This window comes from Vitis riparia, chromosome 13 (genome assembly GCF_004353265.1).
Source record: "Vitis riparia cultivar Riparia Gloire de Montpellier isolate 1030 chromosome 13, EGFV_Vit.rip_1.0, whole genome shotgun sequence".
In the NCBI taxonomy this organism is placed as follows: Eukaryota; Viridiplantae; Streptophyta; class Magnoliopsida; order Vitales; family Vitaceae; genus Vitis; species Vitis riparia.
The window spans coordinates 7,698,870-7,767,490 of record NC_048443.1 but is presented as its reverse complement, the minus strand read 5'-3'; the positions used below and the strand labels follow the sequence as shown (position 1 = coordinate 7,767,490).

General features: G+C 37.8%; 3 protein-coding genes and 1 pseudogene across 3 annotated transcripts; 3 read left to right on the top strand and 1 right to left on the bottom strand.

Moving 5' to 3' along the window:
• Positions 1–321: 321 nt before the first annotated feature.
• Positions 322–1,252, bottom strand: LOC117928269 (annotated as a pseudogene).
• A 7,714-nt stretch (positions 1,253–8,966) lies between these two features.
• On the top strand, positions 8,967–9,545 carry LOC117928268. Its single transcript, XM_034848181.1, has one exon. The coding sequence runs from the start codon at positions 8,967–8,969 to the stop codon at positions 9,543–9,545; it is 579 nt and encodes a 192-aa protein (XP_034704072.1).
• A 206-nt stretch (positions 9,546–9,751) lies between these two features.
• LOC117928267 lies at positions 9,752–10,198 on the top strand. Its single transcript, XM_034848180.1, has one exon. It carries the CDS (start codon positions 9,752–9,754, stop codon positions 10,196–10,198), a length of 447 nt encoding a protein of 148 aa, XP_034704071.1.
• A 10,400-nt stretch (positions 10,199–20,598) lies between these two features.
• Positions 20,599–40,008, top strand: LOC117928266 (probable leucine-rich repeat receptor-like protein kinase At1g35710). Its single transcript, XM_034848179.1, is given in 5 exon segments — positions 20,599–21,006; positions 36,533–38,337; positions 38,416–39,053; positions 39,480–39,732; positions 39,734–40,008. Coding segments are annotated over 5 exon segments (3,234 nt in total). The 3' UTR covers positions 39,864–40,008.
• Positions 40,009–68,621: the final 28,613 nt, after the last annotated feature.

Below are 68,621 nucleotides of genomic sequence, written 5' to 3'. Positions count from 1 at the left end.
TTGACTTCTAGCAACTTGTCAATCTCATCCCGGATAATCTTTTGCCTATCCGGGTGAAAGCGTCTAACCTCTGACGGATGGGTCTTGCTGTTGGCAAGACGTTAAGCCTATGAGAGACGATGGAGGGGTGAATTCCCTTCATATCAGAATGCGCCCACGCGAAGACGTCATGATTCTGTCGGAGGGCGTTTAGAATGTTCCGGGTTTTTTCTGGAGTCAGAAGGGAACTGATATATGTAAGGTGAGTACCTTTTTCCGAAATTTGGATTGTCTGCAAGGGATCTGCTACTGGGGATCTTTGTCCGCCGGACACAGTGATTGCTATTGGTCAAGTGCATGGGTGGACTCAGGGAGGGGTTTATCCTCCTGGCTGGTCCCTGCTTCTCGTGCTATCTGGTAGCACTGGCGAGCGGCTAACTGGCTGCCATATAGATCGATTTGCCCATCCTTGGTAAGAAAGCTTACCATTTGATGATACGTAGAGGGGATGGCTTTCATGTAGTGCAGCATGTGCGCCCTAAGATGACATTGAAGGGTGATAAATCTTGTACCACCAAAAATTGTACGTTGAGAGTGACTGGGCTAGCTTGGACCGGTAGTACAATATCTCCCAAGGAAGTAGTTGATGCCCCGTTGAATCCGGACAAGATTCGCCCAGGGTTTTCGAGGCCTGTGAGACTGCGCCCCATGTGGCTAATGACCGATGCTTGTACGAGATCGGCCGAGCTGCCCGGGTCAACTAGGATGCGTCTTACGTCAAAGTCTCCTATTTCTAGGGACAGAATGAGGGCGTTGCGGTGCGGCTGCAATATTCGTGTGGGGTCTACTGGTGGGAAAGTGATTGTCCCATCTATGAGGCGAGGGTCTCCGCCAGTTATCCCTAGCCGGATGGAATTGATACGCTCACGCACTAATGCTTCCCGCAACAATCTCTATTTTTTTCGTTTGGAGTCGTGCTCCTCGTCCGATGGGCCTCCATTGATATAGTTTATAATGGCTTTGGGGGCGGTTGGAGCTGTGGGGGCTCTAGAGTGGTGATTTCGGGAAGCGTCTCTACCTCCGGCATCTGAGCGGAGGTATTGCCGCAAATGTCCCGCCTTTATGAGCCTTTCGACCAATAATGGAGGCTCCTACATGCCTCTGTTGTGTGACCATGGTTTTTATGGAAAGCACACTTTTTACTATGATCCCTTTTGGATGGGTCCGTTCCGAGGGGTCTAGGCCACCTGAAATCGGACATGTCTTGGATCATGGGGAGAAGCTTCTCATAGGATATGGAAAGGGGTGTGGGGGCGGCATTTCCGGGCGACTTGGCCCTTCCTGCCTTCGATCGGATGGCCTTGGTCGGTCCGGAAGTTTGACACTTCTTTCCGCACCACTTCTGGATGCCTGTCCGGCAACCAAGACTTGCTGGGTGGCTGCTCGTACGTCATCTTCGAGCATTGAGTATTTGCTTGCACGCCGGAACAAGTCGTCCATCCTCGTAGGAGGCTTTTTAGCGAGTGATTCGAAAAATGGGGTGCCTGGACAGATGCTTTGCTTGAAGATCTGCAGGACAATATCCATGTTGTAAGCTTCTACCTGTAGCACAGCCTGACCAAACCGCTTCACGAATTCTCTCAAGGACTCGTTATCCTGCATTTTATGTTTTGCAGAGTGCTGATGTTCTGCTTTTGCCTAGCGGAGCATAAGTATTGTCCCACGAAGGCTTCTGACAGGTCCTTAAATTATCAACAGAGTTGGGAGGTAGGCGGTGAAACCATGAGAGGGCCTGCCCTTGTAGGCTGGCGGGGAATACTTTGCATAGCAGCGGGTCGTTTCCTATATCGAGAGTCATGAGCTGTCGATAATGCATGATATGGTTGAAGGGGTCGCTGGACCCGTCGTATGTGGAAAATTTTGGTACGAGGAATCCCCTTGGGGCTCGTAATGAATAATATGAGAGCAAAAAGGCGTGGAGAGCATGTCGTCCAGCCTTTTGCTGATGGAGATAATGGGTGGCTCGTTTGGGAGGCTTCTCCCAGTTTGTCGTACGCTTGGTGCGGGGGAACGTTTTGCACCATAGGGGTGACAATAGGGTCATGGTGCGGGAGAACGTTCTACACCCATAGGGGTGACCATAGGGTCAGGGTGCGTTCCCCAAGTTGTGGCTACTAGCGACCTTGGCCTGCCAGGCTCCTGGGGACCTAGTCTCGCGCACATTGCGCCTGACAACTGAGGTCTTTTGTCGCGTAGTCTCTTTGACGAGAGACGAGTAAAGTCCGAGCTTTCCTCACGGGGAGCTCGGTGCATGGGCGTGTGTGGCTCATGTGGCCTAACGTTACATGTTTCGGGGATTGCTCCTGCTGTCCAGGGTATATTGACTCTGGGTCAGGCCTTGAGTTTGCTACCTGGCCTCTTGAACGCTGTTGACGGGGAGGCCCCGTCGATGAAACTTGGATGCGCAACACCGCGTTTTCTTCTCTTAATCTTACTGTCTCCTGGAGGAGAGCTTGCAGTTGTTGCTCGCTTGCCAACTGTCTTCTCTCAATGGCTTGGCCATTCAGAGTTATTTTCCTCTCCCCTAGCAGATGAGTGGCTTCTGGAGGGTGTGACCTCTTTGTTGGTGACTGAATCAGCGAAGTTCCCATAGACGGTGTCAATGTTGAGGCCTCGCGTACTTGTGATTCCTGGGCTGCCAAATGGACGCACGCTTCAACCAATATTGGTTCTGGTTTAGTTGTACCTGCAAAAGATGTCCGGACGGGGATGTCCGGACACACCCTCCGATGGTTTTGTTAGCCATGTATCTAGAGAGATTAATCAGTTGGCCTTTTACTAGGTATGGCAAGCTTACCTTCCCCCTTGTGTGAAGGTTCATATATATAGTGACAAAAGCTCTGCCTCCCTCTTTAATGGTGGGGAGACTTTTTGCCTCGTCATGATGCCTCTAGGTGGTGGCAGGGTGATCATCACCCTACGGGTGGCTATCAGAGATCTTGGGAGGTGACTTGGTTGTCATAGATAGTGGGAGGTGATTGCCATCATTTCTGTCCTTTCGCTCTGCAGGCGGCGGAATGTGGGCTGTGGCAGCTGTCGGGATGACGTAGTAAGACTTGCTTACTTTGGTCAACTATCCGGACAACATATCCGGATAGGATATGGCGGTCGTCCGGATGTGATGTTTGTGAGTGCCGTGTGCTTCTCCTTGAAGGAGTCTGGATAGGAGAAGCGCGCCACATGTCCTCTTGGGGAAATCCGGATGAAGCTGATCCGGATAGAAATCCGTGCCACGTGTCATCAGGGGGAGGGGTCTTACATTTATGAAATATAATTTATAAATTTCAATAATTTTTTTAAATTCAAACTATAATTTATAAGTTATTAAAACTATACGATAAAAAAAACTATATTTATTAAAAAAATAATTCAAATGTTATAATTCATATCAAATTAGATTTTTTATTATTTAAAAGATACCACTAATTTCATTATTAATCAAAATTACAAGTATAAATTTGTTACTTTAAATTATCAAAGTACACACATTCAAGTATAATATCAAAAGTGCATTGTATACTTTGGTACCCACAGACAGTCGGGTAAGAGGACACCCGGAGAGCTCATCCGGGTGGCTTGCCAAGGTACCCACAGACAGCATTATTGAAGCTAGTATAGGAGACCCTGGTATGTAATGCACATGCAGAATGACTTAGCTGCATCAATGATTCTTTTGGAGAGACACTTTGAAGGTTAAGCCAAAACTGCTCAACTTTTCTTGCATCAGAGTCTTAATCCGTTTTGCCATGGAAGGGTTAGATGGTTGGCCCAATCTCCCGGTCCACTTGGCCCTTCCTGAAGTAAAACCTGTTCTCAACTCCTAAAGCCCGCTTTCTGCCCTTGTTCACTTCTAAATCTTTTATTCAAAACTACACTGCCTTGAATAAATATTTCCTCTATCACCCCTTATTTCTCTTCCTCTTCAGAAAAATTAAGGAAAGCCTAAGAAGTTGGCCAGGCTTTTGATGTGAGGGATGGTGTCCTCTTTCAGATCTTCATATTTCAGAAACAACATCTTGTCAGCTCTCTCCATGTTTTCCTTCTAGTATCCCAACAGCAGCTATAGACGAACGTAATATTTCATTTTGTTCTAAAATTGCTTCCATGAAAACACATTGGATTATCAATTGTTTTCAAAATGGTTATGAAAATAAACAATTTTATGAGAATATATTTTAACAATTTTCACTTGTTTATTGAGGTTGTTTTAGAAAATGATTGTGCAAATATGAATAATACTTTAAAATAAAGCATTATGAATAAAACTTATTTTTAAGAAATATTTTAAAATATAGAAAATAATTGAAAATATTTTAAATTCCCAAACAAACTTTGATGTTCGAAAACATTTCTAAAAAATCTTTAGCATATGAAACATACATTACTTGTTGCATGTTTGTCATACATTTGGTTGTATCTTAGTGATGAAAATTAAGGCTTTCGCTTGATCTTCTGAAATGCCCAAGAGTCCCAATTGATTGTTTTACTAACCAATTTTTTCACCTCAAGTTATGAGTAAAACTATAAATACGAGAACGAGAACCATTATTTTCATGGCACAAGAGCGTTTTTAGATTAAAAAATAGAAAAAACTTTGAGAAATGATTTTTTTTTTCTTTAGAAAAAAGAATGTATGTTTCTTTTGTATTAAAAAAGAGAAGAAAAAAAAACGTATTATCTTTCTTTGGTATTTTTCAAGGAGAGAGTTCTTTGAGAGAAAAAGAAACTTTTATTTTTATTTAATAGTGACAGTTTTTGGATAGTTTTAAAACTCTTAAAAATACTTTTTCATTTTCTTATTTATTAGCTTGGGTAGGGTCAACTCATTTGGGCACCCAAACCCAACTCCAACATTTAGCAATTCAAATATGGACTACTTTTGCATGTTTGCTTTGGAATGAAATCTATTTTCCTTCCCTTTCATTTTAAGAGAATTTTGAACTTTGAGTAAAATGAATATTTAATCATATTTTCTCATGATCCCAACATAAGATAGATTTAAATATAAGTTGATCCTCAATTTTAGTGATCTCTTCTAGTAATATAGTTTTTTTTTGATAAGAAACTACTAATATAGTTTTGAAAGATTTTAGGAAGGATCAACATTTCTAGAATTTATCTAAATTAGTCATGTGATAATATGTGGTAATGTTAGTATAATTATATTATGAATATAGTCTATTTGTGGCATATTTGAATATTATAATAAAAGTATTAGTGTTGGAAGCACATTTTATCTTTAACGTTGATATTTATAACACATTTTATAATATTATATTCTTTTTAAATTAAATATTTGACAATTTTATAATATTATATAATAACATAAAAATATGTTCTTACAATTTTTAAGAGAAGATGACTAACTATAGGGTAAAACTTTTGACATAATTTGTAACGAACAATAATGAAGTTCAGGATAACCTCACATGAGTGTGTGGAGAATACATGAAATTCCTAACAATTTACTAAGATTCCTTGAGATTGTTTAAAGATGAATAATGTTATAATAATTTGCATGTCATAAATAAATTTATTATACTTTATTTATATAATTGTGATTTTCTCTAAATAATTTTGAAGGGTAAATGCTTTCTTTTTAATTATTATTATTATTTTATAGCTTAGCTCTTTTTTTCTTTAAGGAATTAAAAGAAAGAGATTTACTTGCAGTGAGAATTAATTTTTTATTTTTATATTTTTAGATTTAATTGTATTTTAAATTAAGCTTTTAAAAATACAAGAGAATTAGATAAAGAAAAAAAAAATGTATATACAAGATTAAAAAAAAATATAAACAAAAGAGAAAAAAGAATCTCTTGGGCAGGAAATAAATATTATTTTGATATATTTAGTTTTTAAGTTTTTTTAGTTTAAAGAGAACATTGAAATGGTAAAGTTAGTTTAAAAAATAAATGTATATATTGATTTTTTTGCCGATTTTTTAGGAAATTTCCCGATATTTTTGCCGGTCAACGTGCTAGCTTCAGTCAAAGTGCAGCTCCACTCCCCTCAAAATTAATTTTTCATTGTAGTGTGGGCGTTGGCGTTGGGATCGTCGAAGAAAAAGAGGAGATACGAGGTCGCTTGCTCGATCGGGTGGTGGGTCCGAAAAAGCGGCGATCAAACGACACCCGATCCACGATTCCCCACCAACAAAAACAATCTTTCCCTCCCCACCTCAACCACACCAAAACCCCAGATCACAAACCCTAGATTCCTTCCAACTCAGACACCAATCAGTTCCCACAACACCAAAACCCCCCAAATCACAAACCCTAGACTCTCCCACCCAAACTCCTCCCGATTCCAGTGTTAAAAATACAAATTTATTAAAAAATGGCTAAAATAAAATAATAATAATAAAGAAGATCTAATATTTTATAAATTAAAATTAATTTTAAAATAAATATTATCTTCAACAAGATGACCTCCCTTCATCTAACAATATGATAAAACCACATTGATTTTCATTTTGGTACTAAGGATTATTGTCATATGTATTATATTCACATATAAATTGTTTTTATTCAATAAAATAAAATGTTTCTTAACTCAATTCTAACTTTATACACTTCCAAATTTCATATATATATATATATTTTAAATTCAAGTATCGAATCTACCGATATATTTCTGTTTACTGATGTTTTTCTTTTTCATTATATCTATGTTAATTACACTTAAAAAATAGCTTTAAAATGTGTATTCTTACTTATTTGATCATTTTTTGGAGTTTTTCTAAGCATTCCTATGAATCTTGAATAATTTTTGCTCCAATGATATTTGTGAAAAAATATCCACTGATATTTGGATATACCCGTAAAATTGAAGTACCGATATATTTGTGATTACCGATATTTTCATCCTTAGTTTTAACATCGTTCAATTAATTATACTTATATCGACGAATGAGAGAAATATTACTCTTCCGTATTAAACAGAATATTACAAAGAATAGAAACTAGATACAATTATCGAGTTTTAAAATATCTCATATTTCCCACTCCCTATATATATATATATATATATATATATATATATATATATATATATATATATATATTAAGCATGGACCTTGTCATTATATTATTATTACTCTTCCATATCAATCTTTTTCTCATATTTATATTATTATGTATAGCTTTCATAAGATCATTTCCATCTTGTAACTTTTTTCCTCATAATTTAATATATATATTCCTAATAATATCATTCTTTACAAAATCAAACAATAATTTTCTTTTTTAATATTAAAAATATTAATAATTTTGTATTTGAAAATGCAATATAGGGTTTATATTTCACTTCAATTTAATTACTACAAAAAATGTCAGAGAAGACAGGAGTGTGGGATCCCTCCCAAATCTGCCATGTGGCCTCCTCTCACCCGACCACACGAATAATCCCCCTACGGACACATGGCGTCGCTCATTCCACCTGGGGGATGTTAAACGACAGACAATTCACCTTCTTCGAGGTACACCTCACCCGACACATACTGCCGGGTGGAATAGGGGCACTGTTCAACTCCCCCGGCCAATCCATATCCAGAGCCATGGACGCCTTCACCCAGAGTATACCTTTGGCCAACAATTCAGTTTCCCCAAACGCATCTTACCCGGAGCATACTCTCAATTCACCGAATCTATTGCTGCATGGAGTCAAGAAAGCAACTCTGACAATGCTTTTGACTAAGTCCCTTAAATTATCACTCATCTTTAATGCAAGACGTGCTTGATGGGACACTCGCAAATCTTCTCAGGTCGCCTGCCATATCCCACGTACTGAGAATCATAAATTGAGGTGACAGAAACGCCGCCTGAACACCCTTCTGACAGTCGTCACCTTGCGTTGCAAAAGTCATGATTGCTTCGCTACCTTATGAGCTGCAATCATGACCATGAGACCCGCTAGCCCAACAAGGACACCCCCTTTGCTTTATATAAAAGCTCGAAGGTAATTCTCAAAAGGGGGGTGGAAATAGAGAAATTGTGGAGGAACACTCCCAAAAATTGCTTTTAATCAACTCCTAAAATACTAACTTAAGCTTCGGAGGGTGTGCCCAGACAGTCTGTCCGGACATCTTTTTGCAGGAAGAAGGAATGAGTTTTTTCTGCGTTGATCAAAACTCCATTGCTGGTGGCTGCAATCGCCACGGTGGAATTTTGGCATCAACATTTGGCGCCATCTGTGGGAAGCGATCATTTCAGTAAATCCTAAACCTTCCTTCGGCAAAGATGGCTTCACTTTCGAGGAATCGTTTTTTCGCCAGAGGCGACGAAGGTTACTTTGAATGGCGAAATAACATAGAAAGACGACAGCAAGAAAGCGAGAGACAGGTACAAGCCTTGCTCCAAGAAATGAGGAGGCTTAGGGAAGAAAATGACGTCTTGAGGATCCAAGCCTCTTCTGAACCTCAGCGTTGCCAGCGGACGCGGGATCCCTATCACAACCAAGAAGCTCCATACCCTAGGAATGCGAGCCCTCCCCTCGATGCGCATGGAGCATGGCTTAATGAAGCACCAATACCCACTCATCGTGTACGACGAGAGGAAAGTTCAGACTCTACTCGAGTCTCATCCAAAAGGCAGCGTGAGAAAAAACCTCAAATATCTGACGCAATGTGTGCACGGTTGGGACCTCAAACACCCAACAAAAATAGGCCCTATACCTCCGCATCACCGGAGGCACATTCTAGGCCCTCAGATTTACCCGTTTCATAGGGACATGCCACCCACCAACCGGGGTCGCGGGTCGGCAGAGACCCCTTAAATACAGCCCCTCCGGGCTCCATCAGTAGGCGACTGGATGACATGCTTTCCACGCCTTTCAGCTCTCGCATCATTAGATATGAGCCCCCAAGAGGGTTCATCGTCCCGAAATTCTCTACATATGATGGATCTAGTGATCCTTTTGACCACATAATGCATTATCATCAACTCATGACCCTCGACATAGGGAATGACATGCTGCTATGCAAAGTTTTTCTAGCAAGCCTCCAAGGCCAAACTCTCTCATGGTTTCATCAACTTCCTACAAACTTGATTGACAATTTTCGGGATCTGTCCGAAGTTTTCGTGGGACAGTACCTATGCTCAGCCAAGCACAAGCAAAACATAAGCACCCTACAGAACATCAAAATGCAAGAAAATGAAACCTTGAGAGAATTTGTGAAGCAATTCGGACAAACTGTCTTGCAAGTAGAATCTTACAGCATGGACGTCATCCTGCAAATTTTCAAAAGGAGCATATGCTTAGGGACCCCCTTCTTTGAGTCCATCGCCAAGAAACCTCCTACATCCATGGACGATCTATTCCGATGTGCAAACAAATACTTCATGCTGGAAGATGACGTCCGAGCCGCTACACAGCAGGTTCTAGTCGTTGGCCAGGCCGCGAGAAGTGAAGCCACCAGGAGCTTCAAGACTTCAAACCATCCTGGGTCATCTAACAGGGGTAGGACGAACGACGTCCGCCAATCACTCGAATGCCTCTTACCTTGACGTACGAGAAACTACTTCCTGTGATTCACGATCTACCCGGATTCAGATGGCCAGGATTAATAAGATCAAATCCCTCAAAAAGGGATCGCAACAAAAAATGTGCGTACCATAAAGATCATGGGCACACCACAGAAGCATGCAGAAGTCTCCATTATCTAGTGGAGGATCTCTTAAAGGTGGGACACCTAAAACAGTATATCCGCACGATGCCCAAAAGTGGAGAACCCTCCCATGGTCATGGCCCACATGCCCCAGCAGCTCCTATTAGAGCTATAATCAACTACATACACAGAGGGCCCTTGAATGATGAGTACAACTCTCAAAGAAAAAGACAGAGATTGTTGCGGGCAGCCACTATCCGGGAGCACATAAGTTCCATTCGGCCGGGATTGGCCAATGGGAGCATTCACCCCATAGATGGAACCATCGTTTTTCCTGCAATAGATCTCGCTCGAGTGCTACAGCCACATCTAGATGCTCTCGTCATGACATTAGGGATTAGAGACTTTGATGTGAAAATGATCCTAGTCGACCCGGGTAGCTCTGCAGACCTTTTACAAGTATCAGTCGTCAAACAAATGGGTTTCATACCATCCAGCCTGGAAAATCCTAGAAGAATGTTGTCCGGATTCAACGGTGCTTCCACAACATGACTTGGTGACGTTATATTGTCGATTCAAGCTGGACCAGTCATTCTGAATGTCCTATTTTCTGTAGTTGAAGATTTGTCTCCCTTTAATGCCATCTTGGGGCGTATGTGGCTGCATAGTATAAAGGCCATCCCATCCACGTACCATCAAATGGTTAGCTTCATCACCCAAGATGGGCAAGTTGACCTTTACGGGAGCTAGCTCGCCGCTCGGCAATGTTATCAAATCGCTCGCGTGGCCGGACCTAACATCGACCGCGAGCATTCTCCCAAAGAAGTGAGCCTATCCGACCAATAGCAATTACAGCATCCGACGGACAAAGATCCTCCGGCAGCAGACTTACTAGAAGTTGTGCAAATTTCAGAGGAAGGAGAACGCTTCACATACATTAGCACCCTCTTACAGCCAACTAAAAGATAGGAACTTCAAAACGTACTCCAACAAAATCGGGATATCTTTGTTTGGACCCATTCCGACATGACTGGGATACACCCAACTGTCGCATCTCACCGGCTTAATACATTGACCTCCTTAAAGCCCATTCGATAAAAAGTCCGACGATTCCACCCGGACAGGCAAAAGGTTATTCAAGATGAAATGGAAAAATTGTTGGAAGTCGGATTCATAAGAGAAGTTGAGTATCCAGAGTGTCTGGCAAATGTAGTGGTGGTTCCCAAGAAGGAAGGAAAGTGGCGAGTGTGTATAGACTATACCAATCTCAACGACGCATGTCCCAAGGATAGTTTCCCTATATCAGATAGCAGATGCTACCGCCGGACATGAGGTGTTATCCTTTTTGGACACTTTCTCTGGGTATCACCAGATCCCCATGGCGCCCGAGGATGAAGAAAAAATTGCCTTCATAACTCCACACGGGCTCTATTGTTACAAAGTCATGCCATTTGGACTCAAGAACGCTGGAGCCACATACCAGAGGTTGATGACCAAGATTTTCAAACCACTGATTGGCGACATCATAGAAGTATACATTGATGACGTGGTGGTCAAAAGCAAAACTCGAGATGAACACCCTCATCATTTGCAAAAAGTCTTTCATCTGTTGAGAAAATATGGCATGAAGCTTAATCCGGCTAAATGTGTCTTTGGCGTAAGCTTAGGGAAATTCTTAGGATTCATGGTTACCCAAAGAGGAATTGAGGTCAACTTGGACCAGGTGAAGGCTGTTGCAAACACACTTGCACCAACGAATAAGAAGGAGTTGCAACGCCTCACTAGCAAACTCGTCACTCTCGGACGATTCATAGCTCGATTCACGGACAAGATGAAACCTTTCTTTCTGGCACTCAGAGAGGTTAATAAATCAATATGGACACAAAGCTACCAAAATGCTTTCTAAGAAATCAAGCAATATCTCTCTCAACCCCCCATCCTGAGCAGTCCTTAACCTGGAGAAAGATTATATTTGTATTAGGTAGAAACTAGTTGGGCTGTTAGTGTGGTCTTGTTCTGTTCCTTGTCGCCCAAAGAACAGAGACCCGTTTATTTCATCAGCAAAGCGCTTGCTGATGCAGAAACAAGATACACGAAGATGGAACAAACTGCCTTGGCTTTGCGCACGACCGCTCAGAAGCTGCGTCCCTATTTCCAAGCTCACCTCATAACTGTGCTCACCAATAAGTCACTCAGAAACATCCTGCATAAACCAGATATAACGGGGAGAATGCTGCAATGGGCGATGGAGTTGAGCGAGTATGGAATTGATTACCAACCCAGATTGTCCCTAAAGGGACAAGTCATGACAGACCTTATAGCGGAATTGCTTGAACCACCTACCTCGGATAGGGATTCAACCTAGGATATTTGGTGGATGTTGCATGTTGATGGAGCCTCCCGGTCGTCTGGATCAAGAGTTGGACTTCTCCTCGAGTCACCAACCGGAGAACGACTAGAGCAATCCATACGTCTGGGATTTCCTGCATCAAACATTGAAGCAGAATATGAGGCCATTCTATCCGGCCTAGGTCTCGCTATCACTCTCAATGCCTCAAAACTCAGAATCCACAGTGACTCTCAACTCATCGTGGGACAAATACAAAAAGAATATGAGGCCAAAGATAAGCGCATGACCAAATATTTGTTGAAAGTACAAGAATCGCTAAGCCGGCTGGAAGAGTGGGCTATTGAGAAAATTCCAAGAATAGAAAACATGCAAGCTGATGCTTTAGCTGGGATAGTCGCATCGTTTCCTGTAAAAGAGTCTATGCTGCTACCCATATACATTCAAACCGCTCCCACCATCGCTGAGTCACATGTTTGCAACGTTGCCGCTAAAGAACAAGATTGGGCGATCGACATAAAAGCCTACTTACAAGCAGGAGCACTACCTAAGGATCTTAAGCACGCCCACAAAATTCGGGTGCAAGCAGCCCGCTTTACTCTAATCGGGAATGACCTCTATAGGCGATCCTTCGGAGGTCCATATCTCAGATGCTTGACCCAACCGGAGATCCAGTATGTGCTGTTCGAATTGCATGAAGGCATCTGTGGCAACCACTCGGGGGCCCAACCCTAGCACACCAGGCACATTCGTAAGGGTATTATTGGCCTACCATAAGGCAAGACGCAGAAGTTTATGCTAGAAAATGCAACAAATGCCAAAAATATGCACCCGTTCCGCATATGCCCGCTGAGACATTAAACTCAGTGACAAGTCCTTGGCCGTTCGCACAATGGGGGATGGATATCGTAGGACCCTTACCCACTGCAGCCACTCAAAAGAAGTTCTTACTTGTTGCCACTGATTACTTCAGCAAGTGGGTAGAAGCTAAGGCCTACGCAAGCATCAAAGACAAAGATGTCACGAAGTTCGTGTGGAAGAATATCGTGTGCCGGTTTCGAATCCCCCAAACAATCATAGCTGACAACGACCCACAATTTGACAGTTCCACCTTCAAAACTTTTTGCTTGAAAATTCATATCAAGAACCTATATTTCACGCCGCGATACCCTCAAAGCAACGGACAGGCGGAAGCAACCAATAAAACCCTATTGAGTGCGTTGAAGAAACGATTGGAAAAATCCAAAGAAAGATGGGTAGAAGAGTTGCCCAACGTCCTGTGGGCCTATCGGACCACACACGGACGACCGACAGGGAATACCCCATTCGTCATCGCATATGGAATAGATGCAGTCATCCCAACTGAAATTGGGATGCCCACAGCCCGAACTGTCGTCTAGGGTCAAAAATGAAGACATGGAACTCACAAAATACTTGGATTGGGTGGATGAGACCAGAGAGGCAGCGACCATCCGGATGGCCGCTTATCAATAGAAAGCAGTTGTATATTATAATAGGAAAGTGCGACCTCACGCTTTTAAAGAAGGAACATTGGTTCTTAGAAATTTTTTTGAGAATACAGCTGAGAGGGGCCGGAAAACTCCAAGCCAATTGGGAGGGTCCCTATGTGGTGTCAAGAGCCAATGAAAATGGGTCATATCATTTGCAAACTCTAGATGGAACCCCCCTACTCCGCCCTTGGAATATAATCAATCTAAAGCAGTATTATCAATAAAAGACAAGATGGAAGTAAGAAATAAACAAGTATATTTTATTTATGGCAATAAGTTGCAAATACAAAGTGTCTTTCGGACTATTTTTTACAGAAGGAGGTAACAGTGAAAATTTACAAAAGAAGAGCTTTCATTGAGGAGGATTACGGCATAGTTTGTCCCCTTCACCCGGATGAATTGAGGAAACATCACACTTGATGCGGTTTTTTTTCATGCAACAACGGTAGCCGAAAAAATACATCTCGTCCACCTGCTTCTGATACTCTGTCTCAAGTTCCTTTCTTTGTACGGCGAACCTAGCCTCTAGCTCTTTCTTTTGGGCTATTAGACGCAGCTGTAAGTCCTCCTTCTGCTTTCTTTCAATTGATAATTCAGTCTGGAGCTGCCTTACTTCTCTACCCAGTTGGGCCCTCTCGCACTCAGCTTCATGAAGCCTGCCCTCTGTGGCTTCCTCTCGGTTCTTAACCTCTTCTAGCTCGATCTGGAGGGCCTCTTTATCGTTTTCGGACCTCCTTAAGGCCTCAACTTTCTCTGCAGCAGCGGCAAGATTAGCCTCAGATTGCTCCAATCTCAGGCGCAACTCCTCCTCACCACCCATATGATGGGAGACGAAAACCTTTATGTGATTAGCAACCCTCAGCAAGTCTGTAAAGAGTTTGCGCCGCTGCACCATGCCACGAATGCCATGAATCAGCTACAACAAAAAACATAAACCATGAATTAAAGTGTCTGCTGCGCGAAATACATATCCATTATGCATACAATGCAAAAGGAGTGAACTATATTACCATTTCTAGAGTCTCAAACATTTTCGAATGGGGCAGATCAACGTCAGAACAGCGAGGGATTTGCCTCAGCATCTCCTCCATCTCCACGCAGCTGGGAGGGCGAACGGAGATGTGGACAACTTCATTGGCAGAATCCCCCTTCCGTCGAATCTCTATTGTCAGGTTCCTTCCTTGGAGTTGGAACAACTTCTTCTTCAACAAACGAAACCTCACTGGGCAAATCATCATCCGGTACCAGTGTGGACTCGGACGGGTCCTTTCTTATGGCCTTCGGCTGAACCCCTTCCGAATGGTCCACTGGCGCGGAAGTGTCGTTCAGCTCAATGGTCTCATAGAGGCGTTTTTGATGCCTTTCACCAAAGCCTGTTATTAACACGTGAGGAGGGATTAACCTCTCCGCGGCTGGCTCATCTATCATTACCATGGCAAGGGAGTCCGGTTCGCGGGGTAGCGAACCCAGCCTCTCCGTGGCCGGCTCTTCTACGACAATAATCGCGGAAGGCGCCGGCTCGAGGTGAGAGGGACTGGCTTCCTTAGCCGCCGACTGGTCAGGGGTCAACAGTGCCAAGTCATCCGGTTAAGGGCGGGGAGAGCCAGGCTGATTCACTATGGGCTCTTCTTCGACCGGGGGTGCCAGTCATTCAGAAGCTGGAATGGAAGGCCCCAACCCATATTGGCCCGGAACATGTTTGGGAGGGCTTGATTCGCTCGAAGAGGCTGATAAAGAAGAGGGAACCGGGAATTGAATTACAATTCCCTTGGTGGGAACCTTCTTTTTCCTCTCCACTAAAGAACGAGCCGGAGGAAATGGCGTAGGGCGTTTTTCACTGGGTGCCCTCCGCAAGGTTCCTTCCTACCTCTTCTCCTCCCTTTGGTTAAGGTGTTCTTGGCAAGCTTGGGCGTCTACCTTGTGTGCCTCCGTGTAAAAGGGGAGATCTTTGAGAACAAAGTGTTCTCCGGACACCACCTTTTTAGGCAACCGCCTTAGAATTATATTGAGAATGTACGGCTGGGATATTTGAGTGACTGCTCGGAGATTTCGCGTGGAGAGAAGTGTTTGACAGTTCTTCTCGCCAACTGCAATCTCAAATAGCTTGTTCAACCGATCGAACGAAGCTTTTTCCACCTATTCAACCAATCGACCCCTTTTATTCGTACCTACACCCATGAAAACAAGACATGTCAGCAACTTAGCAAGACTAGCCAAACTCTCAACACAGAAAATAAGAGAGAATATATTCCCACTTGGGATCCTTAGTGATTGGTTGGGAACAAATTCCTTCTCCCGGTGCACCAACAAGCCCGCCCACGGACCCTTGACTAGCACGTGTCCTCTGACAGCCCCTTTGGTTGAATCAGGGAGGCCAGTCACCAGTTGAAGTGACGGAATACTGGCGGACAAGCTGAAGATGTCGTTCTTCGCCTTCTTGATGGTATAGACAAAGATGACCTCTAGTAGGGATAAGTCCAAGCTGAACAGCATATCCAGAATGCTGCAGCCCATCAACACTCGGATCACATTGGGATGAATCAAAGTCAAAGGAATTATCATGTAGTGGAGAAACTGCTTGAAGAGAGATGGGAGCGGAAGACGAAACCCCGCGTTGAACTGTTCCTTAGTGAAGCATATAGGGTTATCTCCTGACTTTTCAGTAGGAACAACATCACCTTCTAGTAGCTGGACGGACACTTCGTTTGGGATACCAAAGCGTTCCCGGAATTCCCCCTCACTTAAAAGCTTAATATGTTTAACTCGTCCTCTTGAGCCACCCTTCTCGGCCGCACCAAACGTAACAATTTCTTTTTTCGGAGACATCTTTAACTGAACAATACCTGCATTACATGAAGCTACCAGTCAGAGCGCGGTCATACAACACAGGCTCAAATCGCGTCACTGGCGGATGCACCCAACCCCTATATATTGAAAAGCCATAAAGCCATAAACCCTAACTTCATCTCCCGAATGGCTAACCCTAACCTAAGGTCTATCCAGATGCCTCGCAAACCCACCAACAAAAACCACATTCTCAGCAACCTCATGAGCAGAAAAACCTCTGAAAACCCTCGAAATACCCCAGATATGCCCTATCAATGCCTAACACGGCCTAGTCCCAGCGGGATAATTTCCTCACGCCTCTCACTCTCGCAGAAACGACCATTATCGTGTGTTTCTACCAACCCAGTCCATTCCCTCAGTTACAAGCAAGTGATATCATAAGCACAGCAAGCAGAAAAAGAAAGAAAGAGTGAAGCAGCTAACCTTTTAGAAAATTGCTGAAAAGAACTGAAGTCCAGTCACCACGCTCTGAACCTCTATCTCTGGAGTATCAAGAAAATTTTTGAAAGTTGAGAGTGGAGTGAAAAGTATCATCAGAAGGCATTGGCCCACTATCTATAGGGACAAAATCCCTGGAAACTCCAAACGACAGGGAGTCCAACCGCACCAAGTTTCAAAGCGACACGCCGCCTGACAGAGTTTTCAAGGATGACACGCGTCGTAAATGCCCTTCATGGGGGAGCGCCACGTGTCACTACATTCCAAAAGGAGAGGGAATTTTTGAGAAGTCAGTATTTTTATCCCGCCTTTTCTGCATGGGCCAGAAAAGCGATATAAAAGGGGGCATTGTGGGATCCCTCCCAAATCTGCCACGTGGCCCCCTCTCACCCGACCACACGGATAATCCCCCTACGGACACATGGCATCGCTCATTCCACCCGGGGGATGTTAAACAACAGAAGATTCACCTTCTCTGAGGTACATCTCACCCGACACATACTGCCGGGTGGAAAGGGGGCACTGTTCAACTCCCCCGGTGTGGACCCCGCATTTCGGCTCATGCGTTTCCCACTCGATGGCGAGCTCGATTTTTATTCTGAAAATTTTGATTTTATTTATTGTTTGAAAATGACTTGGAGTCGCCACTTATTTTTGTTTTACTTTTAAAAGGGTAAACAAAATAAGAAAGAAAAACCCTAAATGTGACTCCTTATTTTGGAAAAGGCGGTCTGTGAAAAACTGGATCGGGTTCGGGGGTCAGGTTACTTATCAGGAAGGTACGGTAAAGACCGTAGCACCCCTCTAAGTCCCTAAAATCGGGTCTCTACTAATAAAATGAAGCTGACGTGGCAACCAATGAGAAAGTCAATGAATACTCAAATCAATCATGCACGTATGAGAATTAGAAACAAACATAAGGAGTGACCATGATGCGAGAAAATACATACCTGGGTGGCGAACCAATATGCGCTATCGAGAGGAGGGTTAGTGCACAATTAAGGAATAATTTCGAGCATGTCATAGAGCAAAATAAGATCAATCATGCACAGCAATCGAATCAATCAAGTAATCAATCAATCATAAGTCACATATGTGGGGCCCCCACCAAAGCCCGATTATTTTTGCATGAATTAATTCCATAAATTCCATTATTCGGAATTACGGAAATTAAAGTTTTGCTTATTTTAAAACGTTTTAAAATGAAGGAGATGTGGAAATTGTTTGCCAGAAGGAAATATGGCAACAAAATTTTATTGGAAATGAGATTTTTGAGTGATCCTAAAAATTCTAAAGATGAGAATTTGAAAAATAAATAAATAAATAAAAATAAAATAAAATTATTTGAAAATCGAGATATTGGAAACTATTTGAAAACGGGAAATTTGGAAATTATTTTAAAATTGAAGATAAAGAAGTAAATAGATAAATAAAACTAAATAGATAAATAAAGGACACGTGGCCTAAAAGGTGGTCATGCATAGTTGCTTGTAAATTGGGCAGCCAGTGCTTCTCATACTCTCAGCATCAGGATGTTCCTTGATGTAGTTGCCCCATGTGTCATCCTTAGCCGTGATAATGCATGTGTTTTCATCCCAATTAAAGTCACTTTGATCAAGAAGCGCCTTGATAGTGACATATTGCATCCTCAAGACATCATACCGATTCTTCAGTTGGTCCTTATCCCATTTCAATCCTGGTCAACCTTCTAGCAAGTCCTCAGCCTCCATAACTTCATCATCTGTCGCAGGCACTAATCTCCCATCACCGTCAACCCGAACGAGCTTATACACAATCGAGTCAGCAATCTGCTTCGAATGAGTTGGTTCGGATTCTCTTTTCTCAACCGCACAATCCTCGAACTTGGCTTCATCATTCTCCTCAACTCCAACCACTGTTTCTATATAAAATCCCCACATGCAACCCAAATACACAAACATAGGAGTACTTCGCGAATGATCGCCGCGTGGCCTGCTCTTAGTTCCAAAGCTGATTTTCCTAGCGTGGAGCTCCTTGATAATGTTGGCTTTCTCATCTATGATCTCTGATAACGGTGATGAATCTGGAACAAGATCTTTCCCTCAGCAACTATCACAGATCCGGGTCAACATATCAGCATCATTTGCGAACCTTAAATCAACCTTTGCATCACCATTTTCAGTTAGCGAGCCAAAAAAAATACACCTCAGAAAATGATTAATCAATTGGTAATTAATAAGGCTGACAGGAAGAACATCACAGTTGTGGGAACAATGGAATAGCATTTTAAAGATTTTCCCCTGGAAGCCGTCAATCCCGACGTGATACTTAGCAAGACCATGCTAGCTGATCCTGGAGGTGGAAAAATCTCTCACACTGCACGACCCAAACACAGCAACACTGTCCCTTGTGCCAGTTGCCCTGATGAAAGCTAGCATGCCTATATACATACAGCCTGCAAGTGCTGCACCAGCAACTGGACCATGCAAATTCCGGTGTGCTTGGCAAGGATCTTCGTGTCACGGATCATAAAACTGTAGATCAGTGGTTGCTGACCCATCATTTGAACTTTGTCGACCACGAACATTGCCAAAAACTTATGGAGACAACTCCTGATGAAAAACAAGGCATGAATTGCGCTGAACCAACCAAAGAAAAATACAGCCCGAGTGATATACATTGTTACATGGATTCCCAACAGCAACGCCCCTGAAAACTCCAGCACCGCTGCTGTGAACACTGTCTAACAGAATGTCAATACTCTTGAATTCACCAATGTCTTCATGCGTGGCAGCCAGGGCATTGCTGAATCCTCCAGTGAAGCTAATGCTCAGACTTTTTTCAGACACTTCTGGTTTTCTCCTCTAGGAACCAGCCTGCAACTCCTCTAAGAACCTCCCCCAGGAAAGAAACTTCTCCTCCCTTCTTCTTGGCCTTCATTCCGGTTCTCTCTCTAAAAACCATGTCGTAATAAAACCAGTCATCATCCCATGTCAAATGGTACTGACCTGACATCAGTTGGAATATCTCTCCGATCATGAGTGACTGTATGTGACCGTTCTCCCACTGATGGAGCTCGCCACGTGTTCCCAGGATGAATAGAGGAATTGCCATGCATGCTCAAGTCTCTATTAATAGGCACCTCATTAGACTTTCTATAAGGTGTGCCATCTTCTCTCAAAGTCTCAGCATGGAATTAGTTATCTGGATACATCTGGTGGCCCGACATGGCTATCTTAGCACCTTTGAAGCCATAGTCCAAGCTCGGGTTGGTGGTGAACCTCCTGGTTGTTGCTCTCACGGAGCTGAGTTTCTTTCACTCCAGCAGGTAGCATAGCTTCAACCCTTTGCCCTGATTTTACCCTATCCGAGCATGCTTTGTACGCTCCACAGAAAATGCTAAACTGAAGATTCGATGACGATACTCATGAAGAATAGGAGAAACCCTGCCGCAGCAAAACACCCATGAGACATTACATGCATAATATTCCCACAAGGCTATTCTCTTGCATTGACATGGCCCTTACACTCTTGCCATGATAAGTTCAGGCATCAAAATGCCAGAAGAAACTGGTGCCTCTAAACTTGTCTTTCCCGCCACCATCATCATCATCAGACGCCTTCGGCTTTTCCTTCCCTATACCAGCAGCACCAAGTAGGGACTGTGTTCTTTTTGGGGAAAAGCTACGTGCATTCATAGAATTTGTGAGACCCCTCGTACCATCTGTAAGGCGAGACACGCTGCCGCTGTGGTGGTGGTGATGGCGGAGGCGTTTCGCCGCCGGCGGCGTCATTCGAGGACAACTGAGTTTGGTATATATCACTAAGCGATGGCGGGAACCGACCCTCATAATCTGACCCATGTTGCCAAGGCTGTGCACATGATTAATCCTGTTAGCTGCTCGCTATTGAGCTCATTTGGCACCCTAAGAGCCATATGCATCTCGTCCACTGGGAACCCTGAATCTGTGGCAGTAGCCAAAGCACCACCCTCTCCCCTCAAACACAAACCAGAACACAAAACCAATAGTCCAAAACAAATCCAGGAACGTGAGCCAGAAACCAAAATGTGGATTGAGATACCGGAAATGGAGGAAGAAATAAAACAAGATATAGTGTACCCATGGCAGAGTAAACAGAGTGAGCCAAATATTAAGTGGGATCCCCTTTCATATCAAGATCCAGGGGTTCCGACCAGTGGTTTAGCAGAAGAGTTTAAAACCAATAACAAAATGGGAGTGAGCCATGTCAAAATAAACAAATGCCAAAGGAGAATAACACAGTATCACACTCATATCTGAACAATCAGCTAATACCCATAAGAACCAGAGACAAAATAGAGAGAATGTAAGGTAAAAAAAACAAAGGGGTGAGTGAAAAATGGTCCAAAGAAGTTACCACAGACGTACCTGGAGATGTTCTTTCCCCGTTCTTGCCCTCCAAACTACCAGAAGAAAACTGCTTCTCTTACCTTCCAACCACTGTTTCTCCCTGAAAGCTTGCTCCCCCTCAGCTCGCCCAAAACTCCCATGGAATCTCCTCTGTTTTCTTTCTTTTCCTTTTCTCTCTAGTCTTTCCTTTCCGTCACCAGCCTCTCAGCTCTGCAGCTCCCTCCCTAAAAAAAAAAATATCTTCCAACGGCACCCCCTCTGCCTCCACTACCCTGCAGCTGGCAGAAAAAACAGGTATCCCTCTTCCTCCATGCATGCAGCTGGCCATCTCTCCATAACAGAAAGCATGCTCCTTCTTCTAGAATCTTCCTCATCTTTACAGGTGTCGCTCTCCTATTCGTCCTCCAAATCCACTATTTGATTCCACTAATAGCCAACCCGAGAGTGACACGTGGCCAAATATGTTGCAGCAAAACAAGCCCCACATGGGGGTCTACACCCGGCCAATCCATATCCAGAGCCATGGACGCCTTCACCCGGAGTATACCTTTGGCCAACGATTCAGTTTCCCCTGACACATCTTACCTGGAGCATACTCTCAATTCACCGGATCCATTACTGCATGGAGTCAAGAAAGCAACTCCGACAATGCTTTTGACCAAGTCCCTTAAGTTATCACTCATCTTCAATGCAAGACGTGCTTGATGGGACACTCGTAAATTTTCTCAGGTCGCCTGGCGTATCCCACGTACTGAGAATCATAAATTGAGGTGACAGAAACGCCGCCTGAACGCCCTTTTGACAACCGTCACCTTGCGTTGCAAAAGTCATGATTGCTTCGCCACCCTATGAGCCACAATCATGACCATGGGACCCGCTAGCCCAACAAGGACACCCCCTCTTCTTCATATAAAAGCTCAAAGGTAATTCTCAAAAGGGGGGGGGGGGGCAATAGAGAAATTGTGGAGAAACGCTCCCAAAAAATTGCTTTCAATCAACTCCCAAAATACTAACTTAAGCTTCGGAGGGTGTGCCCGGACAGCCTGTCTGGACATCTTTTTGTAGGAAGAAGGAAAGAGCTTTTTCTGCATTGATCAAAACTCCATTGCTGGTGGTTGCAATCGCCACGGTGGAATTTTGGCATCAACAAGGAGGATTTTTATGTTTATGTCATCCAGAAACCTGATGGAATATGAGTCAATTAATTTAAACATAAATAATTAAAAATTTATTCATTTTTATGTTTCTGTTTTAAACTCTGATTTCATTTATATGATTAGGTCTTAGTTGTACAAATATATGCTTTCATTTGTCCGCCTTTAAATTTCAATTTTGGGGCCCATGGAATTAGTTTGTGGCCCCACAAGACAAAAACCATTGAATGCATACCACCATAGTAATGGAGGTGGCCACATGGAAACCTAATTAAATTCCATGCGGCATAACTCTTAGGGATTTTTGATAAAAATCCGGTAAATTTAAAATTAATTTTTAAAAATATAGTGTATTGGAAAATATTTCCAAATCTATAAGAATTTTTTTCACCACCACAGTAACGGAGGTGGCCACATGGAAACCTAATTAAATTCCATGGGGCATAGCTCTTAGGTATTTTTGATAAAAGTATGGTAAATTTAAAATTAATTTTTTAAAATATAGTACATTGAAAAATATTTCCAAATTTATAGTATTTTTCACCACGTGGATATTAAAAAAATTGAAATTACATTAAATAACAATTCCACAAAATTGAATTTATATTAAGAGACACCTTTCATAATTTTCATGAATTGCATAGTGAAAAAATTGAATTTATACTAAATATCTTTCTTCAAGAGACGTCTTCCACAATTTTCATATAAGTCATCAATTAAAAAAATTGAATTTATATTGAAGGTGTTTTTTCAAGAGACTCCTTCCACAATTCCACAAAATTAAATTCATATTGAAAGGAAACCTTCAAGAGACACTTTTAATATAATTTCAATTTTTTCGATGAGTGGTTAATACTAAAATTGTGGAAGGTGTTGTGGAAAGACACATTTAGTATAAATTTAATTTTGTGGAATTATGGAGACACCTTTAGTGTAAATTCAAATTTTTTTTTCTAAATATATATGACTAATGGAGATATTATAACTGTTCTAGACTCTCAAGGATCATTAGAAACTGTATATATAAAAGGGTGGGGCAGCTAAAAGGACTTGTCTAGTTGAATCATTCAAGCCAACAAGACCGCAAAATCCTTTGATCGAAGCAGATAGACGAGACGACTCTTGTTGTTAATGTCAGGTAAAAGTTTCGTACATCTAATGGGATAAGGCCTCTCTATAAACTATCAAGCTTAAAAGGCTTGTTTATTTTGTGAATATATAGAGTAACCCTTTTAGGTTGAGGTTGTAAGACCGAACTCTAACATTTGACCGTTTGAGACCTAGTCGAACTCACGTGCTTTACTCCGGCTATGACATGGCCTGCACCCATGGGTACGATAAGTCTTGCCACCACCATCTCCTTAAGTAGGAAGTTATCCACCGCAATAAGGCCAATGCGTCACACTGAGGGGGAGCTTCAAAGTTGCAACGTCCCTTTTTGCTTCAATGTCTAAGTTAAGATTAGGATTTTAAAAATTTTGGAAAAATGTCTCTTGAAGAAATACATTTAGCATAAATTCAATTTTATGGAATTATGGAAGATATCTCGACACATTTAGTGTAAATTTATTTATTTTTTTTAACATATACTATTGATATGAAAAATATGGAAGGTGTCTCTTCAAGATACACGTTTCAACGTGAAAAAAAGTGTCATAGATTGATTAATAGTTTTGTAACTACAATTTTTTTCAACCTCCCATTTTTTAAAAATTATTTTTGAAACTAGTTGTAGAAGTTAAAAAGGCACTGACTCTTAGCTCATAATTTGGGCCTAACTTTTCTTAGACTCAAAATTCGGACCTGACTTATGGGCCTAGGCTTTTGGGGCAGAATTGAGTAGGGATGGACCTTCTATTCAACAACCAATTTTCCTAAAATTAAGCTTAACCTTTTAGGAATTGCACCTACAATATATATCATGCACTTTAACACCCTCTCTCACACATTACCTCTGTTTTTGGGCTTATACAAGATTTATTTAATTGGGCAAATAAAGATGCAGTTGTGAGGTTGGAACACTTGACCTTCCGTCAAACAAGGTTCTAATACCATGAATCACTAATTTTCATAAAAGCTTATCCTTTTAGAATTTGGACCCATAATCTATATCGAGGACTCTAATACCTTCTTTCCATATCTAAAGCTCAAAAAAGCTCAAAACTTGACGCATAGGAAAAAAAAAAAAAAACTTACAATTTATAATATTTTATGAACTATGAATTTCATCAACTTATTGTATTCCAAGTTATGATTTATATATTATATTATAGTTGTTATATAAACCAATAATTTATATATTTATGAAATATAATTTATAAATTCCAATAATTTTTAAATTTGAATTTATAATATATAATTTATGAAAACTACACCAGATAAACCAAAAAAAAATTATAAAACCCAAAACAAATGTACATTATATTTATTAAAAGTAGATAACATAACAAATTAAAATGGTCTTTGGTGGACTTCTTTGGCTAGATGGATCAATTTGAAAGTTCCTACAGCAGTTAGATTGTCACAAATATTACCTATTCGTAGCATGTAGTCAAGCATGCTCAAGCCACCTTTGCGTATGGTTTGAAGATGCAGACGAAGCTCCATTATATGAGCTCGAGAGGCAGAAGCGAAACTATGTCGTAAAGATTCCCAGATTTCATGAGCTGTGTTGTAACTCATGATCTGAGTCATCATCGGTTCAGTGAGTGAGGAGTAAATCCAACTCATCACCTATTGATTTTGACGCTGCCAAGTGATGTATTCTGGATTTACAACTGGAGATTTGATTGTTGTGGCAGAGATAGAATTTGGATCAGGTAGAAAATGTGGTGGACATGGTCCGATTCCGTCAAGAATATCATCAAATCCGCTTACAATGACCACATTAAGCATCTAATTGTGCCAAATGAGGAAGTTATTGCGATCGAGTTTGATCGTAAGAGATTGACCGGGTGATGGAAATGATTGATTCGTCATCTGAGAAGTAGTTTGTGTTGTAATCAGACTAGATCCAGTGGTTGGAATTTCTACAGAATCTTGTGATGGAGTCACATTGGTTGAGTGATCTACCATTGTTGCAAGCTCTGATACCATGTGAGAAGTGGAAGAAAGCTGAATGAAATAAAACTGAAAAACAGAGTAGAACAGAGGTTTCTTGAATCTTCTAAAAGCTTTATTCTTTGAGATTCATTCACACGTTTTGTGAGCAGTAACTCTACATATTTATATGTATTTGAAGTTAGTTATACCTTATAACTAATTATCTAACAGTACCAGAACTAATCATTTAGATACAGGTTTCTAACTAATTCTGTTTAGTTACAACTGTACATGGCTTAATAGGTGTGTGGTTCAATTTAAAAGAGGCAGTTGAGATGGCTGGCCTAGCAGGGTTGTGCCTGTTGGAGTTTAAGGGTATGGAAACAAAGACTAGCCTAAAACACACAAATAAAGAAACAAATGAATAAAAAGAAAAACTTATTGGCTGAAGCGTGACAAGTATTGTCCTTGAAATAGATCCACCCTCCTCGAAGACGAACTCGGTGCACTAGGGTACCAGTGGTCTACCTCTAGGATGCGAGCGAGATATGTACAACTCGAGCATTCTAAAAGTGTGTACAACTCGAGTTTTTGAATAAATTCCTCTAAATAGATGTATGAAAATACTCTTTGAAAAACTCTTTGAAAAATTCTAAAAATTTGTTATTCTTAGTATAGAGAGGGGTGGCCTACTTTTATAGGTCACTAACACAATCCCAATGGGAATCTACTTGTAATTAGAAGATGACACAAAGTGGAAGGTTATTATACTTATAAAAGGAATGAAATTCCACCAGCATAATCCCAATAGGACTCTTCCAAAAAATATAAGATTAATAAAATAAAAGTAATTTCGAAAGATAAAAATAGAAATTATTTACACTCTTCCTACAGTGTCCACCATGGTCTGGATGATGCCAAAAACACTGCCCGCCTCCTTGCTTTTCTCATGCACAGAGGCTTCAAATTCTCCATTACAAACTCACTGATGCGGCAAGCTACAGACCATTCAGAGTCTTGGAAACAATCCCCCGAGCTCCTGTCCTTTCCTGAATATCACCCTCAGAAACTAAGGGAACCAACCATTCCCCTATTCCAGTATCACCCCTATTGCTACTGTGGAGTGAAAAGCAGCAAAGGGATGGTGAGGAAGCCTGGGCCAAAGCAAGGGATCTTCTTCTTTGGGTGTGGGAACTGGACTGCAGCTAGAGGTGCCCGTTGCCATTACTTCGAATGGGCTTCTCCTTGACATATGTATGGGAGAGAAGATTTCTCTGTCCTTAAGATGGCAAACTAAGCTTTGTTACCTTCTATAAGAAAAGAAGAAAAAAGAAAAAAAAAATGTGGGTTGTCACTTAGTGGAAGCAAATATACCTGAGAAAGTTGCTTGGTGGTATTTCTGGTTCATATAAATAGTAGTATGTCTGCCAAAATGCATCTATCAGTCATTTTAGGGAGAAGGGGAGGTCCAACCAACTCTGAAACTGACTTGATTGACAGGAGAGGAAACAAATTGGGAATGTGAGGAATGGGTAGTAACTTACATGCTGCTCTCAAACATGCTTAATTATCTTAAATAATATGTTGATAGTGAGACCCTTTGTTTTCCCTATGCATTTCGACTAGTAGAGTTGCTTGCATTGAACCTGGGATGCTAGTCTTACATTTCCTTTGTGTGTGTGTGTGTGTTATTTGTTTTGACTTCTTATACCAATTGCTGTTTCAGTTTCTGCCTTTGTATTTAGGTATTTCAGGCCTATTTTGTAAGCCTCTTCTGGTTAGGCTTCTGGCTTTGGTTTCTAAAATTGGGATTGGGCTTTCAAGCCAGGCCCATGTTAACTGAGTTATCATCCTGTTTAAAGGTGAAGTTATCACAAATTACAGGGGTTTTTGCCATTTTTGACTAGCATGTGTGGTCCCAGTTTAAGGACTGAAAGCTATGGATTGGCATCATTCAGTACAATGATATCAGCATAACACCAAGTGAAACTTGAAAGATTTGCAAGTATTATGTTGCTGTTATTTTTATTTTTGACTTGTTCAGTTTTTTCCTTGGTATTCAGGTATTTCAGGCCTGTTTTGTAAGCCTCCTCTGGTTAGGTTTCTGGCTTTGGGGTACTACAATTCAGATTGTTTAGCCCATATTAACTGAGTTATAACTGGTTTTCAGAGGATAGTCATATCCAATTCATATCTTGCTGTTACCTTATGATGCGAAGATGATAAAGTTGAAAATATGATTTGTCTTGAAGAAAGAGGAAAAACCTAGGAGAAGTTGGCCAACCTCTTCGTACTCGAAAAACATCACTTTCTAAATCTAATTCTATGGCAGCTTCTATTCCCTTCAAAGAAGCTGTTGGCTCTCTGCCTGAAATATTTATGTCAAGGGGATAATAAGAGGGATTATTCTACTTTAGGAGCTGATGGGATTGATAATTAGTGTAAAGAGGTTATATTTTACATAACTGATAGGAAAGATATGTAATAATAAGGGACAAAAATACCCTTTTCAAGTGGAGCTAGAGACACCAATATGAATGAGGAAAGAGAGAGTGATCAGTCCATAAAAAAACAGTGACATGTGTATTGTGTAATTATTCTTCAAATTGGTTTATGCATAAACAATTCTAATTCTAATTGTTCACACGTGTTCTTCTCCACTGGAAAAAAATATATTTATATTTTTTATGGTTAAATAAATTATTTATTTATTTATTTATTTTTACTATAAAAAATAAAATAAAATAATTAAATAAATTTGTGGTAATTTCTATTTCTAACCTATCTTATATTTATATTTTTTTTTTATGGTTAAATAAAAATTTTATTCTTTTTTTTTTCATAGCAAAAAATAAAATAAAATAAAAAATAAATTTGGGGTAATTTTTATTTTCTAACATATCTTATATTTATATTTTTTATGATTAAGTAGAAAACCAACTTTCATTTGTTATAAATTATAAATATAACTTCTTATTTTTTTTAATTAAATATTAATGAATTAATGGTATTTTTTTTCAAAAAGATAGAAACTCTTCATAGTTGGACGAGTATTTTGTACTGTTTAGGTTATGTTGGGTTCTTAAGGAAAGTAATTTTCTCACCTATGCAAAATATTAAACAAAATCAAATATAATTAAAATTTTATATATATTTAAATTATTTAGTTTTAATATTGAAGAGTTAAAATAAATATAATAAATTTAAAGTAACATACAAAAATAATTTATATACTTTAAATATATATATTTTTTATTTTCTTTCTTTTCACTTTTTCTCTCACATTTTTTTTTTTTTTTTAAATTTCCAAACTAAACATAGCATTAATGAAATTCCAGAGAGATGAACTTGTTCAAGGGATTACCATACATTTGTATGAAGATTTGAGAGTAGTTGTTCAAACTCACTACTCCTGTTCTATATCTTTTCTGCGTGAAAAGCTTATTGGGTTTCTCCTCTCCATGATAATAGAGACAATGATCATAAATAATGAGACGATATATTAATGTAAACAAATTTTTGTTCATGGTATAACATGACTCAATTGTACTCGTTTCATTTTATGAACACAATGCCCACTAAAGAAATGAAACTATCAACTAATTGAAAGAAATATCCATTTTTATTTCAAGGAATTCATAATAAAGCCAAGGTACAATATCAACATATATCAAATTTGAAATTTGGATTATTGAAAAATATATGACAAAATTTAGACGTTGATGAAGAGTAAGTATAAGACCCTGGGATAAATAAAAGAGATCATAAAAGTTTTACATCTTGTTATAGAACTACCTAAAGGGGCAAATAGGTAGTGCTCTTTCATTTAACCTAATTTTTATTTTTATATTTATCTTGAGAAATTTATCAATTAAAATGGAAAATCAATCCCACACAAGGACACATGATATACCTGGAAAACCACCCAAAGTGTGGATGTAGAAACCGCAGGCCTAGAGACCATAGATCTCAAATCCATTATATGGAAGGAAAAATCACAAAATTATCTCACAAAAGCCATCACTAAGACTTTAACCTATACTAATTTTCAAATCTGTTATGCAATATCATACATATTCCCAAAGGATAACTCAAAGCATGGAGGGGATGTGGACCTCTTTTACAAATCTAAGAATAATTCACCAATTGTTTTGAGGGTTTTGTGTTAAGCTTTGAGTGCCTGATACTTTCCAAAAGATATAGTAGGCTTAGAATTAATTTTAAATTCATATTTTACTAAAAAAAAAATAATTTAGGAAACTTAGAAAATCTTAGAAAGATTTAGGAAGGTTTGTTTTTTGTTTTTGTTTTTGTTTTTTTTTTTTTTTAATTCACAAAGATTTCATTTGAAAAAAAAAATCCTTTTTAAATTAAAAAAAGACTTGAAAATATTTTCTTTTTTAAATTGTAAATTTAATTTTTTTTTCTAAATTAATTTAAGTATTTGAAAAGATTTTCCTCTTTAAGTTTTTAATTTTTATATATTTTTTTTCAAATTAATTTATTTCTAATTTCCATAAGTCCACCATACTTGCCTTTTTAATCCTAAACTGATTATGGAACAACTTTGAATCTTTAAGAGGGGTGTAGGTTACATAAAAGTACGTATAGTCAAATATTAGGATGGATGGAATAAAATTGCTAATTCTTAATCTAAATATGATTAGACATAATTAATCAAAGATGCATAGATATATTATATTTGGCCCATTATGTCTTTAAAATAGATTAATTTTGAAACTAATTTTTTAATAACATCCATATCAAAAATATGAAATATGAATTTTTTAAAAACAAAAATAGCATCTATCATTTTTTTATTTTATTTTAATCTCATCTTACATCCAAACATCTGTCGAAAGTAAAATTGTAAGGAAAAAAAAAACCATAATGAGACTATATTTACAATTCTCAATAAGTAGATATATATTTTTTTCAAATGTGTGGATTATCTTGTGAATGATCGATGATGTGAATACTTGATATAGATTCCTTGATAATAATTATTCATAAGAATTTATTTACGTATGACTTTTCTATCCCCATTGAATACGGTAAAGTGATTGACCGATGATGTGCATACTTGATATAGATTCTTTGATAATAATTATTCATAAGAATTTATTTATGCATTACTTTTCTGCCCCCATTCAATACAGTAAAGTGATTGACTGATGATGTGAATACTTGATATAGATTTCTTGATAATAATTATTCATAAGAATTTATCTATGCATTAACTTTTCTATCCCATTGAATACTATGTAGTGATTGATTGATGATGTGAATGCGAATATTTGATATTGGTTCCTTGATAATAATTATTCATAAGAATTTATCTTTGCATTGACTTTTCTACCCCATTGAATATGGTGAACATCTTAGTCATGGAACACATTTTCAATTTCTATACCCCCATTAGGCATGGAACACATTTCCAAGTAAAAAGGTCCACTTACATGCATTTTTTCCAAGTAGAAAGGCCCACTTACATGCATTTCTATACCCTATTAGTCATGGAACACGTTTCCAATTTCTATACCCCCATTGGTCATGGAACACATTTCCAAGTAAAAAAAGTCCACTTACATGCATTTTTTCAAAGTAAAAGGCCCACTTACATGTATTTCTATACCCCATTAGTCATGAAACACATTTCCAAGTAAAAAAGTCCACTTAGACGCATTTTTTCCAAGTAAAAAGGCCCACTTACATGTATTTCTATATCCCATAGTCATGGAACACATTTTCAATTTCTATACCCCCATTAGTCATGGAACACATTTCCAAGTAAAAAGGTCCATTTACATGCATTTTTTCTAAGTAAAAAGGCCCACTTACATGCATTTTTTCCAAGTAAAAAGGTCCACTTACATGCATTTCTATACCCTATTAGTCATGGAACACATTTCCAATTTCTATACCCCCATTGGTCATGGAACACATTTCTAAGCAAAAAAGTCCACTTACATGCATTTTTTCCAAGTAAAAAGGCCCACTTACATGTATTTCTATACCCCATTAGTCATGGAACACATTTCCAAGTAAAAAAGCCCACTTAGACACATTTTTTCCAAGTAAAAAGGCCCACTTACATGTATTTCTATACCCCATAGTCATAGAACACATTTTCAATTTCTATACCCCCATTAGTCATGGAACACATTTCCAAGTAAAAAGGTCCACCTACATGCTTTTTTTCCAACTAAAAAGGCCCACTTACATGCATTTTTTCCAAGTAAAAAGGCCCACTTACATGCATTTCTATACCCTATTAGTCATGTAACACATTTCCAATTTCTATACCCCCATTGGTCATGGAACACATTTCCAAGTAAAAAAGTCTACTTACATGCATTTTTTCCAAGTAAAAAGGCCCACTTACATGTATTTCTATACCCCATTAGTCATGAAACACATTTTCAAGTAAAAAAGCCCACTTAGACGCATTTTTTCCAAGTAAAAAGGCTGACTTACATGTATTTCTATACCCCATAGTCATGGAACACATTTTCAATTTCTATACCCCCATTAGTCATGGAACACATTTCCAAGTAAAAAGGCCCACCTACATGTTTTTTTCCAAGTAAAAAGGCCCACTTACATGCATTTTTTCCAAGTAAAAAGGCTCACTTACATGCATTTCTATACCCTATAGTCATGGAACACATTTCCAATTTCTATACCCCCATTGGTCATGGAACACATTTCCAAGTAAAAAAGTCCATTTACATGCATTTTTTCCAAGTAAAAAGGTCCACTTACATGTATTTCTATATCCCATTAGTCATGTAACACATTTCCAAGTAAAAAAGCCCACTTAGACGCATTTTTTCCAAGTAAAAAGGCCCACTTACATGTATTTCTATACCCCATAGTCATGGAACACATTTTCAATTTCTATACCCCCATTAGTCATGGAACACATTTCCAAGTAAAAAGGTCCACCTACACGCTTTTTTTCCAAGTAAAAAGGCCCACTTACATGCATTTTTTCCAAGTAAAAAGGCCCACTTACATGCATTTCTATACCCTATTAGTCATGTAACACATTTCCAATTTCTATACCCCCATTGGTCATGGAACACATTTCCAAGTAAAAAAGTCCACTTACATGCATTTTTTCCAAGTAAAAAGGCCCACTTACATGTATTTCTATACCCCATTAGTCATGGAACATATTTCCAAGTAAAAAAGCCCACTTAGACGCATTTTTTCCAAGTAAAAAGGCCCACTTACATGTATTTCTATACCCCATAGTCATGGAACACATTTTCAATTTCTATACCCCATTAGTCATGGAACACATTTCCAAGTAAAAAGGTCCACCTACAAGCATTTTTTCCAAGTAAAAAGACCCACTTATATGCATTTTTTCCAAGTAGAAAGACTCACTTATATGCATTTCTATACCCCATTAGTCATGGAACACATTTCCAATTTCTATACCCCCATTAGTCATGGAACACTTTTCCAAGTAAAAATGTCTACTTACATGCTTTTTTTCCAAGTAAAAAGGCCCACTTACATGCATTTCTATACCCCATTAGTCATGGAACACATTTTCAAGTAAAAAGTCTCACTTTCATGCATTTCTATACCCCATTATACACGATAAATAGATAGTTGAATGAACTTGTCTTATAGGAAAAGAGAAAGATACTTGAATTTATTCTATAACTATATATTCCACAAAAATAAGTCATTCTTATGATAAGGCTGGAAGTTCCATATTCCATCCAATTAATTCATAGACACATAATTTGAGGAATTTTCTACCCTTCAATAAAACTTAAAAATAGATGCCACTGGTCATGGAATACATTGCCATATAAAAGGGCCTACTTACATGCATTTCTATACCCCATTATACAAATAAAGAGAAAGTTGAATGAACTTTGTCTTATAGGAAAAAAGAAAGATACTTGAATTTATTTTATAACCATAGATTCCACACAAACAAGTCATTTTTATGATAAGGATGGAAGCTCCATATTTCCATCCAATTAATTCGTAGACACATAATTTTATGAATTTTCTACCTTTTAATAAAACTTAAAAATATAAATTAAATAAAGTTTTCTATCTCATTAGAAACTCAATAGATAAAAAATAAGAGTACGGTTTGAAAGTGTGTCTAATATAAGTACTTTTTAATTTGTAGAGCTTTTATCAATAGTAGTTTCACTAAAAGGGCTTTTATAGAGAAGTGATGTGTTAGTAGCTATATTATTAAAGAAATAATGACACTGGTTTGCTATTAAAAAAAATTACCTTCTTTTCATACTAGTTAAGTTACCAAAAAACAAAAATTAATCATTGTAAAAAAAATGGAAAAAAATTGTAAGTTTAATTTTAAAATAGATGAGCCATAAGAAAACATATATTTCTTGAATTGAATAATTTATTCCATCATTGAATTTTTATTTTTATTTTATTTCTTATATTTATGTGTATTTGGGGTAGAAGCCAACTCTTTAATTGTTAAATCAACTAGAAAAAATTTATTATCATTACATGGAAACCGTGGACCAAGTATTCTTCTTTTGTTGAATTAAAAACAAATTAAAATAATGTAATATTATTTGGAAAAAAAATACAAAATTTACATTTTGAACATGTCTTTTTTCATAATACTTAGTGTAAAATTTGAATACATTACAATAACTATGCATAACTTCAAATAATACGTTTGTTTTTAGTGGTTTTTAACTATTTTTAAATGTTGGGTCGACTAAATAGTAATTAAATGTCTTTGTTTGTTCAAATATAATTAATATATTTATTTTATTTTATATATAGTTATGATAGAATATTTGAAGAATAATAGTTCAATGAAAAATAGTGATTAACATATTTGAAAATATCAATATTTGTTATAATAATAGAAATTTTAGAAATTAGTAGTTAACATTATTGTCCTTAAAAAGTATTTTGTATTTTTTTGTTCTATGTAATTAAAACGGGATATAATTTGAGAGAACCTAACCCAAAATAAAGGAAAAGTACAATTATTTTATTAGATGTTTCTAAACATTTAAAAATATCAATTTCTTATAATGGTAAAAGTGTTGAAAACAACAAAATTACTTAAATAGGTAAAATATTTTATTTATGATTTGATCTCCAAGCTTTCAAATATATTTCAAAAAGTTTTAAGTTTGAAAAAATAACCCTTTTAATTGATCAAAAATAGAAGAATTTTTTCTTTTCACTTTTCACTCAAACAATTTGTCTAGAAAAGGTGATGAATTAAAAAACAAACACTTGTTAAAAAAGAAAAAAAAAAGAGTCTAAGATATTTAGTACTAAAATTTAATAAATGGGGCCCATATATAGTTGGACCATTACATCAAACAAGGTCATTGAAAGGGCCATTCTGATATAATATCCAATCCAAATGTTTGAATCATAATTGTTGATAGGAATTAGCAATGCAGCCACTTTTTGACTTCATTCAAGGCCACAAAAGTCTTTATCAAAAGGGCATGCAGTTGATTAGAAAGATATTTTTTATATTGATGTATAATTGTATATATACATTTTAATTAATAGCTAAGATAAATTTTAATTGACAACAAAGAAATTATTTTGAATAATAATTAAAAACATAAATTAATTATTTTAAGTTGATAAATAATTCAGTTTACACTATTATTGGAACATATATAAAAAAAATTCAAGATTAATAGAGACAACATAAAAAAAAATTGAAAACAAAAACTTATTGAGTTAAGGCATTTTTTTGTACGATGAAAAATATAAGTATAATCACGTTGTGTCTATTTCCATTTTTTTATTTTTCTAGTACATGAATAGGAATTTTTTTTTCTATATTTTGTTTTTCAAAAATAATTTTATTAAATTTTAAAATCTATAAATATTTAAAAATAAAATAACAAACCATATTTGTTAAATAAATGTTAAAAATTCATTTTTTTTTTAAAGAAAAAATAGAAACAAAAATTTTATTTTATACATAAGCCAATTCTTCATTAACAAAGAATTGATGAGATACAATTCCATGCATACTCTATTCTTTTATTTGTGGTTGTCTATTGTTAATCTACAATTTTAAAAGTTTTCCCAATTTATTCATGTAAAATTAAAGAAAAATGAAAATAAAAAGGAAAAAGCTATTAAAAACTTCAATGTTTCAATTACAAGCCATGTGGCCTATTCTTTTTACCCCATTGATGTTCATATTCATAGATGCAAGTAGAGTATTGGTAAGTGAATCATGCTAATGGAAATATTGCAAGTAGAGCGTCAAAACTAACTAGCTTTATGTCTAATGCTAATTAATATATTTGAAAACTTTGTTATAGGAAATGACTATGTAGTTAACAAACTAGCTTTATGTCTAATGCTAATTAATATATTTGAAAACTTTGTTATAGGAAATGACTATGTAGTTAACAAAAATATTAGATGCATGTAGATTTGAGTTGGAGTGTATAAATAAGTAATGAATAGCCTTCATTTCCACCCATCCAATAATGGCCCTTCAATATCTTTCATCCTATTCCTCACTCTCCCAACTCATCACCATTCTTTGCTTCTATATCATTCTTCATTTCCCCTTTTATTCATCGTCGTCATCATTTCATGTCTCTTCTACATCTACTTTTACTTCTACCACTTCTCCTTTGATTATTGAGCAAGAAAAAGAAGCACTCACTCTTATAACATGGAAATCTAGCCTTCATACTCAATCACAATCTTTCCTTTCTTCTTGGTCTGGAGTTTCCCCATGCAATCATTGGTTTGGAGTTACTTGCCACAAGTTAGGAAGTGTCTCCAGTTTAAACCTTCACAGTTGTGGTCTAAGAGGTACGCTCCACAATCTCGATTTCTTTTCACTCCCTAATCTTCTCACTCTTAATCTTTATAACAACTCCTTCTATGGAACCATTCCTATCCATATTGGTAATCTTTCCAAATTGATCACCATCCTTGATTTGGGTTTGAATAATTTCAATGGCATCATACCTCACCAAGTTGGATTGCTAACATCTCTTAGTTTTCTTGCTTTGGCTTCCAACCATTTAAGAGGTCCAATCCCTCATTCAATAGGAAACTTGAGGAATTTAACCACATTGTATCTTTATGAGAATGAGCTTTCTGGTTCAATCCCTCAAGAAATTGGATTGTTGAGATCTCTTAATGATCTTCAGTTGTCAACGAACAATCTCAGTGGTCCCATCTCGCCTTCCATAGGAAACTTGAGGAATTTAACCACTTTGTACCTTTATCAGAATGGGCTTTCTGGTTCCATCCCTCAAGAAATTGGATTGTTGAGAACTCCTAATAATCTTTTATTGTCAACTAACAATCTCAGTGGTCCCATCCCGCCTTCCATAGGAAACTTGAGGAATTTAACCACTTTGTACCTTCATACTAACAAACTTTCTGGTTCGATCCCTCAAGAAATTGGATTGTTGAGATCTCTTAATGATCTTGAGTTGTCAACTAACAATCTCAGTGGTCCCATCCCGCCTTCCATAGGAAACTTGAGGAATTTAACCACTTTGAGCCTTTATGAGAATGAGCTTTCTGGTTCCATCCCTCAAGAAATTGGATTGTTGATATCTCTTAATTATCTTGAATTGTCAACTAACAATCTTAGTGGTCCCATCCCACCTTCCATAGGAAACTTGAGGAATTTAACCACTTTGTACCTTTATCAGAATGAGCTTTCTGGTTCGATCCCTCAAGAAATTGGATTGTTGAGATCTCTTAATGATCTTGAGTTGTCAACTAACAATCTCAGTGGTCCCATCCCACCTTCCATAGGAAACTTGAGGAATTTAACCACTTTGTACCTTTATCAGAATGAGCTTTCTGGTTCGATCCCTCAAGAAATTGGATTGTTGAGATCTCTTAATGGTCTTGAGTTGTCAACTAACAATCTCAGTGGTCCCATCCCGCCTTCCATAGGAAACTTGAGGAATTTAACCACTTTGTACCTTTATCAGAATGAGCTTTCTGGTTCCATTCCTCCCGAAATGAGACACCTTACACATTTGAGATCTTTAGAGTTATCTGATAATAATTTGACCGGCCAACTACCGCATGAGATATGTCTTGGTGGAGTACTTGAACATTTTGCAGCTCAAGGAAACCATCTCACTGGATCTATCCCAAAAAGCTTGAGAAACTGCACTAGCTTGTTAAGAGTTAGGCTAGAAAGAAACCAACTCGCTGGAAATATAACAGAAGATTTCGGTATGTACCCAAATTTAATTTATATTGATTTGAGCTACAACAACTTGTATGGCGAGCTTTCACCTAAATGGGGGCTGTGCAATAGCCTGACAAGCTTGAAAATCTCCAATAACAATATTTCTGGTATGATACCACATCAACTTGGGGAGACAACCAAACTAGAACAACTTGATCTGTCTTCAAATCATCTTGTTGGGGAGATACCAAAAGAATTGGGTATGTTGAAGTCAATGTTCAATTTGGTGCTAAGCAACAACAAACTTTCAGGCAACATTCCTTTGGAATTAGGAAATTTGTCCGATCTCACACATCTTAACTTGGCATCAAACCATTTAAGTGGCCCAATTCCCCAACAAGTCCGAAACTTTTGGAAATTGTTGTCCTTGAATTTGAGCAATAATAAGTTTGGGGAGAGCATTCCTGCTGAGATTGGGAATGTGATCACTCTTGAGAGTCTTGACCTTTGCCAAAATATGCTGACAGGAGAGATACCACAACAGCTCGGAGAATTACAAAGCTTGGAAACATTGAATCTCTCCCATAACAACCTCTCGGGTACCATCCCACCCACTTTTGATGATTTGCGAGGCTTGACATCCATAGATATATCCTACAATCAGTTGGAAGGTCCGCTACCCAACCTCAAAGCCTTTCGAGATGCTCCATTTGAGGCATTAAGAAATAACAAAGGTTTGTGCGGTAACATCACTGGTCTCGAGGCATGCAACACCGGCAGAAAGAAGGGGAACAAATTTTTTATTTTGATTATACTCCTTATTTTGAGCATTCTATTGCTTTCATTTATTTCTTATGGAATTTACTTTCTTCGTCGAAGGGTAAGGAGTAGAAAAATCAATTCTAGAGAAGTAGCAACTCAACAAGATCTATTCGCAATATGGGGCCATGATGGGGAAATGTTATATGAACACATCATTGAGGGGACTGAAGATTTCAACTCAAAAAATTGTATTGGCACTGGAGGATATGGAAATGTTTACAAGGCCGAGTTGCCTACAGGTCGAGTTGTTGCTGTGAAAAAACTTCACTCAACACAAGATGGAGAGATGGCCGATCTAAAAGCTTTCAAAAGTGAGATTCATGCTTTAGCAGACATACGACATCGCAACATTGTCAAGCTTTATGGCTTTTGTTCATGTTCACAAAACTCATTTTTGGTTTATGAGTTCATGGAAAAGGGAAGTTTGAGAAACATTCTAAGCAACAAGGAAGAAGCAATAGAGTTTGATTGGGTTTTGAGGCTAAATGTTGTCAAAGGCATGGCTGAAGCTTTATCTTATATGCACCATGATTGCTCCCCTCCTTTAATTCACCGAGACATATCGAGCAACAATGTTCTGTTAGATTCAGAATATGTAGCTCATGTATCCGACTTCGGCACAGCTCGGCTTCTGAAGTCAGACTCATCTAATTGGACTTCATTTGCAGGAACTTTTGGTTATATTGCTCCAGGTGATTTTTGTTAGTGACTTGCTTATCTCTAAACTGCATCCATACATGTTTATTAATGTGTTATTTATTGCATCGGGATGGAACGGTATGCTCAATCTTTAATACCTCAAATTTTTTTTTTGCTAAGAAATTAGGATGAACATGCTAATTTTTTTTTTTTTGAAATTTCCATGTTTAATAGTTAGCTCTTTAATATTACATTTCTCTCAGTACAATTTTCTTAATTGTTTTCTACATTACTTATTTGTTTAGATTATAATGTTAAATATTACCTATTTTTGTTGGGCTATAAGCTTATGGTGATGCGTAATTCCAATCGATGCATGGTAGAGTTAATAACACAACATAAGACAAAAAAAAATTAAAATTAAAACTTTTGTAATAATTTAGCAAACAAAAGCATGATCAAATATTCCTTAATTGCAGAACTTGCTTATGGCTCAAAGGTGGACAGTAAAACAGATGTTTATAGCTTTGGAGTGGTAACATTGGAAACAATTTTTGGAAAGCATCCTGGGGAACTCATCTCATCGCTCTTTTCATCAGCGTCCTCGTCATCCTCATCACCATCAACTGTTTATCATTTACTGTTGAATGAAGAGATAGACCAACGTCTCTCACCTCCTATGAATCAAGTGGCTGAGGAAGTAGTGGTTGCAGTGAAGTTAGCACTTGCATGCTAATCCCCAATCTCGACCAACCATGCGACAAGTTTGTCAAGCACTCTCAACACGGTGGCCGCCATTGTCAAAACCATTCTCCATGATTACTTTGGGCGAACTGCTTGGTCATGGAGGTGAAACTACTTGAGGGTCTTCACTCCTCCCTGTTTATATATTTGTTATCATGCATTGTGTGCGCCTTGGATTTTACTTTTCATTGTCTTTGTATTATGTTTTCTTATTTCAGTCAAGTATAGTTTGCACAAAAAGGTTTTGCATCTTGCTTTATAAATCAAGTGTTATGCAAGTAGCTTTGAGCGAAGCTTTGATTCATTATGAATTGCTTCATGATTAAGTCTACAAATGAGTTAATAATGAAAATTTAGTCGAAATAAAGTCTTCATCTATCCAAGTAAAACCCTCAGTACCATCCATCCCATGTGGTCATTCATTATTAATATTGCATCCCTATCATCCCCACCAACTCGTGCTACAAGATACATAACCATATCTGGAATACTGTAAAACCATTTCTCATTTATTCTTATATACGAATTACTTTGGAAAGAGTGTGTTTGGAATTTAAAAAAAAAATGTACAGATAGGAATTCATCTGTTTAAAATCAAGTTATTTTCATAAATTTAAAAATATTTAAAAATGATACATTTTGTAAAAAGGAATGGTTATGGTTGTAGTTCTAAAAAAAATTACCATATTTTCTTCTACATAAATGAATTGACTAATTTTTTTAATAATAATTTAGTAGTATAAACATTTAACATTTTTCACGTCTTTAGAGAAGGGATTGGTATCAAGCCCTCCTTTTGTACTCTATCATAACTACAAAATCATAATTATAGGGCGCATGGGTTGCAAAAATTCTTGGGCTTGCAAGGCACAAGCGCATGACGGCTGGAAGTGGGCAGGGGGGTCTGTGCCGTAGCATAGTGGTCTCGGTTTACAATGGAGAAAGCGAGGGCCTTCAACCATGTGGTGCCTGATTTTGGGAGAGTGCACAGTAGCAAATCTGTGGCTTTCGCGTGGAAGTTATCGATGAAAGGAGATGATACCTTGAATGGCTGATGATGGACTCCAACAGCCTTGGTATTGATAGAAAGAGAACCGGCCCATTCCAGGCCATCTTCCTGGGAAGGGTCTTGATGAGACCTTTCAACTCGCTGCCCTGCATTTCATCGTCTCCAAATGAATTGCTTTTGGAGATTTCAGCTGTTTTCTCCATGAGAATGGACAGAGGAAATGGATAGGGGAGGGTAATGGTAAAGGAATTGGACAAATGACAAGTGGGAAGGATAAGCTCCATATTTATTCTAATCACAATGTGTTATCATGCACAATATTTCAAAGTACATCGTCCACCCGAAATCCCAAGTCCGACGCGAAATCTAACCTGAAGGCCCTGAACCAGGTCAGCAAGCAAGCCTAACATGAAAATCAAAATTTTAAAATCTCTACATGTGACAGCTGTCATCATCTCTCTTATTTATTTATTTATTTATTTTTAAATGTTTTTAATCTCTCTATATACAATATTTAAGCCTGAAGCCAGAGTTCGAATATCAAGCCCCAACATTGAACTTGAGTCCTAAGCTTGAGGCCCGTGGGGCATGGCTTTGGGCCTTGGATTTGAGAGAATAGACTTGATCCAACCCAAAAGCCCCATCCATAGCTTGAATATTCAAACTTTAGCCCACTTCCTCGCTCATTATAAAGATATGAGAATGAATATTTTATTCTTTTTTTTCCCCTTCATTCTCATATTTAAATAATTTAATTGACACTAAAATGAAAGAAAAAAATGATTCCTTTATAAATAAAATCCCACTTATAAGTGGGTTTATGAGGTATTTTGATTTTCTAGTACAAGTTATTTTCGAAAACATCAATTGTTTTTAAAATTAATTTTTTATTTTGATTTTGTAAAAAAAAAAAATTATGAATTCAATTTATATAATATAAACCAAGTTTAATTCACGTCTTATTTAAAATAAAAACAAAATTTTAATTAAAAATAAATTTAAAATAAATATTTGTTAATAAATTATGAATATTAATAATATAATAAAATCATAAATTATATTTTTTTTTATAAATATTATAAAATATGGACATTAACATCTTATAAAAGCATAATTGATTTATTTTCTTAAAAATAAATAATTATAATAATTCAAAATTAATAATCTCTAATAGTGTTTTATATGATTTTATAAATATTATAAAAATATGAATATTAACATTTTTTTTTAAAAAATTATTTTATTTTTATTAAAAATAAAGAATAATAATTCAAAATTAATGATTGCTAATACTATTCTATTTTAAATGAATTTGAAAACAAATAAGGTTTTATTTTTTAAGATATAAATAAGCCAATTTTTCATACACTTATTGCTTAATTAAAGACATGGTATTTTAATTTTTTTATTTAATTTATAATCAATTAATTAGTTTTTTGAATTTTAAATTAGTCTTAAAATATTAGAAAATTTATTAAAGAATTTAAAACATTAATTATGTCTATTATTTTTTATAGCCATTGTATATATTTTTTGAATTTCAAATTATTTTTTAAAATGATTAAACTTATTAATAAATTCAATATAAATTTTCATTTGATTTAAAATTCATTTTCTCTAATAAAAACAAAAAACAAAAAAATAGTTTTCTATTTTACTCTGTTTTTAAAAATTGTTTGTAAAACAAGCGATGGAGCAATGGTAAATTTTTTTTTTTTAAAATTATTTTTAAATTAGATGCCTAAATAGGTTTTTATTATTTAAGGAAAAAAAACTCTCAAGATATATATATATATATATATATATATATATATATATATATATGAATATTGCTATTAATATATTTCTTTTTTCATTCTCATTCACTTGTTACTTAACATTGAAATGGAAACACATTATCATTCTAATTTTACAATCCTACATGCATCCAAGTATAATGAGATAATAAAAACTGGATACTTATTCTCATTCCTCATTTCATGTTAGATGAGATCTTTAAACTCACTACTCAGCGTTTCATTTCTCTGGAGATTTCAGTTGTTTTCTCCATTAGAGCGGGCAGAGGAAATGGATATAGGAGGGTGTTCTACATGAGATGTAATGGGTAGTAGAAAGTTATAATATTAGTGGTACATACAACATATTTCAAACCGGAAGTATACACAATTAGTATATATGATATGTGTAAATTTTAAAAACATATTACATAAATACATAACCCATTAAAGTATTATCTTTGTGACATAATTATAAATACGAATGAATCTCGATCATTCATTGACATATATATAATCATAAATATGAAGGAATCATGATCATTCATGCCATTGATATATATATATATATATATATATATATATATATATATGACTAGAACTAACTTGATATGATTATGATGAAGAGGCCCTGTATAAAACCAAAACACTTTGGATGTAGTGACAGAGCTAGAAAGGAAGCTTAGGGTGGAAATGATATGAAATTTATTTTTAAAAGGGTAGAACTAATGATGAAAATATTGGTAATCACGGATATATCGGTACTTGGATTTTACAAATATATTGAATATATCAACTATATTAGAGATATATCGGCGGATATTTTGACGCAAAACATCGATAGATCAAAAAATGATCAAAATTTATGAAAAGGTAATAAAAAAAACTCTTAAAAATGAAATTAAAAGTATAATAGACATTTTAAAATTGTTTTGTTGAAGAAATTGATATATGTATGATATAATTTGCGATATTAAATTTAATTTTATAGTGTCAGTTGATAAGAAATGTGAATTTTGTAAGTGTACACTCATTATGAAGTTTAATTATTACAAATATATTAATTATGCGATTCAAATATATTACTATGTTAAGTTAATTTACTTACCACTATTGAAAATATATTAATTAATTGTAAAAATTTACTAATTTAATTTCAATGCTATACTAATTTAAAAATGTACCAAGTTAATTTATTCTCAATATACTATTATTACACTTGAATATCAAAATAAAATAAAATTATTAATTTAAAACTAAATTATTGCAAATATACTAATTATGTGATTTAAATATATTTATGATTTTTATTTAAAAATATTTGTACATTTTGATACAAAATATTTTTATTTAAAAATATCAATAATTTTATATTTAAATAGTATACAAAATAAATTATAAGATAATTAAAATTAAATTATTTATAATAATTTAATTTTTTATTGATTTTTCATCTATATATCTTTGATATATCCGATATTTCTCCAAATTTTCAATTATTTTTTTTGCTCATTTAAGGCCAATATTTTGCTTGTATCGCCGATATATTGGTGATTACCGATATATCATTGATATTTATCGATATTTCCATCAGACGATATATTTTACTCATATATCGTATCCATCTTCTCCGATAGACGATGCATCATCGATATATCTCGATATTTTTATCATTGGGTAGAACAACATATAAATGTTTTTATAATCTAATGGTAGCAGTTCATTTTTACTTAATATCTTAAGTCAAAGGATCAAATCCCTTCTACACGTTTTTTTTCCAAAATTTAGAGGAGATGGTGCACTACAAGGAAAGCAGGTTATAGTTGGGGCCACAAGCCGCTACCATAGACAAAAATCTTGCAACTATATCCTATTATAGCGGAAAAAGTTGGTCGTGACAAGGTGTGACTATAGGTGGTGTAACCAAAGGATATAGTCACGACCAATAGCATTTCCCTGTGCAAAGATAAGGCAGCGGCTATGAGTAGAGTGTGATTAAAATTTTCACATATAGCTGTGGTTGTGTGCCTTCTCCTACTAAACGTTGTATATAGCAGGACGTTTCCTTTTCCCGCACTATAAGGTTCCTATGGTTGTTCATTGACCTTAGCTGGGACAAAAAGTGTTATATGGAGACCACAACTTTTCTTTTCATATATTTAAAATAATGCATTAAATTGAGAAGTTTTATGAGATGAAATTACTATCCCACTTTATAATAATAAAACATTCACATATCCCATTAAAGCTCTATCGATATTTCTAATATGTTTCAACATCCCATTAAAACTCTACTGATATTTCAAGTGTGTTTCAATTGTAACTACATGAGCTTATTGGAGAAAAAAGAAAAAAGATGAAGAAAAAAAAAAAAAAAAAACACCCACCTTAAGAGTTTCAAATTGCTGGCTGTAAAAAAAGACTGAGTATATGATACCCTTAGATTGACAGTAGGGCTTGATATGTGCCTTTGACACAAAACAGCTCCCAGATGAGTATCAAATTAAAGGCAAAATCTCTGCTTCATTAATGTGGGGGTCCATTTTTACAAAGAACTCCATTTTCAAGCTGCAATGTTCTGGGATAAAGTGGAAAGGTCCCAGAGGTGAACAAACAAGAGACTCAACAAAACCATTAACTTTGATCGGCATTGAAACCACTAACAACATCAACTGATTCAGTGCCCACTAATGTATTAGTAGGAGTGGGAAGAGCAGCAACCATCGTTGGTTTTGATTCCGCTTGCTTTAGACTGATGGTGATGAGCAAACCGATTTTTAAGGTAGATACAATATCATCCTTTGTTTCAGCTGCACCACATTTTTCATTCATACTACTTCGATTTATGGCGTCGGACTTTAGGGATACCTAATCAATGGCAGTGGAAGTAGGCACGGGCTTCTCTAAACTTTTCACATCAGTTTGCCTGTTTATCTTCTTTTCACTTGGGGGCTTCTCTAAACTTTTCACATCAGTCTGCTTGGTTATCTTCTCTTCATTTTGGGGCAGGTTATGTAGAACATTTACACAATCACATAAATTAATCTTACATGATTAAAGGATACTAACAATAGGAAATCACTATAAAGAACATACCTGTTTGAGCCATCATAAAAAAATGATTGATTGTTGCAACTAAGTCTTCCTCTCTATGATCTTGATAACAACTATGGTGGCTTGATGGGAAAACAGAAAAGACCCTTTTTATCTAGATTAGAGAGGGGACTTAACATAACTCAATATTGGGTTCTCATTGAGCCCTCCCATAATGGGCTTCAATGAGACCCATATCCTACACTTGCCACTCAACCGAGCTTCTACTCAAAAGATGCAAAACCCAATCCAAAATGTGATCACTAGTTAATTAGGCTCATTATACAATAGACTATCCATTAACGCGTTTTTGCAAATACAAATTATTCAATTAATGTTAGCCCATATAAAAAATTTTCCAACATTCTCCCACTTGAGCTATATTAATTGTTTTTTGAGGATTCATTAAATTCATTTTGAAAATAAGACTCTCGGGTTAAGTACAAAAAAGTTTATTTTGTGTGACCACACTTTTTATTTTTATTTTTATTTATAAAGAAATGATAGTCTATAAGTAGCATCTTGATAAACTTATCTGGTCCAACATGGTCTTAATATTGGACTATGATGGTCTATATGTTAATTTCAACAAACATAATGCCCCTTATAGTCACGAATATTTATAACCATATTGACATGGATCGTAAACCCAGTAGTGTAGTAAGAAATCAATGCCAACATGTGATCATCATCTATATGCATTGTTTCTTATCAGTCCTCATTACAATTTACCAGCAAAATGAAATTGTAATTGCAATTTCTCAACAAAATGAAATTGTTGCAATTTCTAAACAATATGAAATTTCTTGACTTTAACAAGTCATATGTCACCAACAATGCACCACAAGATCTCAAAATAGTGGTATTTGTGACATCCAATAGTATACAACTGTAATTCTTAAGGTTTAATATCTCAAGATACCATGTTGTATGTAATTCAATAACGACGTGCTATAATATAATACTTAATTATGATGATCATAATAAAAAGATTTTAATTTTGCAAGTCGCATAACAATAATGGTCAATGTTTACACAAAACAATAATTAAAATAAGGGAAATCACAGAAGCTCCCACTAAACCAAAGAATCAAAAGACTTAATGACACCCATATTCACAACATGTTCCTTGAACGTTATGAGCTTTAAACCTTTAGTTAGAGGATTAGCTAGCATGGACTTAGTTTTTATGTGCTCAATCACAATATCTCCTTTTTTCACGAAGTCCTTAACTGTAAGGTACTTGATTTCCATATGCTTAGAACCCGTACTAATCTTATTGTTCTTAGAGTAGAACACAACTGCATTATTGTCACAATAAATCACAATGGGTCGAAAGATGGAATCAACAACTTGCAACTCTGAAATCAGATTTCTTAGCCAAACAGCTTGAGATGATGCACCATAACAAGCTACAAACTTAGCATACATGGTTGAGGATGCAATTAGGCTCTGTTTGACACTTTTCCATGAAATGGCTCCACCAGCTAACATAAAAATGTATCCTGAAGTAGATTTGCGATCGTCAAAACAACCACCAAAATCAGAATCTGAGTATCTAACTAGCTCGAGATTATCCACCCTCCTATACACAAACATAAAATCCTTTGTTCTTTGTAGATATCTCATGAATTTCTTTGCAGCAACCCAATGATCATGTCCACGGTTCGATAAATATCTACCAAGAACATTAACAATGAAGGCGATATCAGGTCTCATACATACTTGTGCATACATCAGGCTACCAATGGCACTAGCATAAGGAGTAGTCTTCATGGCATCCTTTTCCAAATCATTCTTTGGGCACTGTTCATTACTAAGTTTATCTCCCTTCACAATAGGTACATTACCTGCTTTGCACGTCTGCATATTGGATTTTTTTAAGCACACGATTGATATAGGCTCTTTGAGAGAGTCCAAGGAGGTTTCGAGATCTATCACGATAAATCTCAATACCCAACACAAAAGATGCTTCTCCAAGATCTTTCATGTTAAAATTAGTAGACAAAATACGTTTGGCATCATTCAAGAGATTCACATCGCTACTAGCAAGTAGAATGTCATCGATATAGAGAACCATGAAAATGTACTTGCTCCCATTGACTTTCATGTAAACGCACTGATCAAACTTGTTCTCTACAAAACCAAAAGACGTCACAATTTTGTCAAATTTCAAGTACCATTGACGAGAAGCTTGCTTGAGACCATAAATTGACCTTTTCAATCTGCATACCATGTTCTCTTTTCCATTTTCCTTAAATCCTTCAGGTTGTTACATGCAGACCTCCTCACTCAAATCACCATTGAGAAAAGCTGTCTTGACATCCATCTGATGAAGCTCTAAGTCAAAATGAGCTACCAATGCCATAATTAGCCTAAAGGAATATTTTGTATAGACTGGTGAGAAAGTCTCTGTGAAATCAATGCCCTCTCGCTGTGTATACCCTTTAGCAATCAACCGAGCCTTATATCTTTCAACATTTCCTTTGTTGTCTCTTTTGGTCTTGTATACCCATTTGCATCCAATGGGTTTATATCATTTGAGAAAATCAACAAGTTCCCAAACATCATTTTCTGACATAGACTGCATCTCATTTCTCATGGCAATCAGCCATTCATTTGCTTTATCACTACTGAGAGCTTCACGATAAGTAGTAGGGTTCACTTCTTCTCCAATGTCATACTCTCCCTCTCCAAGGTAAACATAATAATCGTTAGATAAGGTAGGTCTTCTAGTTCTTTGTAATTTCCTCATTTCCACAAGAGAAATCTCATCTACAATAGGGTTTATTTCGATAGTGGGGAAATTGACAGTAGCAACTCCCCAGAATCAAAAGCTCCAACTTCAAGGTTAACGTCTGAGACTGGCAAAGGTAAAGAAATAACATCCATGGGTTCCACTCTTTCATCGGATTGAGAGGGTATACTATCAGCAACATCCAACTCTAAAAACTTTGCCACTTGAGACTCAACAACTCTAGTGCCATGAGTCGAACAATAAAACTTGTATCCTTTTGAGTGACTAAGATACCCAATAAAGTAGCACTTAGTAGTTCTCGAATCCGTCTTCTTTAAAGAAAGATCATAGATTTTCACCTCAACTGGACATCCCCATACTTTAAAATGATTCAAACTGGGCTTTCTACCTGTCCATAGTTCAAACAGTGTTTTAGGCACAGACTTACTAGGAACACGGTTCAAAATGTAGGTTGCTATTTTAATAGCTTCACCCTATAAGTATTCTGGAAAATTTGATCTACTCATCATGCTCCTCTTCATTTCCATAAGAGTGCGGTTGTGCCTTTCTGCCACGCCATTCTGTTCAGGACTACCAGGCATAGTATAATGAGCAACAATACCATTATCTTGTAAGTACCTTGCAAAAGGTCCCTTTTGTTGTCCAATATCACCATGTTTCCCATAATACTCACCACCTCGATTAGATCTTACAATCTCGATGACTTTCCCCAATTGTTTCTCAACTTCAAGAAGACTTTGAACATTTCAAGAGCATCTACCTTTTCTTTGATCAAATATACATAGCCAATCGGGAGAAATCATCAATGAATGTAATGAAATACTTGTTGCCACACAAGGTAGTGGAATAAGGTCTACTAATGTCTGTATGAACAATCTCCAACAAATTTTGACGGTGAGTTGCACCATTTTTCTTATTCTTTGTCAATTTTCCTTTCACACAATCAACATAAATTTCTAAGTCATCAAAATCAAGGTGGGGAAGAATCCCAGAACTAATTAAGCATTCTACTCGTTCTTTAGAAATGTGCCTCAAACGCTTATGCCATGACAATGAAGATCTTTCCTTAGTCAAAGGTCTTTTAGCAACGCTATTTTCAACATTGTAAGAACAAGTAGATAACAACAACAATCTATAAAGCCTGTCAGATAAAACATAATTACCAATCACTTTAGAGTCATAAATCACATCAACTCTTTTATTTGCAAAAATGAAACTATATCCAGCTTTGTCAAGTACTGAAAGGGAAATTAAATTCCTTCTAAACGAAGGTACACAAAAAACATTGTCCAAAACAAGCTGAAAACCAGAATCTAATTCTGGAACAGCAATCCCAATATGCTCAACATCAATCCCGATGTCACTGCCAACTTTAAGCTTTGACTTTTTTTCACTTGGCTTCCTCAAATTTCTTATCCCCTATAAAGAAGTTGCAACATGAACAGTAGCACCACTGTCAAGCCACCATGAATCTAAAGAAACATTAACTAAATTAGATTCAAAACAAACATAGGCAGATAACATACCCTGTTCCATTTTTTTATTCTCTAGCCAATTCTTAACTCAAAGCAATCAACCCTCTTGTGACCCTTTTTGTTGCAGTGATAGCACTTAAGGTCTGTGTTCTTGGCATTTCCATTTCCATTATTTTGCTTCTCACTCCCACTCTTCTTGAAATTCTTACTTTTTTTATGAGTGTGGAAGTTGGGCTTTCTAGCCTTTTCAACTCTCTTATGATTATTCGGTTTTCCAAGAGCAACGAGATGAGCAGATTTATTATTTTCTCTTTTTAGCTTTTCTTCCTCAGCCACACACTTAGTGATCAAGTCATTCACACTCCAAGACTGATTCAAGGTGTTGTATGCAGTCTTGATTTGTCTGAAAGAAGATGGTAGAGTATTGAGGGCTTGATGAACTATAAACTTATCGAGAATGGGAATGTCTAGTGCTTTCAATCTAGTCTAAAGATGCACCATTTTTAGGATATACTCACGAACCCCTTTCATATCATCATACCTCATATTCATCAATTCATCCATAAAATGCCTAGCTTCGGCATTGTCAGATGTTTGGTATCTATTTGCCACAACAACGAGAAATTCCTTAGCATTGTTGCTCTCAGGTATTCTTCCAAGGAGATGCTCAGCAATGGACCTCTTGATTAAAATGAGACTCAAACAGTTCGATCTTTCCGATTTCGCATAATGAGCTCTCATAGCTTCAGTGCTTTCATTAGTAGGCTTAGGAGGTTCATCTTCACGTAGAGCCATGTCTAAGTCCATCATTCCTAAAACAAACTTTATGTCTGATCTCCATCTTTTATAGTTCGACCCACTTAGAATTTCAATTGTATCATTATTGTTGTTCACAACAAAGGAAACTGATTGACAAAATTTTGCAACTAGATCAATTATGAGCAATAGGTAAAATGATTAAATAAGCATAAACAATACAATACAAGAATCGATTGTACTATCATAAACTGCCCTTTGGGCAAAGTCCACAATAAACAACTATTCTCTAAGCATGAAGATCAACAAATTATTCATTAAAATTTATTTCCTTTGGGCAAATAAATTTATCAAATTATTTATCTCCTTCAATATCCTCATGTTGTTAAATTAATTTGCACAATAACCCCCTTTGGTCAGTCGGTTGTACAAATTAATCTAAAATTTTCCCCATCAACAAAATAGGAACTCATAAACTTGCAAATTTTGATGGTTAAATCACTTTAGTGAAATAACCTCAACAATTCACATGCAACGTTCCAAAGTTGGGTAAATTAAAAACAATATTGCCCAACAACAATAGTGCATATTAGCGATATATATGCATATGATCAAACAAGATGAAGTACGTCACAAAATAATCAATTATAGTTGCAAGAATTTGAACAACAATTTTTTTTTATTACACTTTAAACTAATTATTTAACTAGTTTATGTGATTTAGACCAAGTAGGAGAGTATGCTTGAAAAAGTTTCAATCTAGAGAGAGTGAGTACTACACTCTTATTCCATATATATTAGCATAATTTCTGGTAAATTCTCAATAGAAAATTATACCAAAAAATAATTTTAAGCTAATTAAATCACATAAATAAGTAATAATTATTTAATAAATATTTTTGACTCCCAAAAAATAAAATAATATATTCAGAAAAATAGATTACAAAAAAACAAGCGCACAGGAAAAAACGGGGCTCAAAACGAACGTCGGATGAGGTTACACGCGCCTCACACACTTGACCCGCAAGTTGGGAATGTGTGGCACATGTGGCCCGTGCTGGAGGTCATCTTCAACCTCCAGTAGTGGGTTAAAAATTCTGCAATACTGGTCAAATGACTCAGTTGCAACCCAGATTACAAACAATTGAAAAAAAAGGTATTTCGATCGGGATCTTGAGGGGTTTTAAACTTTAGGTTGTTTCTAACAATTCTATGACATTTAATCATAAAAAAAAAAAACAACTTAAAAATCTCCATAATTGATTAACAAAATTTGGTTTTTTATACCTCCATAGTCAAGATAAAAAAAAACTCTATTTTAACACCTATTTCGGCCTCATTTTACATGTATTTTTACCTTAACAATATAAGAAATATCTCTACAACAATTAATTAAACAAAAAACTTCTCAATCTTGCTCTATTTTTTAAAAAATATAAAACGAATTTTCTAGGGTTCATACCCATATTTTCAAAATTTCAATTTTCACCAAATTGAGTCAAAAAACCAAAATTGATGCTACATATCAACTATAATATATGTAAACAAAAAAAATCTAATAGTTTAATTTGAGTAAAACACAATAATTTGAACAAATAAAATTTTTCTTCAATCTTTAAACAAGAAAATTCCGAAATTAAAAAAAAAACTTAATTACTCCCAAATTAAACAACGAAATTGCACATATAATATATCAATTTGAAGATTGTGACAAGAGGAACGAAAGGCTTAAGGTTTCACAATCAAAAGAAACAAAAAGAAAAAAAGAAAAAAAAAGAACCATACACATTCATGGATCACAGATTCGACTCCGAAAATAAAATAAAATAAGAAACCAAAAATTTTATTTTCGTTTTCCAATTGTAGATCCTAAATCATGTAAATCTGGCTCTGATACCACATGTAGAATATTTACATGATCACATAAATTAATCATACATGATTAAAGGATACAAACAATAGGAAATCACTATAAAGAACATACCTGTTTGAGCCATCACAAAAAAAAAAAAAAAATGATTGATTGTTGCAACCAAGTCTTCTTCTCTATGATCTTGATAACAACTATGGTGACTCGATAGGAAAATAGAAAAGACCATTTTTATCTAGATTAGAGAAGGGACTTAGCATAACTCAATATTGGGTTCTCATTGGACCCTCCCATAATGGGCTTCAATGAGACCCATAGCCTACACTTGCCACTCAATTGAGCTTCTACTCAAAAGATGCAAAACCCAATCTAAAATGTGATCACTAGTTAATTGGGCTCATTATACAATAGACTATTCATTAACCCGTTTTTGCAAATACAAATTATTCAATTAATGTTAGCCCATATAAAAATTTTCCAACAAGTCAATCACAAAACCTAGCTTGAATGCAGGTACAAAGAATGGGCTTTCATAGCTTTTAATAAGCAGCTGGCTTTCTCATCTTGCATGATCCTCTATTGGTTTTCATTATACATGAAGTCATCAAGTAAAGATGTCTTTGTTGTGTGATTTTAGAATATTTTCAACATTTCCAAGCCTTGCTTAAATCTTGTGTGCAAAAAAAATTAGGATTTAAGAAACAAAAAGCCATATGTAAGGTCATATTTCAAGAAAGCTGGTATAACTGCAACAATACAAACCAAAACCAGTGTCCCTAAAATAATTTTTATCACCTAGGCAAGACTAACCTCATCCAATTCGCAAATGTGAAGCAATAGAAGTTGTAGATGTGATGAGGAAAGCTAAATGGCAGTAGGCATGCCATAAAGTTGATATAAAATAAGATGTTGTAGGTGTAAGATATACTACAATATTCAACTTTTGAAAAGAAATGCAAGCAACAATTTAGTAGAAAGACTAAATGTACCTCTTGAGTGTATCTACAATTAGTCATTGGCTTATTCTCATGGTTCTCTAGTATGATGTGCCTAAAGTTGGTATTTGGTACGTTCTTTATGATGTGCCACTTGACAAGGAAGCTTCCACTCCACTTATTTTGCTGCTAGAAGTCCATATCCTTATGGAAATCAACAGGGCCAATCATCTCTGCAACACCACAGAATTGGCCGCTTGCATTGACCTGTATGACAAAATTGTCCCGTAAGCAGGGCTGGTGCTGAAATCATATAATCAAAAAGCAGAAAATATAGAGATGCAAAATCAAAGAAGTGTTATGTTCCATAGCCAATTAGGAGAGAAGAGAAGGTAAAACATAATAGTCTTGCAAAAACCCAATAGATTATCACTGCTTATATGTGTATTTATCCTTCAATGCTTAAAGCAAAAAACAGTTGAACCTAGTGTTATGCATACCTAAATAAAAAAAATTATTAGGTATCCTTCCTTTTTTTATATTTCCTTCATTTTTCCATTCCCTTGGTAATCCATTTCCTTGCCATTTGGAGATTACAATCATATAGAAAAATCCTTCCAATCACTAATCATGTGTCAATTTCTATATTTATCATTGCTAATTTAATTCATTTAGGAATAACCACTAACCAAGTACTCATTTTGGTGTAAAAGAAGACTTGAGTAACCCTAGTGAAGCGATAACTATTTTTTATATTCAAACGACGAAAACAATCAATAAAATAATAACCTAAGGAAGCCATAATAGGTGACATGAGCACCATTGTAGATTAGTGACTGAGAAGTAGTGAAGAAAGCCACACAGTCCTTAGTGACTTGGCGTACATAGAGTCTCCAGTCCTCTGTTCCCTCTAGAGTCACAAAGTGATTGTTCTTGTTTAATCATGTTTTGAGGTCAGATAAGGTGGCAATACATAGTAATGCAGTTATGTAAAAATGAGATTAAGATAGAAATAAGTAACTCTAAATTCTAGTGCAACTAGGATGATTCGTACTTAATTGGTGTCTCAGCTGATTTGTGTCCAGCTGGTGCTCCTTGATGGCGGGAGTAATCAACAAAATTTTTGACCTATAACACCATGAACTAGGGTAGCAAATAAAAAAGCTACTATAGCATAGTGGCTCTAGGATCGTTCCATTGGGAAGGGTACTCAAGTTGAAAATGATACCAATTCAAAGTGAATTGGTGCTGTTTCATTTCAAGGTTAGCTTAAGAAATAAAACACAAACTTTGGTTGAAAAAGGTTTGGACTTAAATTAACAACACAACAAGTGATGAAAATTACTTAAGAAGAAAAGCATTCCTTGGAGATTCAGGCGTACAGGGGAGGTTCCTCATGCAAAAGCATAGCTCCGGTCAGTTGGTTCAATTCCTCACATTAGAGAATTAACATAAAGTCGCTTCTCTAACAGGTGCTGCACAAATGCATCCCTCAATTGGATTTCAGCTTTAATTCTCTCACTGATGCAACTTGCAATGGTTTGAGCCTCTCACTTAGCCTTTACCATTCAAGGTGATCTTTAACCTTGGATTACCCGTCAAAAGCTCGCAAGAGATAACTAATGGATGTCTCTTTAGAGTCCAAAAGCTTATCAAGTGTTGGCTATTCTAGAAAATCCTACCTTCAAGTCACCTACCAGAGGCTCGCAAGGGGTAAACTAGTGCATCTCCATGGTTAGAGATCACTTGCATTACCAAGTGTTGGCCCAGGTGACTCCAAGGCGTTTTAAGTTAACTAAAAATGTTAGAAACCATTCACGGGACACACCTTCTTTTCATTCATAGCTGAAACCACAAAGCTTCTGATTCTTGCACTTGGAACCTTTCCCGGCAACCTTAACTCCAAGGAACTAAAAAGATTTAGCTATTCATTCTCTAGGGAAAACTCCTCAGAGAGTGCATAACTTAGTAAAATAAGTAAAAACACAATCAAAGTGAGAAGGTAAAGCAGAGCTCAAGCTCCGTATTTTACTTTGAAACTTTTACAAAAGGTTCAACACCCTCAGAACAGGCTCCTCGGGCTCTATTTAAACTAAAATTACATTTACAGCTATTACATAGATATTTTTGCCAAATTCCTAACTTAAAAATTAAGGAATCCTATCATTGGTGATTTACAAGGAGAATTTGGGCATTTAGGTAACAAAAATCTAATGAAAAATATCTCCAAGTGTCGGTTACAAATATCGGGAAGCACTAAGGACCACTTCACAGGTGAAAAGTGAGGTCTGCGAAATTTCGCAGGTGCACAAGAAAAGCTGTGAAATTTCTTTGCAGCAAAAGGCTGATTTAACACCTTTGCGAAGTTGACTTCCATCTTGTGGTGTTTGGCTTCCATCGCGGCGTGAAGCTTCAGGGGAAATCCATAGCACTGTACAAAAGTGTTGCGAAATATCTCGCAACAAAAGGCTGATTCCGCAGCACTTTTCTGACTCCTTCCTTCAGCTTGGAGCAGTTATCTTCCAAAGGCTGTAACTTCCTCATTTCAGCTCCAAATTGCACACGGTTTGAAGCATTGGATTGTTGACTTCCTAAGCTTTCAAATGACATATAGCATGCATAATTTGGACTTCAGGAAGTGCTCCAAAAGTGGCTGCAGTGACTGTCATCAAGAATGCTTCATGGCTGGATTCTCTTTGCTTTTCCTTGCATTCCAGATTTGCTTATGGCAAAAATGCTTCAAAGCTTTGATTCTTCATGCCTCTAAGCTTCCCATTCAATTCCAAGGATTCCATAAAACTCTCCTCAATCTCATAATGCTTTGGTGATCAAAATACTAACAAAAACACCAAAACTTACACAATTTGATTAGAATTGATTGAAAGGGGCCTTAACATGCTAATTGGGTTAAAAGGCACTAACTACTACTCAAAAGTGTTTAAAAGAATTAATTAAAAGCTATCAAATAGCACTTTTTGAGTAGTAATCATAGGATGAACTCAAACCCCTCAGTTGACATGTAGTAGGGGAAGCTAATTCTCGTCCATCCGAGATTGATTCTGAAATAAACCTGGAAATATAGATGACTAGCATCAAACTACACATTCTAAGTGCACCACATTTTTGAGTACCATAGGGGGAAATGGGATATTTACCTTTTGGATGGCAGATATGAATGCAAGGATCAAGTCTCATGCTCCTTGAGCAAGCTGTGATTGTAGGATCCATCATAAGCACCCCCACCTCGAGCTTGGATGCCAAATAGGTCGTTTAGGAGCTTTGCTACAAAAGATCCATGAAGAGATTTACCTCTTTTATTCCCATCTCACTCCACATGTAAATTTTCCCTTTATCTCATTTCTACTACTATTAGTTCTATATTTATTTTTACATGCCATCTAAGTTAGAATTGGCGACAGAGTAAATAATGAACTGGCACATGACTACAAAAAAATTTATTTTATGAAAAATTCTACTTCACACTTTATCCTATGACAATATCACAGAAAAATTTTGGTATTCTATCAACAATAAATTGTTTACTTCATGTTTCATTAACAAAACCTAAAAAGTTATTAACTATTCAATGTATGGCCCTTCAAAATTTTCAAACAAAAGAGTTATCATGAAGAAAACCTTCATAATTTGAAATAATATCCATCCAACATAATAACAAAACTATCATGAATTTTAGATAGTTAGCAATATGAGTTCCCAAAACTACAGAAACTCAAAGAATGATACAAAGCAAAATCAAATTCCATAAGAAACAAAGAAAAAGCAACATGTACAAATAGACAAAAAGATGAATGAAGCTAACTTTGTTGAAAACCAGTCAAATTGGGATTGGAAACCTAACAATCGAAGAGAATGATAGAAATAAATGCAACACACACAAAAGAAAATAGAATGAGATACTCTGTCATGCAAAGAAAAATCAAACGAAAATCCTCAAAAAAGAAATCCTGCTTTCTAGAGAAAAATTCTTTCATTACGCAGTAGGAACTTAGAGAGAAATTGTGGTTTTTTGTAGTGAGAAATAAGAGAGAAATCTGGTGTGCACTTGCAATGGAAATTTGAATTAAATCATAGAAAAATTGGAGAGAAACTAGAGAGAAATTGTACCTTGGGAAGCTATTAGGTGTGGTTTTTGTAGTGAGAAATCAAAGAGAAATTTCCTTGGGACATCACACTGTAGTTGCCTTCTCCCACGTGTCCACCCATAAATACTCCACACAACTGTCCACATGGCATCATTTCGGCTAGGCCACATGTCACATTTCTGATCATTGACCGGACGACCTTCAAAGCATTCAGGAACATCTTATCTAGACCATTTGCGCCACTAAGCGACCTGCACCCTCCTGATAGCCTCAAGTCCTTTATGATATGCAAGACCATGGCTAACTGATACCAAATCGATTGATGGGACTTTCCTCATTCTCACATCTGCTTCAGTCAATAAGCATGCTCAGTCTAGGCCATCAACAAGGTGGAAGGGACAACAAGTTATGTCATAGCGCGCTTCCTGACATAGCCCCCAACTGTCCTGCAGATGTGATGATTACTTTGTTACTATTGGGCAATCATCATTGCAAGGGCCAACTCAGCAGCACTGAGCTTCCCTTCACATTTGAATATTATAAAAACCTTATTGTAGTGAAACAAGAGGGGGACACTGTGAGTTTTCTCACCAACTATCTCTCTCTCTAAGGGTCTCCAATCTGACTTAAGCTTCAGAGGGTGTGTTCAGACAACCTAGTTGGACATCTGTGTGCAGGAAAGCAAGAAGTCCAGGTTCCAGCGTCTGGATGAGAGCCTTCACTGCTACCTCAAAGGAGGAATCCATTCTTGGTTGAGTAGGTATCAACATTGGCATCGTTTGTGGGAGAGAAACAAAAATGTCAACACCCTCAAGAAGTCGATCGTCAGCCATGGGAGACGAGGGCTACTTTGACTGGCACGAAAGTATGGAAAGACGCCAGCGTGAGAACGAGAGACAAGTATAGGCCATGATCCATGAGACGAGGAGACTCAAGGAAGAAAATGACATATTGCGTATTCAAGTGTCCTCATCAGGCCTTCCTCGTAGCTGACAACCTAGAAGTCAACAAAAAAACTCCAGGCAAAACGAGGAAACCACATACCCTGGGAGCACAGGGTTTCCCTGTAATGAACCAGAAAGACAAATTGGGGAAAGATTCCCACCTGTTTGCCAGGCGCCGCAATATGAAAGCTCTGACTTTACTCACATCTCTGTAAAAAAGAGACGTGATAGGATGTCCCAGCTATCAGATGCAATGCATGCAAGGCTAGGGCTGTAAATGCCTAACATGGGGGGGAAACCACATGAACCAACGACCCATGAGGCATATCTTGGCTGCACCTGTCATTACAAACTGGCTCCTCCATCCGCCAGCATGACAACCAGTAGGGGGGCTGGCCAATAGAGGCCCCCCAGGCTCTATCAATAGGTGACTGGATGACATGCTCTTCACGCCTTTCACCCCTAACATAATCAACTACGAGCCCCCAAGAGGGTTCATAGTTCCAAAATTCATTGCGTACGATGAATCCAGTGATCCATTTGACCATATCATGCACTACAAGCAGCTCATGACCCTTGACATAGGGAATGACGCACTACTATGCAAGGTCTTTCCAGTCAACTTCCAAGACCAGGCTCTCTCATGGTTCCACTGTTTCCAATTGAATTCCGTTAATAACTTTTGGGATCTGTCGGAGGCCTTCATGGGACAATATCTATGCTCAACATGACATAAAGAAAACATCAGCACCCTGCAAAACATAAAAAATACAGGAGAATGAATCGTTGAGGGGAATCTATGAAGCCGTTTGGACAGGCTGTACTCTAAGTGGAATCTTACAGCATGGACGTTGTCCTGCAAATCTTTAAAAGGAGTATCTGCCAGGATACACCCTTCTTTGAATCCTTCGCCAAAAAGCCTCCTATGACTATGGACGATCTGTTCAGACGAGTAAACAAGTACTCCATGATCGAGGACAATGTCTGCGTAGCTACCCAGCAGGTTCTGGTCACCGGCCAACCTGTTAGGAATGACTTAGTCAGGAGTTCTAAGACTACAAGCCGCGAAGGAAGGTAGAAAGGGGGCAAGACGGACAACATCTGTCAAGCCAAGCCAGCCTCACCTCCTTCAACATTTCATATGACAAAGTCCTCCCCCTAATCCGAGATCTGATTGATTTCAGATGGCCAGAGTCAATTAAGATGGATCCGGCTAAGCGAGACCAGAGCAGAAAATGTGCTATCATAAATAGTATGACCACACTACGGAAAAATGTAGAAGCCTCTACTACTTGGTGGAGAAGTTAATAAGAGTCGAGCATCTAAAACAGCACGTTCGCTCGGAAGAAAAAAATGGGGAGACATCCCGGAATCCAACCACCATGGTCCCCACAACTTCAGCAGTTCTTAGAGTCGTAATCAAATACATTCATGGTGGACCCATTGATAAGGAATACAACTCTAAGCAGAATAATCACATTTCCTTGATAGACTCTAACCGAGTGTTAAAACCACACCAAGACGTCCTCATCCTAACATTAGGGATCAACGATTTCGATGTAAGACAAATTTTAGTTGATTTGGGCAGTTCAATCGATTTCTTATAGATGCCCGCACTTAAACAGATGGGGTTTTCATCCTCAGCTCTAGAAAATCCCAGGCGGATACTGTTAGAATTCAACAAAGCTTCCACAACCTATCTGGGTGATATTGTGCTACTCGTCCAAGCCAGGCCTGTTATCCTGATTGTACAATTTTCGGTGGTAGAAGACTTGTCCCCGTTCAATGCCATTATGGGGCGCACATGGTTGCATGGCATGAAAGTCATTCCCTCTACATATCACCAAATGGTGAGTTACCTCACCGAAGGCGAACAAATCAACCTCTATGGGAGCCAGCTGGCAGTACATTAGTGTTACTAGGTGGCACGAGAAGCCGGATCCAACAGTGATAATAAGCCTCCCATAGAACCGGTGGACAAGGCCGAGCAATAGTAATTACAGTACCTGGCGGAGAAGGATCCGCTGGTGGTTGACCCCCTATAGTCCATACAAATCTCAGGGGAAAGTGGTCACTTTACCTATGCCAGCTCCCTCCTAGAACCGGACGAGGTACGAGCCCTCGAAGAAGTACTTTAGAATAACAAAGACGTCTTCGCATGGACTCATTCTAACATGCCCGGAATCCATCCATCGATAGCCTCACATCGACTTAGTGCGATACCTTCCTCGCCACCTATCCACTAGAAGATTCGGCGTTTCCACCCGAATAGGCAGAAAGTGATCCAAGTCGAAGTGGAGAAGCTGTTGGCGACAGGGTTTATAAGGGAAGTAGAATACCTGGAATGGTTGGTAAATATGGTGGTTGTCCTAAAAAGGGAAGTAAATGGTGAGTCTGTGTCGACTACACCAACCTGAACGATGTTTGCCTAAAAGATAGCTTCCCATTGCTCCTGATAGACCAAATAGTTGATTCCACTGTTGGACACGACATGCTCTCATTTATAAATGCTTTCTCTGGTTACCATCAAATTCCCATGTTCCAACCGGATGAGGAGAAAACTTCCTTTGTGATACCATGCAGGTTATATTGTTACAAGGTCATGCCATTTGGGCTCAAGAACGTTGGAGCCACTTACCAAAGGCTGATGACAAAGATCTTCAAACCTCTAATTGGAAGCACAGTAGAGGTATATATTGATGATATTGTAGTAAAAAGCAAAGCCAGGAGCGAGCATGCTCAACATTTAGAAGAGATCTTTCATTTGATGAGAGGATATAACATGAAGCTTAATTTGGCTAAATGCGCCTTTGGAGTTAGCACAGACAAGTTCTTGGGATTCATGGTTACACAAATGAGAATAGAAGTCAACCCGGATCAAATCAAGGTTGTCATGGAGACATCCGCCCCAAGTTGTAAGAATGAGCTGCAATGCCTCACAAACTGCCTAGCTACATTGAGGCATTTCATAGCCCGATTTACAGACAAATTAAGACTCTTTTTCCTCACTTTGAAAGGAGCTAACGCTACAAGGTGGACGAATGACTACGAGCTCGCGTTCGAAGAAATTAAACACTACCTCACCCAACCACCCATTTTGAGCAGTCCTTAACCCGGTGAGCAACTGTACATTTACTTAGCAGTATCTGATTTTGCTGTCAGTGCCATTCTGTTTCGCTGCGTAAATGACAAGGTGCAAAGACTCATCTACTACGTAAGCAAAGCAATGGTTAACGTAGAAACCCGGTACTCGAAGATGGAATAAATAGCCTTGGCCTTGAGAAGCGATACACAAAAGCTCCGCCCCTATTTTCAAGCTCATCAAGTGACTGTACTCACAAACCAACCACTCATAAATATTCTACACAAACTAGACCTATCCGGGAGACTGGTGAGGTGGGCCATTGAACTAAGTGAGTATGAAATTAAGTATCAACCCAGACTGGCAATGAAGGGGCAGGTCATGGTTGACTTCATAGCCGAAACACCCTAAAAACCTTATCAGGGTGTAAGCTCTCTTAAAAAAGAGTAGTGGATACTGCACGTCGACTGAACATCCCGGGCCTCAAGGTCTGGAATGGGTCTCCTCTTGCAATCCATGATTGAAGAACAGTTAGAATAGGCTATCCAGTTAGGATTTCCAGCCTCTAATAATGAAGCCGAGTATGAGGCAATCCTTTCCGGACTAAGCCTTGCTCTAACTTTATTAGCGTCCAAGCTTGAAGTATGCAATGACTCCCAACTAGTCGTTGGGCAAATTCAAAGAGAATATGAAGTTAAGGACGAACGCATGGTTCGGTACCTTTCAAAGGTGTGAACTAGCTTGGAAAAATTAAGCAAATGGGCCATCAAGAGAATCCACCGCTCATAAAACACCCAGGTTGACGCCTTAGCCGGAATAACAACTACTCTCCCTGTGAATGAAGCAATGTTATTGCCTGTCTACCACTAGCATACGTCATCCATAGCTCTCACACTTGTGGGCACTACCAATGAAGTAGACATTGACTGGAGGAACGAAATTGAGACATACCTTCAGACAGGAGAGCTTCTTGAAGGAAGCAAACAAACTCATATGATTCGGGTGCAAGCTGCCCGCTTCACTTTGATTGGGGACAACCTCTACAAGCGATCGTTTGGGGGTCTATACCTCAAGTGCCTAAACAATATAGAAGCACAGTACGTATTGGCGGAGCTACATGAAGGAGTATGCGACAATCACATAGGGGGACCAACCTTAGCACATCATGCTCATTCACAAGGGTACTATAGGCCCACCATGAAACAAGATGCTACGAACTACGTCAAGAGGTGTGACTGATGCCAAAGACACGCACCCATCTCTCGCATGCCATCTGAAGTCCTCAATTCAGTCATGAGCCCTTGTCTATTCGTGCAATGGGGAATGGACATAGTTGGCCCCCTGCCCATCACTGCTGTCTAGAAAAAATTCTTGCTTGTAACCACTGACTACTTCAGCAAATGGGTAGAAACAGAAGCTTATGCCAACATCAAAGACAAAGCTGTCTCCAAGTTTGTTTGAAAAAACATCGTATGTCGGTTTAGGATCTTATAGGCAATTGTAGCTAATAATGGGCCACAATTTGATAGTATTGCCTTCAGAACCTTTTGTTCGGACCTGATGATCAAAAATTTGTATTCCACTCCTCGTTACCCTCTAAGCAATCGACAAACAAAGACAACAAACAAGACCCTACTCCTTGTACTAAAGAAAATGCTGTAAGAAGCCAAAGGAAGGTGGATAGATGAACTGCCCACAGTCTTGTGGGGCCTATCGAACAACACCCAGACGATCAACAGGAAACACTCCATTTGCCATCGCTTATGGGATGCATGCGATTATCCCAATAGAGATAGGCATGCCCATAGCCCGAACCATCATACAAGGTTAGATGAACGAGAATCTGGAACTTGAAAGACACTTGGACTAGGTAGATGAAGCAAGAGGAAACGTAGCCATCTGGATGACGTCCTACCAACAACGAGCTATTGCCCACTACAATCGAAAAGTCTGGTTACGTGCCTTTAAGATTGGGACTCTAGTACTCAGAAAGGTATTTGAGAACACAACCGAAAAGAGAACTGACAAACTCCAAGAAAATTGGGAAGGACCCTATATTGTGTCTAAGGTCGAAGATTCATGGGCTTAACATCTGCAAATGCTAGACGAAACACCCCTGCTTCGACTCTGGAATGTGTCTAACTTGAAGCAGTACCATCAATAAATTGAGTGAATGGAAAAAAGCTTCAACAAGAAAACACAAGTAGAATAAAAGATTTATGTATTAATGAATGTAAAAGTTCATTACAAATCCGGACAAAGCCAGATGGAAGAAATGAAAAATACAAAAATGCAAGTCACTGCTCATTTGAGGGACCAGGAGTGTCCGGATCTTGTTTCCTTGAGCGGGGCCACTAACTGTTGCATCTTCTTCGTCGTCGGAAGGATAACTGGGGATATCTTATGTGATGCCATTCTTCCTCATGCAGCGCTGGTAGCCGTAAAAGAACATCTCGTCTACATGCTTCTGGAAATCCCCAGTCAGCATCTTCTTCTCAGCAACGAACCCGATTCGGACCTCTTCAAGCTCTTTTTTGTAAGCCTCGAATGCTGCCCGGAGTTCATCCAACTTCTTCAGTTGGTCTCTCTCCCGTTCAGCATCCTTGTACTTGACCTCCGTAGCCTCATTTTCTTCTTCCATTTGACGAGTTTGACCTTTGCCGTCTGCATCCCCTTCTCCAACTTTCTCAACAGCTTCTTCGTGCCTGCGACGGCTTTCCGAACACCTTTCAGCTTGCTCTCCACCCACGAAATCTAGGCGCGGAGTTCTGCACTGTTATCCATCTGTTGGGTCAGAAATACCCGCATGTTCTCTACGGCCTCCAATCGTTTGAGGAGTGAGCTTCGTTGCCGTATCAGGCTATGAATGGCAGCCACCCCCTGAAACAACATTAAAGCAGGTATCAGAGTTGGATAATTCAGTAAACTTGGGCAAAAGAAGGAGTAAACCCTACTACTTTCGTCGTCTCCTCAGTAGTGTACTTCAGCATCGAATAAGTACCCTGATGTGCGGAGTCCGGAGTGACATGGGAGGGTTGAACCACGCCAGCCATGCAAGGGTCGCCACATAAGTAGACAAAATGACGATGGGAGAATGGAAAGAATTCTTCCACACCTGATGTTGGGGGCTTGGGCACAGTAAAGCAAGGAACCCTCTTCAAAAGTGCTGCTATGTCTTCCCAGCTTGAAGGAGTGTCCGAAGCCCCTTTCTTGTTGGCATTGCCACCCGGAGTGCTTGCAAAAGTCCTATCTTCTGTCGGGCAAGCATTCTTGATAAAAAGTATCACAACTAATTCTTGCCCGAACCCAACGACATCAGTGGAGGGACTTGCACCAAGAGAGTGTCCCAAGTCGGCTTCTCACGGGGAGCTGGTTCCTCATGAGGGGCCTTCGGACGACTCTTCTTAGCAGGAAGGGGGGAGTAAGAAGTGTTTCAAAGAGACGCTTGCGCTGCCTCTCCTTGAAGTTGGCCGCCAGTCTCAAAGCCATCTCTTCTCCTTCTTCGGGCTCAAGATTTATGTAAGGCACCTTAGGCTCAGGCTTCTTGTCCGAGCGTTGCTCCACGAATAGCAAGCCGGTTGAGTCTTGACTGGTGCCAACCTTTTCAGAGAGTAAAGAATGGGACGAGGAGGATGGAGACAAGTCTAAGGCCTTCTTAGCAGGTCAGATGACGGACTTCTTCTTGGAAGCAAGGAGAGTAGTGGCCTTCCCACTCGGAGCTTGTCTTAGCTTGCCCTCTTGGAGTTTCTTTTCTCTTTGAGCAAGCTGGTCTGGCCTCACCTTCGTATCTACTGCCTAGGCTTCTTTGTAGAAAAGAAGATCTTTCACCGCATAATGTTCGTCGGGCACTAGCACTCTAGGGGAAAAACAAGGAAGGGAATGGACGAAGTACGGCTCGGAATCTCGGACCAGTTTTAGCAAATTTTGTTCGGTCAGCAGGGTCTCATGATTCTGCTCACTAGAAGAAATCACGAATAACTTGTTCAGTAGGTCAAAAGAGATTTTGTCCACCTACTCTACCAGTCGGAGTCTCCTCCTCTTTTCTGCAATACACTAAGTAATGTACGTCAGCGACAATCCAATAGTTATAAATGACAGAACAAAAGAACAATATTTTGCTCTCCTCGGAATCCCCAACGAACGACAAGGTTCAAATAGGTGATCTGGATGCTCGTATGGGCCAGTCCAAGGGCCTGCAACAACAACATATGATTTTGTACTCCTTTGGTGGAGTCTGAAATTCCAATTACCAACTGAATGGATAGAATATGAGCGGATAAACTGAAAATCTCCTTTCCACTCATCTTAATGGTGTAAATAAATAGGACTTTCAGCAAGAAAAGATCCAATTGGTATTGCATATTCAACATGCTACACCCCATTAGTATCCTAACTACATTTAGATAGAGAAAGACAGTGGGAATCTTCATAAAGTGGAGAAACTATTTGAACAAGGAAGGAAATGGAAAGTGGAACCTGACATTGAATTGTTCCTTGCTAAAAACAATGGCATCATCGGGCTCCTGCTTGGTTGACACTGGGTCACCACTTAACAAGCGGATTGGAATCCCATAATGAACATGGAAGCGCTCTCTAAACTCTCGTACATTCAGTTGTTCAATGGATTTCTTTGTATTTGGGCGTCCGACACCTTCTCTTGTTCAGACACTCTTCTTGCCTTTACCAGTCGCACTAGTAAAAACATCACCCCATCAAGATGCCATTCTAAAATAGTGAGCCGAGTAGGACCTGCACGACACAAAGACCGAATATTAGAAAGTAGTCACCTGACCCTCCTACTCTCAGATAGTGCCTCAGCTGTGCAAGGGCTAGCCTACACTGGCTCAAAGCTAGTACCCATACATAGCCTTAGCTCAACCTGCAGGGCAGACCCCATCCAATGGTCTCCCCCCTTGACCGTGCCCCATAAGGGTCTTGAACCAAATAGAAGCCAAACTACAAATGCCTCGGTCTTAATAAGACCTCACCAAACCTATCACTGGCAGCAGTCCCACTACCTAGAAAATAACTAAAAGTATTCTATAGTTTGTACGCCACAACCAAGCAAGTAGTCCAAACTCCAAAAAAGTCCCCGACAATAACCAATCAAACAGTAAAGACAAAGAACCAATATGAGGAGAGAAGGCTTACCAAAAGTCAGAAGAAACACTGCTGGAAGAAGCTAAGCCCTCTTGGACCAAAACTGGTGAAAAAGGCGGGACTACTGAGAAAATGAACAACCACTAGAGTCGCAACAGTACAAAATGTAAGAGACGTTAGAGATAATGGACGGTAGAGTGATGGGACAACGATGACTAGAGATTACAAAGTGTAGGGGGGTAATGGCATGAGAAAAAGCATTCAGAGCAAGAAACGTTCAAGTAAAATCCCAAAAGGCTTGAGGTTCTCCTATTTATAGGGGACCAAAACCCTAGGGATCCTAAAAGGCAGCTGTCAGAGTACATAACCCAAAGTAACACGTCATATAGCAAAACATCTCTATGAAAGTGTCCCTCCGGTAAGCAGTTGACATGTGTCTTACTCACACTGGGGGACTCCAGTGTACAATTTTAGCCCGTCCACCCCTGCTCGAACACAAGTGCACGTGCTGAAAGGGGGCATTGTAGTTGTCTTCTCCCACGTGTCCACCTACAAATGCTTTCACATGTCTGTCCACTGGAATTGTTTCGGCTAGGCCACATGTCACATCTCTCATCATTGTTCGAACGACCTTCAAAGCATCCGGGAACATCCTGTCTGGACCATTTGCACCACTGAGCGGCCCACGCCTCCTGATAGCCTCAAGTCCTTTCTGATATGTGAGACCATGGCTAACTGATACCAGATCGACTAATGGGACTTCCCTCATCCTCACATCTACTTCAGTCAATAGGCACACTCAGTCTAGGCCATCAACAAGGTGGAAGGGACAGCAAGCTGTGTCATGGCGTGCCGCCTAACACAACCCCCAACTGTCCTGCAAATGTGATGATTACTTTGTCACTACTGGGCAATCATCATTGCAAAGGCCAACTCAGCACCGTTGAGCCTCTCTCCACCTTTCAATATTATAAAAACCCTATTATGGTGAAACAAGAGGGGGACACTGTGAGTTTTCTCACCAACTCTCTCTCTCTCTCTCTAAGGGTTTCCAATCTGACTTAAGCTTCGAAGGGTGTGTCCAGACATCTGTGTGCAAGAAAGTAAGAAGTCCAAGTTCCAGCGTCTGGACGGGAGCCTTCATTGCCACCTCAAATGAGGAATCCATTCTTGGTTGACTAGGCATCAACACACACCATTGAGAAATTGGAGACAAATATGCTCTACTGGCTAGGTTGTTGAAGTCTCAAAGTTAGAGAAGATGTCTTGAACGAGATGCTTTGTAGTTGGGTATTAGGACATCTATAAGAGTGGGGAAGCCCTAATATTGGAAGCCCTAATTAGAAAAGTACCTTGTAGTTGCATCAAGTGTGCACCTGCCTCAAAGCCGTGAAAATACAACATAGTGAGAATTTTTCCTTTGCTTAATTTTGCCGCCATCAAACTATATAGATGAGGACATACTTTGGCTGCAACTATATATTACTTTTCTTTGCAATATTTTAAAGCCTCTACTAAAACATTGTGGCTGTAAGATATATGTCTTGTAGTGGTGAGGGGGTGGGTGTCGGGATGCATTTAATACTTCATAGGCACAAGGTGGCTCCGGATGCATTTAATTTATATTAATATGGTAAAAGGATGTATCATTTAACCATACCATTCACAAAGATCATAAATAAATGACAAACTAAGTTGATATGATTATGATGAAGATGTCTATATTAAACCAAAGATATATATATATATATATATATATATTTATAAATTTTGATCAATTTTAGACCAATCAATATTTTTTGTCAAAATATCCGTCGATATATTCGTAAAATCGAAATACCATATATTCATTATTACCGATATTTTTATCTTTGCTTCTAATTAGTTTTGTGGAAAGTTTGGTGCTTTGATTTTTCATGCTTCATTTTTTGTCTTTATTTTGGAATTTTTATTAAGAGGCTTCATTCTTCTGTTTTT

Excerpts from the sequence above, each read along its gene's own strand:
- LOC117928268 (XM_034848181.1), top strand. The coding sequence starts at position 8,967 with ATGCATTATCATCAACTCATGACCCTCGACATAGGGAATGACATGCTG.
- LOC117928267 (XM_034848180.1), top strand. The coding sequence starts at position 9,752 with ATGCCCAAAAGTGGAGAACCCTCCCATGGTCATGGCCCACATGCCCCA.